This window comes from Akebia trifoliata, chromosome 8 (genome assembly GCF_017979445.1).
Source record: "Akebia trifoliata isolate Shusen 1 chromosome 8, ASM1797944v1, whole genome shotgun sequence".
NCBI classification, from domain to species: domain Eukaryota; kingdom Viridiplantae; phylum Streptophyta; class Magnoliopsida; order Ranunculales; family Lardizabalaceae; genus Akebia; species Akebia trifoliata.
The window spans coordinates 38,967,128-39,039,216 of NC_141382.1; the positions used below are offsets into that span (position 1 = coordinate 38,967,128).

Below are 72,089 nucleotides of genomic sequence, written 5' to 3' on the forward strand. Positions count from 1 at the left end.
TTGTAGAAGTAAGGAGGTGGCGGTGAAGGTGATGGCGGTGGTGGAGATTTGTTATAATAAGGAGGGGGAGGTGATTTGGATGGAGGAGGTGGGGATTTGTAGAAGTAAGGAGACGGCGGTGATGGCGATGGCGGTGGTGGAGATTTGTAGTGGTAAGGAGGTGGGGGTGATGGAGATGGAGGTGGTGGGGATTTGTAGTAATAAGGAGGGGGAGGAGATTTGGATGGTGGAGGAGGAGACTTGTAGTAGTAAGGAGGGGGGGGTGATGGAGATGGAGGTGGTGGGGATTTGTAGAAGTAAGGAGGCGGCGGCGTTGTTGATGGCGGTGGTGGAGATTTGTAATAGTAAGGAGGTGGGGGTGATGGGATGGGGTGGGGGGATTTGTAGAAGTAAGGAGGCGGTGGTAGGTGGGGGTGGTGGTAGGTGGTGGAGGCGGCGGTAACGGTGATGGTGGTGGTGGAGATTTATAATAATAAGGTGGGGGAGGTGATTTGGATGGTGGAGGAGGTGATTTGTAAAAATATGGAGGAGGAGATGGTGATGGTGGAGGAGGTGACTTATAGTAGTATGGAGGAGGAGGTGAGGGTGATGGAGGTGGAGGAGACTTGTAGTAATATGGAGGGGGAGGTGATGGAGATGGAGGAGGTGGAGATTTGTAGACGTATGGAGGAGGAGATGATGGTAATGGGGGTGGAGGTGATTTATAGTAGTATGGAGGGGGTGATGAAGGAGTCGGAGGAGGTGGTGAAGGTGATTGTGGTGGTGGTGACTTATAGTAGTAAGGCGGTGGTGGTGATGAAGATGGTCGTGGTGGGGAATGGTAATAGTACGGTGGAGGTAGAGATGGGAATGGTGGAGGTGGTGGGGACTTGTAGTAGTATTTCGAAGTTATTGATGGTGGTGGTGGAGATGCATAAATGTATGTCTTATCGGCAACTACATTAGTTACCACAAAGCAAAATGCCAAAGCATAAACTAGGCGTGGCCATGGTGGTGCCGTTTCCATCAATTAACTCCAAATGGCTGGACCAGTGATGACAAATTTATCAGATATTAGACTATTGTGGTTGTTTTTGACTTGCATTAGCTGGGGCACTCTAAATCCTTTATATAGTGATCTCTTCTTAAAGCATATACATTGTATAAGGTAAACACTTCTTTTATATTATAATCTAATAACAACTATGGGATATTGGAAGACCACTACTAGTTCTGTATGTATCTCCATGTGAAGATTTTAAATTTAAGCGAAGAACAAGTCAAGGAAATGATATAAGAAAATTAAAGGGTTTTAATGAGGCAGTAACTTAGGAGAGGTGCTGGCCTTATCATTTTTCTAAGTAAAGCACGTTCAGTTTGATAGGTTCTAAGGGAGTTGGTGATGTAGGTGTTTATGACCTACAATTTAAATGTCGGGTTGGATTCATTTAGGATAAAAGATCTCAGCTTTAAAAATTTAGTACCTAGAAAAACTTGGTGTGTCTGATTTCCAATCTTTGATATAGATTGGGTGCATGTAGATTGTGCAAATATATATAATAGAGATGATTTGTGCTGGAGTGACCTCAAGATTAGACCTCATATCGCATATCTTGAGGTGAAAGTGGATAGTAACCATAGATGCTTTTTTGCTCGTATCTTAGTGAAAAGCATCTATGGTTCCCATACACTTTCACGTCAAGAAGTGCAATATCAGGTTCCAGCTTGAGCTCACTTATTATTTTGATTCTGATCCAGGAGCAATACCAAAGTGTTTCAAAGAAGAGTTACCTTGACGTAGGTCTGCCTCCGGCCTAGATCAACCTAAGTTAAATGGAGTCTCTATCGCTCTGTCCAAAGAGTCAAATATGAAACTTCATACACCTTAAAGTTCCATAGGACGAAAAGAGATTTTTTTGAGGTCCTTATACTCATTATGCCTAGCATTGAATGGACTGGGTATTCACCTTATCAATTATCAAATCAATGATGGGTTCTATTTGGTGCCTAAATTGGCACACGGATTGACCAACCAAATATTATGAGTCAGTACACAAAGATTTAAGGTCATTTCTTCAAGTTGCTCTCCACTTCTAAGTTCATAGCCTTCGCGGTAGCTTCATCGATGTTACCCACCAAATAAAAGGCCTGCTCAGGAAGACCATCTAATTCTCCGGAAAGGATCAGTTGAAACCCCCTAATTGTTTCTGTTAAACCAACATATTTCCCTGGAGAACCAGTAAATACTTCTGCTACGAAGAAGGGTTGTGATAAGAAACGCTCAATTTTTCGTGCTCTTGCTACGGTTAAACGATCATCTTCGGATAATTCGTCCAATCCAAGGATAGCTATAATGTCCTGAAGTTCTTTGTAACGTTGTGAGCATTATTCAACAGAGATTGGGTTGTATGTTGAAGGACCTATTTATTTAGATTGCATGTCCGCATGACACCCAAAAATATGACTAGGTGCCACATGGATCTAGTGAACAAAATTCTAAGAACTCTGAAAAAAATAATAATTAAGAAACCATATTCTTTACATTGTTGATCAAGTAATTTTAAATTTTGGTGTTTAATAGCCATCCATTTTTTAAGTCTTTGATTATTTTTTTGAATACTGCTGAAGTGACCTCAAGATTGGACCTCACATTGCACACCTTGATGTGAAAGCATATGGGAATCATAGATGCTTTCCTTGAGATATAAGTGAAAATGCATCTATGGTTACTATTCATGTCAAGATGTGCGATATGAGGTCTACTCTTGAGGTGACTCCAGCACAACTCTTTGCTTTTTTAAATCTATAAAACTTAATCCTTATCATGAGGTGCATTTGGGCAAAAGTGACAATCCATGGGGCCCAACTGAAGACCTCGGTCCAGGCTCTATATGGTCTTCTCAATCGTAACTTTTCAAAATTTGAGGCAAGTTATGGTGGATGTAGGACAACAAGGGGCCTATTGGTAATGCTGCCAGTTTTTGCTATCGTAAAACTGCAATTGAAAAAAGTTGGATTCTGCGAAATTGCGAAGTACGTTGTTGTGAGTAAAATTTGAAAATATTATTTACTAAAAACTATTTCAGCTGAAGGATTTTGGCAAAATGATCAGAATAGCATATCGATATAAAATAATATACCAGTTGATATTTTAGGACCCCATAAGGAAAGTATTACGCCATGAATTACGTTTTGTGGGTCCATTAATAAAAGAACAGCCAAAATCAATAATTTATCATATATAAAAACGGAAAAATATCACGAAAACAGTCAACTTCCAATCATAAATAAATATGTTGAAAGGTAACATGTTGTTCAAATCATACAAGCCCATCCCAACTAATTAAATTCTCAATGACTAATCATATATATCTTTTTGTTCACAAATGAATTTTTGATGGCTTCTGCAACAAAAGCCATTTTTAGTTGTTCCTTAGAGTATCGATATGACTCTCATATCATGCAAGCACACACCACACGCTTCACGTTTGTGGTTGAGTCATCTTGAATTCAATATTCGAGTTAAGTCAACTTGATGAGTTCTAAAATTATGCAAAAAACCAAATTTCTACTTTTGATATTTTCAAAGGTCAATCAAACAATGGAATCCATTTTTTTTTCAAATTAAGCGCCTCTCCTTTGATCAGTTCAAAAGGAGTTGGTAATGTAATTGTTTATAAATTATAACATATAGCTTGAATGTATGGTTGGATTCATTGAGGATGAAATATCTCAACTTTAACATATGTTAGTCTACAAATTTAATAATTAGATAATTGGGTGTGGTTTGTTGTTTTAAATGTTGGAGTCGTACATGTTTGCATGATTTGAAATGCTTTAATTTTAAATACTCCCAACGTTCATAGATTATTTGTTAGCTTTTGTAATGACATAAGAAAATTCTACCTTGTAAGCTCACACTTAAAATACGTTTTTTTTTTTTCTTTTCTTTCTGTTGCATAAGTCAATAAAACTAATGGGACAGCTTGTGGTTGACAATTTTGTACTAATAACGCTATAAATTAGTTGTTAGCTTTTCTAACAACGGCATAAGAAACTTCTATCTTCTAAGCTCACACTAAAATACATTTTTTTGTTGGATAAGTCGAAGACAAAACTAATGGGACAGCTTGGGTTGAACATTTTTATTCACGGTAAAATACTATAAATTATTTGTTGGCTTTTTCCAAAAATGGCCAAAGAAATTCCGCAATTAAAATACATATTTTTTTGCTGTAAAAAATTATGAGATTGGGTTGCTTGGGCCAAAGGAGTACCTAACTATATGGATGGCATGTCATGTGACAATCGAAACATGGTCCAATGCCATATGGATGTAAAGCATAAAATTCTAAGAATTCAGAAAAATAAATAAGAAAATATATTTTTACACCGTTGACCAACACATTTTGAATTTTAGAATTCACAGTGGTCCATTATTGAGGTCTTTGACCATGTATATATGTAGGGTCCTGTTTGGGGGAAACGTTGGGAGAATTTTTTTTTAGGAAATTTGAGAATTCACAATTCGTCCATTATTTAGGAATTTTTTTGTCTCCCAATGTTGTCCTCCGAAGATTGTTTGCAGAACGGGAGCCATATATATATGATTGTCTGTCGAACATTATATATATAGGGTGGCATTTGGCAACCAATGTTAGGCAGCCAAAGTTGTCCTATGACTTCAAAGTTTTGGATTGAGCTTATTTTTTGTGAGGATGATCTCTATGGTGAGGAGATCATCCTCACAAAAAATCAGCTCAATTTGAAACTTATAAGTCCATCAAAAGTGGTTTACAAATATTCAATAAAAAAATGACGGTCCACTATTTCTAAATAATTTTTTATTGGGTTAGAAGTTTCAGATTTGGCTTATTTTTTGTGAGGATAATCTTCTTAGTATAGTGATCATCCTCACAAAAGATCAGCCCAAGATGAATCTTTTAAGTCATATAAGAAAAACGTGTTTGCTCCCTAATGTTGCCTGCCGAACTTAACCCATATTTATATATTCTTATTCTTTATCTCCCCATTATCAATCTTTACCCCTGTAAAGTGGTTTGGATGTAATTTCATCATGAATCTCGTGAGCAACTTTCAATTTTATTGCTTTTTCTCTTCTCTATTTTAAAAACCCTCCAACTCTTTCTCTTTCCTCTTCTACCTCCTTTACCTAAAAAAAGATGTGCCGTTTCGGTAGGCCCAAGTAAAATCCATTTATATATAATTGACGGTAGCTTGATAGTTCATTTAGCAAATATTTTATATTTAATGGTCTCTCAAAATACCCTTATAATATTTTTGGGCTACCAAAACTATCCTTTTATCATCTTCTTCATATACTTAGATTTTTTCAACGGCAATTGCAATCGTTTCTGATTATTTTTGACCATGAATGATGAATGAAGAATGATATATATTCTCTATTTTTTAACATTTAGATGTACTTTTTCGATTTATTTAGATTATTGACAAAAAATGAGAAATGGAGTTGTGATTCTAATTTGTTTGTGAATATTTTGATGTAACTTCTGATATTGATTGTCCGTTTACAATTATAATATATGCATTTTAGATATTTGGAGAAGATTTATTTAGTATTGAAGTCAAAAAATATGGAAAAAATCTGAATCACATTTACAGTGTCGAGTTCATAACTTTCTATTATCGAGTTTAACATTTTTTATGTTTGAGTTCAACATTTGTATTGTTGAGTTCAACAATTTTATAATCAAGATCAATATCTTTTATTGTTGAGATTAACATTTAAAAAAAATGTTGATCTCGACAATAAGTTGTCGAATTCAATAATAAAAATATTGATCTTGATAATTAAAATGTATAAGGTCAACAATAAAAAATGGTGAACTTGACAATCATAATGTTTAACCCAACAATAAATTTTTTTTTTGAAGTAGTTGAAAATAAAACTATTGATCTTGACAATAAAAATGTGAACTCGACAATAAAAAGTATTGAACTTGATATTGCAAACAAAAATAAAATGTTGAACTCGGCATTAAAATCAGTGAACTTAATGATAAAAATGTTGAACTTGACAATAAAAAGTGTTGAACTCGACAATTAAAAGTACTGAACTTGACATTGGTAAATGTGATTCAATTTTTTTGTCTTTTCATTTTTTGACCTTGACATTGGATAGATCTTCTCGAAATACCAAAAATGCATATATTATTGTTTCGAAATGGAATTTTAAATCAAAAGTTATGATGAAATCTTCAAAATTTCTAGAATCCCAAATTGATTCATTTTTTTAGTTATAAATCACCATAATAAATAAAAAAATACATCTAAATGTTTAAAATTAGGAGTATATCATTCTCAATTCACCATTCATAGTAAAAAGTCGCCAGGAATGATTGCAATCACCGTTTTAAAATTTAAGTATGCGAAAAAGATGAGAAAATAGTAGTTGGGTACTCTAAAATATTATAAAGAGAGATGAGATTGAGGAACTATTTAGGTATAAAAAGTTTACTAAATGGAATTATCAACTTACTGCCTAAAAGTATCTTCCAAAAAAAACTTACTGCCTAAAAGTAAGGGACTATTTAAAAAGCAACTCCCCCCACATGGTGACGTAGCGAAAGCATGCGAATCAATAGATTCAAAATGAATTGAAAGATTGTGCTCAATGAAATACACAAGACCCGTTTGAATCAATAGATTCAAGCTTGGAAAAGAAGGAAAAAACCAGAAAAATAAATCAAAGCAAGAAATAGCTAAATTCAAAATTTATTGAATGAATTGCTAGCTCAAAATTCGTATTTGAAGCTCCTAATATCGATAATTTCATCATAACAACTTAGAAACATTCTAAAATATTAAAAGGTAATTTTCTTAATCTGTCTATAACATAATAACAACTTTTCTAAACCTATTATAACTCAATTTGGATATTTCTAAACACTTATAGTTAAAGCCTAGAAACTAAAAACGAATTTAGATAAAAATGAAAACTAAACAAGGAATAGTACTTCTAAAATAGCAATAAAATAGAAATCTTATTAGAATTAGAAATTTGAAATCCTACTATAATTAGAAAATGGAAATAAATACTACTAGAATTAGAAAACTATTGAAGACTCTCTAACTAGAATCCTATATCTACCTCTCATTCTTGAAGAGAACTCGTCCCCGAGTTCGACGTAGATAAAGACATTTCATTGTCGGGATAGTAAGGAAATATGTGCATGTCTTTCGGTAAGTCCACAACGTAGGGATGGCAAATCTTAGCATAACCCGTGAGCACGACTCGAAAATGACACAAAATTAGTTGGTTTGGGTCATAATAGTGTCAACTCTTCTAACACGATTATTGAATGGGTTTTGTTCGGATTCGCGGTATCAACCTGCTTAATCCGTTTTGACGCGTTTGATGATTTTGTCATTAACGTGTAGTTTTAAATATATCAATAATTATTAAAGAATTTTTAAAGTTACCTATTTTTTTACAAGAATTTCCTAGAATTTTTTCATAGTACATTTTCTTTTTTAAATTCCATAAATATATAAAGGGTGTTTTAAAATATTTTTCAAATAATTAAGGATTAAGCCTTTAGTTTGGGTGAGAAAGAATATTTTCCTTACTAAGTTATTTATTTATATTTATAATTTTTTAAATCTAATTTTCATTTACATCTATAGGCATGTAGTGTTTGATTCCTAATTAATATGCTGATCCATGTAGGCAAAACGACCCTTAGTAAGTAAGGCTAGTATGTCTATGCGATAATGAAATACACTTTGCTTAGCTGATAATAATAATATTAATTTTAATAATAATGAAAAATACTTTCCTTGCTAAATTAGTAAGGAATTTTTTTTGACCACATCACCTTTTCGCATCCAAAAACAAGATCTGATGCCACATAGTTGTAAAGGAAAAAATTATATGAAGTTTGAAAAACAAAAATCAAAATAAAGTTAATTTTACCATTGAACTTAGTTTAAGGTTGTATGACTTTATTTTTAGTTAGGGTATTTTGTTTTTGGTGGTGGAAATGTAACTTATTCTTTCCAATAAAGATTGGAATTTTATCAACTAGGTTATATATGGGTTGGGTCAGGTATACTTATTTATAAATGGGTTGGATTTAAGTTTAATTTTTTGACATGATTATCAAATGGGTCGGGTTGGGTCTGGTAAATTTTCATAATACCCTTACCTTAACACGACACGAACACGACATGACCCAATCCATTGCCAGTCCTACCACAACGTAAGCATTTGAAATGAATTGGAAAACGATCCTTATTAAGGTAGACCATCACTAAATCTATTTTATATGATTTGAAATTCCTATGCTTATACTCTAAGAATTGCTACACAATATACAACCAATCAAAGAAATCCACGATGTGGAGAAGGACATTGAATTGTGGGATGCTCGTCTTAAATTGGCATCCAACCTAATAGATTTGGGTGGGTGGTGGAGTAGAGAAGGATCCAATTCATCAAAATAATCAATATAAGATTCAGTTTGGAAAGGATGTTGAGGATTATATGGGTGGTTGAGATCATCAGAAACATGTTATAGAGGATTATATGTGGTTGTTAGAGGGTGAGAATTTTGATTTTGTGAGTTTAGAAGTAATCCAACATGGATAGAAGGTTGTGGGAGGGGTTATGAGGTGTGGGAAGTAGTTGAGGAAGGCAATTATTGGAAGGGTTTTGATGGGTGGTGGGAGGATAAATTTGAGGGTTTAAGAAAACATGGGATGTAATTTGGGAGGGTGCGATTTGTGTATGACTAAAATTTTGGGAAGGATTTTGAAAATTGGTAGGTTAATTCAATCTCACTAATTGGTACCCTAGGAATCCTTAGGGTCTTCATCTCCAGAGATTTTCTTATATATTCTCAATGGTGTTGAGAACCATACCTTGAATAAGGGACTCCAACTTAATCATAATTTTGTTAATGATTCTTTCTTCAAACTTTTCGAATTGAACTTTCAATCCAGTTTTAATGAGGAATTCTCTTTCATCAGTCATGGATATGGATTGTAGCAAAATCTCTGATATTATTTGATATAGTGAAAGCATGTGAATCAATAGATTTGAAAGGATTCGAAAGAGTGTGTTCAACGGAACACACAAAAGCAATTTGAATCAATAGATTTACGCTTGGAAAAGAATGAAAAATCGGAAAAATAAATTGAAACAAAAGATATGACTAAATTTAAAATTTATTAAAGGAATTGTTATCCCAAAATTTGTATTTGAAGTTCCTTATATAAATAATTTAATCATAATAACTTATAAATATTCTAAAATAGTAAATAATAACTTTCTTAATTAATCTATCTCTAACATAATAACAATTTTCTAAAACTATTATAATTCAATTTGGACATTTCTAAGCACTTCAAATTGTAACCTAAAGAATAAAAGTGAATTTAAAAAAAAAACAAAAACTAAACAAGGAATAGTATTCTAAAGTAATAGTAAAATATAAATCCTACTAGAATTAGAAAATAAAAACAAATACTAGTAGAATTGAGAAACTACTTAAGAATCTCTAATTAGAATTATAGATGTCCTATATCATGTAGATGTCCTACATCACAGGGTCTATTAAGTAACTTTCCCTTAAAATTGTTATGGGGATATGAATAAGAAATTAGATTTAAATTTGAATTAATATTAGTTTCGAATTGGATTTAATAAGATTTAAGATTAGGATGAGTAGATTTTCTCTATTATGTATTTTGGATTTCAAAATAAATAAGAAATATTAGTCTTACGATTTAAGGTCGTAAAAGTAGGTCCCATATTTTAAGAAAAATCATTATTAACCAACAAAGTACCCTAAAACAAAAAAAAGCAACCTACTAAGTGGTTCAGTCAAATTGGTTGATTAGATCATACAATCTAGTTGGTAATGGATGTGGGTTGATCGTTGATTATAAAAATTATTGATTAGTTGGAACTTGTTTGGAGTTTTAAGGAAATTAATTCCATTTGTTTTGATTTTGATTTTTTTAAAAGTACTTTGCGTCTTCTCTAAATCATTTGCAGAGTCCATGAATGTTTCTTTTAAGGTTGCGCCCCTGCTTTTTTTCTTTTTGATTGGTAAGTTGGGGTTTTTGAGGGAACCCACCCATATTATTAATCACTCACGAATATAGTTATTTGTCAAATCGTCTAGAATGATTCTTCTCAACTCTTGAAGTATGACATCTTCATCCTAATTACAAAAAGATAGTTTCTTTCAGGCTCCTAATTGAGCTAAAAAATCTGCTGCTCTATTAGTCTCTCTCCAAAAAAATTCAAAAGTACAAGTGGAAAATGAATTACCCAAACTTCTAATTGTCTGCATTTCTTCCAAGTACTTCCACAAGATCTCTTTTTCACTTATATTGGATTTAATGGGATATAATGAATCCGATGAAATAAGTACTTGATGAATACCTTTTAATTTTGCATACCCCATTGCTTAAATTATTTCTTTGAGCTCTATGGATATTATATCATCATCATCACATCCAGCCCAAGCTGCAAATTGAAGACCGCCCAAATGGTTTCTTTCCACAAAACCAAAACCTCCACCAGCCTCTAAGAGTGATCCATCCGTATTAATCTTCACTATATTTTCATCAGGACATTTCCAAAAGATGTAATTAATTTTCTTTGGAATGTGTTTCCCTATGCAATCCCAATGTTGTAAGAAAGAACACACATTGGCCTCAATCTCCATCTCCACGCCATCAAACACATATTTTAAATCATCTGCGATGAATTGAAAAATAACTCTGTTCGTCTGGTCAATTCCATCAACCAATCTTCTATTTTATTCTCTATGCAATCCCAATGTTGTAAGAAAGAACACACATTGGCCTTAATCTCCATCTCCACGCCATCAAACACATTTTTTAAATCATCTGCTATGAATTGAAAAATAACTCTGTTCGTCTGGTCAATCCCGTCAACCAATCTTCTATTTTATTCTCTCCAGACATGGTAGATATGTGCACAAAATGCTAAACAAATTATGTCCAAGATACCCTTGTTTGGAAAACAAACACTCTTGATCAATGGTGCTTCATCCAAGACTGATCCAAACCCCGGTTTGATGATCCCAAATCTCCTGAAAACATTACGCCATATCCACTTGCTATATTCATATTGAAAGAAGATATGATCATTTGTTTCCAAATCAGCACGACAAAGGCAGCACCAAGAGACAAGTTGAAATCCCATTCTATTTAAATTTTCAACCGTATTGAGTTTTTTCTGAATAGCCAACCGTGTAATGAAAGAATACCGTGATACTCTTCCACCATGGCAAACCACTCTCGTTCATTCTACCTTCCATCTATTCTCATTAATAGTAGTGCATGCACTTTTATACGAGAAGTTACCGTTGGAAGTTTTCCTCCAAATACATTTATCTTCAATAAGCATTTTAGGAGTCGCTTGAGCTGTAATTAGATCAGAAACTTCTTGCATTCTACCAGTATGTGGTATCGGTAATGCCAACTTTCCATTATCCACAAATTGGCTGATTGCAGCTTCCATCATACTATAAAACTGATGTAGAACTCTTGCCCCAAATCTGGATATTGTTGAACGTCCTTCAATCCATGGATCTCTGCACATACACGATGTTTGACCATACCCTTCCAGCATATATAAATTTTCCAGCACACTTGTTCTTGCTTTCAAAATATTTCTCCATGCCCAGGATGCATCTTGAGGAGCATTACAAGATCATATATCCTTCCACTGCACATATCTCTGCCTCATCCAATTCGCCCGCATTCCTTTGTTCTCAATGAGAGACAAACAAATTCATTAGTCCCACCTTATTACTTTTTCTAAGGCGTCGAATACCAAGACCCCCACAATCAATAGGAGTACATACTTTGGACTATTTCATAAAATATATAGACCACTCAAGAGAAGGACCCCTCCACAAAAAATTATTGAGCAATTTTTCAATTTTGTTTAGCACACTAAAGGGGATGCTAAAGAAGTCGACCAATAAATTTAGAAACTTGAAAGAACAGACTTTATAAGCTCTAATTTACCAGCAAAGGAAAGAAAATGGGATTTCCAATCATCTACTATTTGATGAATTTTATCAATTAATGGTTGACATATTGAATGTGTTAACCAAGTACAAAACACTGGCAATCCTAGGTACATAAATGGAAAAGCACCTTCCTGAAACCCCAAGGTATTTAAGACATTCTCTGCGTGGTTACACGTTTTACTGAAAATACTTGACTTTTCCCTTCATTAACAAACAACCCAGAGATCAAACCAAAGTTTCTAAAAACGTCCCCAAAAGATTCAACCGATTGTAACTCATTGAAAGAGAAAATAGCACATCATCTGTAAAAATTAGATGAGACATACCCGGGACACAAAAAATACTCGGAACATTAATGAGATTAGATTCAACTTTATGTTGGATGAGGCATGAGAAGGCGTCCATAACAAGAGTAAACAAATAAGGAGATAGATGATCTCCTTGTCTCAATCCATGTTCACTAGGAGAATAGCCACATGAGGAGCCGTTTAAGCTCACAGAAAAAGAAGTGGAAGTAACACACTCTATGATTAATCTCACCCAAGACTCAGGAAACCCAAATTGGAGGAGAAGACCCTTAAGAAAAGACTAGCTAACAGTCATAAGCTTTCATAATATCAATCTTAGCACAAAAAAACTGTGTAGCTCTAGGAGTATGAAAATTTCAAATCATTTCATAGGCAATAAGATTATTATCTTGAATTTTTCTGCCTTTAATGAAAGCTGATTGAAAGGGACTGACAATGCTCGAGAAGCATTTAGAAAGCCTATTTGCAAGTTTTTGAAATGACCTTGTTAAGGAAATTACATAGGGCTATGGGTCTGAATTTGTCCAAAGTCTTGGCATTCAATTCTCCACCTTAGGAATTAAGCAGAGAAAAGTGGAATTCACTTCTTTAAGCACTTTCCCACGTCTAAAGACATTCATAATAGCATCACATACATCTTTACCAACCACATCTCAAAAAGATGTATAGAATTCTACTCCAAACCCATATGGTCTTGGAGCTTTGTTCCTTGGCCATTCAAATACCACTTTTTAAATTTCCTCACATGTTACTGGGTTGTTAAGAATTTCAATGTGTACATTCGACACCTGTTTCAAAAGAGGAATAACTGAAATTACAATATTGTGATGACTTTTGTAGGTATTTTGAAAATATTCTACCGTCCATTCTCCCATGCTTTTTTCAACTCGGAGGATCGATCCATCTTCTTTCTCCAATTTTATGATGGCATTGTGTGCAACATTAGACACCGTGGTACCGTAAAAGAATCTGGTGTTCCTGTCTCCTTCTTTCAACCATTGAACCTGAGATTTCTACTTAAGTTTTTTTCTTCAACTTCAATTTCTTGATTGTACTGCTTCCGTGCCTCCTTTTCTTTATTTACCATGCTTTCATCAGTCTGATTTTCTTCCTGTTCTCTCTGGATTTCATCCAATTGTAACCTGGCTATTTCCTTTCTTTTGTTTATCCGCCCAAAGATTTCTCTATTCCATGTTCTCAACGTATTCTTCACCGCTCACAATTTTTTTGGGACTTTGTACATCGGATTACCCTCAATTGGTGTTCTCCATGCTTTCCCTACCATTTCTTTGACCCCTGGTTGACCAATCCATAGATTAAAGAATTTAAATTTTTTCAAATTTCCACCATAACCATCTGGAAACATAAATTTATAGGTGTATGGTCCGAAACTCCCTCCTGTAAATGGCATAGATCCATGAACGAAAATTCAGAAAGCCAATCTAAATTAATAAGAGCTCTATCCAACCTACTAGCAATCCGACGCCCACCCATTGATTTGTTGGTTTAGGAAAATCAATTATCAACAGTTTTCAAATCTTGAAGGCCAATAGCAGCAATATAATTATTGAATTCACTCATAGCCCTACAGGACGTTGGTCTTCCTCCAAGTTTCTCATCTTGAAATCGAACCGTATTAAAATATCCCATCACTATACACGGCTGATTTGAAGGATACAACTTCATATAATCCCAAAGTTCTCTTTTAGTTTGTTCTGAATTATCAGCATAAACAACAAAAAATTGGAACATGAAGCCATCTCTAACTCTTTGAACTTGACAATAAATCATTTGTATAGATTCAAAAAGTTTGACAACTTTAAACTTTAGAGGATTCCATGCCACCCAAATATGGCCAAATGGATGGGACTGGTAATTATCTTCAAATTTCCAAAACTTACACATTTTCTTCTAAAATTTCGATGCTAGCTCTGACTCAACCTTAGTCTTGCAAAACCATAGTAATTCCACCTTTTACGTTTGAATCAAGTCTTGAATAGCTTGTCCCTTCCTCCAATCATTCATTACCCGCACATTCCAAGATAAGATTAACATAATTGTTGGAATTTAGAGGGTTGAATTGGAAAACCCTTTAATATTCATTTAATTGCAACCATATGGTAAATCAATCTATTAACCATAGGGTATTTAAATCCCATGTTTGCTTTATACTTTATGCTTTATGCTTTTTACTTTATTGTTTTTAGTTTAGTTGATAGTTTTATTTTTACTTTGAGTAATTTTAGTCCCACATCGACTAGGAGAAGAATTGATTTGCAATTCTTAAGTAGTTGTGTTTCTAATAGCTTTAAAGTGGATAGAAGTAGTGGGCGGGCTCACGCGCACACACGGGGGTCCAAGAGGAAAACCCATGGTTCTAATTGGAATTTAGATCCACCGGTCCGAAAACCTTAATACGTGCGCGTAGGGGGGTGTGCAAATTCTCGGATTTACACCTCACGTGGGTGCGCGCAAAGGCCCGTCCGTTTTTATTTAAAAATTCTAGACGTTTTTAAATTTAAATTTAAATTTTGTTTTGAACCAGTGTGTTTATTCTGAACCAACACAATGTGTCTGTTCGGAACCAGTTTGTGACTGTTCTAAACAGTCACTTTCTCTTTTATTTATATCAATTGTTTAGTCGATTTAAACTACTTGATTTTCTCTGTTATTTTATATTTTCGAATTATCAGTAATTTATTATTCGTTGTGAGAGCACACAACATCGTCGAGTTCGAATTTACATTCCAATTTAGAGTACCCTTTTGGATACGTGGGTTATTGAATCCTGTAGAACGAACGCCTACAGACTGTGATACCGTAGCAGGGGCGAATTTCGTTTTAGGATAGTGTTTTGTGTACGCCTCAACCATTTCTTTTAGGTAGTATTTTTTTTTATTACATTCGATTTCAAAATTAAGATTTGTTCTAACTTCTTCTTTCTTTGCCATAAGAAATCAGTATTCAGAGACAACAATCTAAAACGAAATTTATTTTTTACTATTTCTATGGAGACAGTCTCTAATTCCGTGCACAGTGAAAAACCCCATAAATTCGATGGAAAGAATTTTAAATTCCGGCAATAGAAAATGTTGTTTTATTTAACAACATTACATTTGACTCATATTATCACTCAAGAATCAGTTTCTTTAGATGATGATGAGGAGGACAAAATTAGAATAACCGAATATCGAAAATGGGAACATTCCAATTTCATGTGTCGGAATTATATCCTAAATGGATTAAGTACTGTTCTTTATAAGGTGTATTCCTCTATTGAGTCTGCCAAAATATTATGGGAAATTCTTGAAAAGAAATATACTTTAGAAGATGCCGGCAGAAAGAAATTTCTTGTTGGGCGTTTTCTAGATTTTAAGATGGTAGACTCTAAGTCAGTTGTATCACAATCCAAATAGCTCCAAATCCTTATTCATGAGATTCATGCTGAAGGCATGAGTATAAGTGAAAGATTCCAAGTTGGATCGAGAATTGAAAAATTACCACCATCTTGGAAAGACTTCAAAAATAATTTGAAGCATAAAAGAAAGGAAATGGGACTCGAGGATCTAGTGATAAGACTTAGAATTGAAGAGGATAACCGAAAGAATGAGAAGAAGAGTGAAACAATCTCTATGATTTTTAAAGCGAATGTAGTGGAAGAAGAACCTTCCAAATTCACTAGAAAGTTCAAACTCGGATTCCAGAAAAAATATGTAAAGAAAAACTTGCATGGTCCAAAAGTCAATATCCAGAAGATCAAGGGAAATTGCTATCTTTGCAATAAACCTGGACACCGGGCTAAGGACTGTCGCAAAAGGAAAAATCAGCAACACCATCAGAAACATGAACAAGCCAATGTGACTGAAACTCAGAACCTATCAGCGGTTGTTTCAGAAGTGAATCTGGTAGGAAATACCAATGATTGGTGGTTGGATACGGGAGCCACCAAACACATATGCTCTGAGAGAGGCATGTTTTCCTCTTACAACAACGTTGGAGATGAAAAGTTATTCATGGGAAATTCTTCCACATTCGCTGTGATCGAAAAAGGAAAAGTGAATGTAAATTTCACATCTGACAAAGTTTTGACTCTGAATGACGTGCTTCATGTTCTAGACATTCGAAGAAATCTGGTTTCAGGTTCTCTTTTAAGTAAGAAAGGCTTCAAAATGGTGTTTGAGTCTGATAAATGTATAATTACAAAGAATGGAATGTTTATGGGCAAGGGCTATCTATGTGATGGATTATTTAAACTCAATGTAATTTCTGATTTTATTAATAATATTAATTCTTTTGCTTATGTTTCTAAGTATTTTAATATTTGGCATGCTAGATTAGGTCATGTTAATAATAAATCAGTTATCAAATTAATGAATAGTGGTATGATTCCTAAAATGCATATTGATGTATCTAAAAAATGTGAAATTTGTGTTGAATCAAAATTTACTAAAAAACCTTTTAAAAATATTGAAAGATGTACAAAACCTTTGGAATTAATACATTCTGATTTATGTGATCTCAAATACATTCAATCTAGAGGTGGTAAAAAATATTTCATAACTTTTATTGACGATTGCACTAGATTTTGTATGATATATCTTTTAAGTAGTAAAGATGAAGCATTGGAAATGTTTAAAATTTATAAATTAGAAGTTGAAAATCAACTTGAAAATAAAATTAAAATTTTAAGATCTGACCGAGGAGGAGAATATGAATCTAATCCTCTAACTATATTTTGTCAAGAAAATGGAATAATACACCAAACTACTGCTCCTTATTCTCTCCAACAAAATGGTATAGCAGAGAGAAAAAATAGAACTTTAAAAGACATGGTAAACTCTTTACTTGTTAGTTCAGGTGTACCTTTAAATTTATGGGCAGAAGCTCTTTTAACATCTTGTTATATTTTAAATAAAATTCCATTAAAGAATTCTGAAAAATCACCTTATGAACTTTGGAAAGGTAGAACACCTACTTTTAAATACATGAAAGTGTGGGGGTGTTTAGCCAAAGTGGCTGTCCCTTTACCTAAAAGAACAAAATTAGGTCCTAAAACTATAGATTGTATTTTTATTGGATATGTCATTAATAGTAGTGCATACAGATTTTTTGTTTATAAATCTGATATAAATGATATTAATCCTAACACTATAATTGAATCCAGGGATACTGAATTTTTTGAGGATGTGTATCCTTGTAAGGATAAAATTAAAAAACCATTAAGAAGATCTCACATTGAATTATCTAATAATGAACTTAGAGAACAAGAATCTAATATAAACCTAGGAGAAGCAAAAGAACTAGAATAGCAACATCCTTTGGACCTGATTTTATTAGTTTTCTCTTAGAAGGAGATCCTCAGACTTTGAAAGATGCAATTTCAACACCTGAGGCTCCATTTTAGAAAGGAACTATAAATAGTGAAATGGATTCAATTATGAGTAATAACACTTGGGAATTAGTTAATCTACCTCCTGGCAATAAAACAATTGGTTGTAAATGGATTTTTAAAAGAAAATTAAAATCTGATGGAACTATAGATAAGTATAAAGCCAGATTAGTGGCTAAATGGTACAAGCAAAAAGAAGGTATTGACTTTTTTGACAGTTATTATCCTGTTACTAGGATCACTTCTATTAGAATTCTTATTGCTATAGCTTCCATTTATAAATTAGAAATTCATCAAATAGATGTAAAAACTGCATTTTTAAATGGAGAACTTGATGAAATATATATGGATCAATCGGAAGGATTTGTAATTAAAGGACATAAAAATAAAGTTTGTAGATTAATTAAATCCTTATATGGTTTAAAACAAGCTCCAAAACAGTGGCATGCAAAATTTGATAATATAATGATATCAAATGGATTTAGAATCAATGAAGCTGATAAGTGTGTTTATTATAAAACTATCTTTGATTCTTATGTGATTATTTGCTTATATGTAGATGACATGCTAATTTTTGGATCTAATATAAATGTTGTAAATCAAACTAAGAAATTATTGTCTAGAAATTTTGACATGAAAGACTTAGGTCTTGCTGATGTAATTCTTGGAATAAAAATTTTTAGAAATAATAATGGATTTGGTTTATCACAATCTCACTATATTGAAAATGTTCTGAAACGTTTTAATCAGTTTGATTGTATTCCTATAAAAACACTTTTTGATTCAAATTGTAAGTTAATGAAAAATATTGGTAAAGGTGTTTTTCAATTAGAATATTCTCAACTTATTGTTTGTTTAATGTATATTATGAACTGTACTAGGCCTGATATTGCATATTCAGTAAATAGATTAAGCAGATATACTAGCAACCCAGGACATGATCACTGGGAAGCTTTGGTGAGAATTATGAGATACTTAAAGTATACCGTGAGTTACAGGTTGTATTATAATAGGTAGTTGTCGTATTAAAAGGATATAGTGATGCCAATTGGATATCAGACTCAGAAGAGTCAAAATCCACTAGTGGCTATATCTTTACACTTGGAGGTGCAGCAATCTCATGGAAATCCACCAAGCAAACGTGCATAGTTCGTTCCACCATGGAATCTGAGTTTATTATTATGGACAAGACTGGTGAAGAAGTTGAGTGGCTAATGAATTTTCTTGTTAACATTCCTATTTGACCTAAACCAGTATCTACAATATCTATTCACTGTGACAACCAAGCTGCCATTGCGAGAGCCAAAAATAATGTATATAATGGCAAGTCAAGGCATATTAAACGGAGACACAACTCTATAAAACAATTACTCTCTAATGGAATTATTTCCATTGACTTTGTAAAGTCTAAGGAAAATTTGGCGGATCCTCAAACAAAAGGATTATCTAGAGAGTTAGTTGCATTGACTTCGAGGGGAATGAGCCTAAAGCCTATTGATTAAAAATTACTTCAATGAAAATCCAACCTAATTGATTGGAGATCCCAAAAAATAATTTCAATGGGAAAACCAGTTGAATGTAATTTAAAAAGAAAACACTAATGGAACAGAGTGTTCCAAGTCCATTCCTATGAAGTGTTTAGTGTTGCCTGTAAAACAGAAAGATTGAATTATAATTCTTAATGTTGCATATACTTGTAAAAGTGGAGTATATCAAGGTACTTCTCATAGGCACACCTAAATGAGTGTAGAATTGGACCGATTCTATGAGAGTTAAGGCTAAGCTCTCTAAAGCACTCATGATACCAGGATATGTTCAGGACCAAAATGAACACCATCAATAGAACTTAATAGTTGATTGAGTAAGCTGTGTGCATAGTCTATTGTTTAGGTTTACACTAAAGGTTGACAGTTCAAGGCTTAATGTAAAATCCCAAATTTGCAATTCATATCTCGAGGAAAAATAAATATTGGAATTTTAAGAAAATCTTGAAAGTGGGATTTATGGGTAAAACTTTAAGATGTTTTTGATCATTTTTAATAGAATTTGACCTCACCATTGGATTCAAAATGATTGAAAAACATACTTTAGCCTGTAAGCACGTTCAAATGCGAGTCCGAATATAAAAGTTGCAAAATCCTTGATTATCGGGTCGGACAAGGCTAAAATAGTGACTTTTTGCTAGAGCAAGAATTATTAAGATTCGATCATACCATTGAATTCGTAATGAAAAATTACTAAATGTGAACTATTTATTTGTCATTTTTGGAGACCAAAAAGTTGAATTATCATCAAAAATGAAAACGACATCAAGTTTAGGGGTCACCTCAGGGTAGAATTCTAAATTTTTGATAGAGACATAATTTATAGAAATTGACTGCACCATTAGATCCGGAACGAAAAATTAGGTGAAATAGAGTATTCATTTGTCAGTTTTGGAGTCCGGATGGCTAAGTTATCATTGATCAAAACAATAGGCGAAATATCGATTTCATCCCAACTTTTATATAAATAAAATTTAATTTTTTTTTATATCTCATCTTCCCCAACTCGTACATACAGCCGCGACAAATAGAAAACGAAAAATTCATTTTTTCTCCAATCTTCTACCTCAGATCTTTCGCAAACGGCTTACCGTCGACGATCGCCACAGAAGGGAAAAAGATCTGCAACTTCGACATCTATAAAACACACCCATGATCCCTTCATTTCATCTTCTCTTTCACCCATATCGTCAAAAATCAGTCGTATACATATACGGGAGTTTCGAAACTTCGACCTCGGATTTCATCTGTTTCGGGGTCAAACCGTCCTCCGTCGTAGAAGGGAGAAATGACGACCACATCGAAATCTTCGAAATCACCAGGTCGGTTTCGAAAATCAGTCGCTTCGAAATTTGATCCATCTCGATTTTCGCACCGATCGCCTCGAATTTCGTGCACACGCTTCGATCCTTTTGCCTAGACATTGTAAGGAACTCTCTATTTTTATTAGTAATCGTAGATTGTAAAAATTGTATTTAGGATTTTATCGGAAAAATTTTGGATGTATTTTCAAAATATAGAATTCTTTTGTTATTTAAAAATTCACGCCAGAAATTGCATGTTTGATATGTTTAATTGTATTTTTTATCAAATTATACGTGGGTAGGATAATTTAACGGGTTATTTCCATAAATTGGGTCTTGTGTACTGCTCGGACCCCGTTTTAATATGAAATTTGTATTCTTTTTCAATATTATTGATAGAAATAAATTCTATATTTAGAAAATGTGATTTAATATTCAATGAACTCATATTGAGTTGATATATATCAAAAAATGGATATTTTATTGAAGAGATTGAAAATTGTTAAAATCGAAAAAATGGAAAAATGGTATGAAACGGTAAAATGTCAGAGTCACACCCGATGGGTGATGTCTGCATTTTACGTTGTTGTGTTGTGTGTAGGTTGGTGAATAGATATCCAGGGATAATATTACTGGTTGCATGTTTATTTACTTTCTGTTAGTGCGATGCGTTGTTTACGTTTCCGTTTTGTTATTTATTTTAGGCCTGGTGGCTACACTTGCATGGTAGGAAACTGTATATCCATTCTCAACCTTGTATTGTTAATTTCTCTTTTGTTTTCAAATAAAAATATATATATATATATATATATATATATATATATATATATATATATATATATATGTGTGTGTAGCTATTTTGTGAGCTGTTAAAGAGTTTGTGAATGCCTGAAGGGATAGTGCGTCATATCATCTGGAGTGGTTCACTATCCTGGGATGTACGGTAGGAACCACCAAGCTCATACGTGGTATGGGACGCGTATGAGAATGAAGTTACAACTGGAATCCGGATTTATTCCTCTTTATCTTTACCAGTGAACTTGTAATGTAAATGTGGTCGTATACGAATGGTTTGTATATTTGGGAATCACATGCACGCCTGATAGGCATAGACGAAGATGATTGGTCAGTGATCACTAACAATATATAGTAATCGAACGTTCTGACACATCGAAAAGAGACCCATTGCTTACAGTCACGTCAAACGGCCGGCCTGAGCCGGATAAATGGTCAACCAAGCGTGGTAAACATTGACCAGCCACAAAATCAAGAACTAAAAGCTAGTGAAGAATTGTAACATCATGTCCCGACTGGGAGCGATCCAGTCGTGAATCCCAATTCTCTAATTCCAATACTCCACAATAGTGTATTATGTATATGTTGCCTTACTTTGATATATAAAATGAAATGCATGTTTAATGTTTCCATTTGATCAATTAGATTTGTACCTAAAGAAAATGCTATAGTGAGTACTGTTGATTGATGTAATGTCAGTTTTAAAATGTTTAGTTGCTCATCCCTGGTTATATGTACCAGTTAATAGTAGTTTATTCTATAAAATTTTATATTGTTAAAATAATTTAGTATGCTTATTCGTTCATGCTAGGAGGGGTTATTGACAGAAATTGTTTGTTTCCCTACTGAGTAACCATTGTTACTCACCCTTTCCTTCTCTATTTTTTTAGTTTCAGATTCAGAGCTTGGCGAGGCAAGTATAGAGTACGAATGAGGATCATCTGGTTGGTTAGATAGACAACCAGAGTTCGTCACCTGGTAAGTACTAAGGCTATACCCCCTAGTGGTGTCAGTTCCCCCAGGTGGTCTTATGGATTATGTTTTGAGTATTAGGATTTCTGTTAGGGTGAGGAATTTTGTATAATCCTGTATTCTGGTTATTCTTCCGCACTCTGATCTTTCGTACGTTATTAGACGTATATAAACTTCCGTTAGTATTATATTTTGTATATATATGCAGGATTGTATGTCGTTTATCAGGTGCAGGTTGAACGCCTTGGAATGCTAACATAAACAGAGGAGACCATGCTGAAATTTCGATGTACCACCTAGTACCTCGAGTTTTGACATGGGGATTTGTGTTAGCATTTGGCGGGACGCCACACTTAAAGTCTACTGATCGACTTGTAAATCCGATAGACTTATACTAGGTAAGGTTCAAGTCCAAAAGACACCTATACTGAAACATGATTGTTCAAAGTGCTCTCTCTTTATATATTTTTAGTTTGAGTTTTCTGCATTCATGTGGGGGATTGTTGGAATTTAAATGGTTAAATTGGAAAATCCTTTAATATTCATTTAATTGCAACCATATGGTAAATCAATCTATTAACCATATGGTATTTAAATCCCATGTTTGCTTTATACTTTATGCTTTATGCTTTTTTACTTTATTGCTTTTAGTTTAGTTGATAGTTTTATTTTTGCCTTGAGTAATTTTAGTCCCACATTGACTAGGAGAAGAATTGATTTGTAATTCTTAAATAGTTGTGCTTCTAATAGCTTTAAAGTGGATAGAAGTAGTGGGCGGGCTCACGCGCACACGGGGGTCCAAGAGGAAAACCCATGGTTCTAATTGGAATTTGGATCCACCGGTCCGAAAACCTTAATGCGTGTGCGCACTTACGACGTGCGCGCAGGGGGGGTGCAAATTCTCGGATTTACATCTCACGTGAGTGCGCGCAAATTCTGAACCAGCACAATGTGTCTGTTCGAAACCAGTTTGTGACTGTTCTAAACAGTTACTTTCTCTTTTATTTATATCAATTGTTTAGTCGATTTAAACTACTTGATTTTCTCTGCTATTTTATATTTTCGAATTATCAGTAATTTATTATTCGTTGTGAGAGTACACAATATCGTCGAGTTCGAAATTACGTTCCAATTTAGAGTACCATTTTGGATACGTGGGTTGTTGAATCCTGCAGAACGAACGCCTACAGACTGTGATACTGTAGCAGGGGCGAATTTCGTTTTAGGATAATGCTTTGTGCACGCCTCAACCATTTCTTTTAGGTAATATTTTTTCTATTACATTTGATTTCAAAATTAAGATTTGTTCTAACTTCTAACTTCTTCTCTCTTTGCCATAAGAAATCAGTATTCAGAGACAACAATAATAACCAGCCACAGGATGCACTTCCTCAACCCCTTGCTTCTATCACCATTCATCTCTCATTAGATTCTTAGTTGCAGGTTGTTTAATTCCACGGACAGTGATCCAGCGAATGATCAAAACTATCACATGTATTACAAGATTCGATTTCCAATCAAACACTATCTTCTGCTCCAAAACTTTTCCATTCTCTCAGCCTATCTCAATGGATGAAGGAAACATGCATTTCGTATCAATTTCTATGCAGAGGCGAGCATAACCAAATCGTGACCTCTGTGCTGTTTTATCATCCATATGCAAAGGTTTACCAATAACATTGCCTATCTTACCAAGTGAGTTTGCCGCCCAGAACTGTAAGGGAAGATGAGGTAGCCTAATCCTGATTGGAATGGTTCTCATCATCTCATGAACAGGGATTAAATCAGTAATCCATTTTCTAAGAATCAAAGGCCTGCCTCCTATCATCCAGATCGATGACTTTAACACCGAAGTGCATTCTTCTTCATTGTTGAACTTGAACAAGAAGAAGCCCTCCTCCATGGACATCATCTCCATATGCCCCTTAATCTTCCACATCCTCTCCACCGCCACTTTCAACCTAAGAAAGTATGGTTGCTTACCTAATAGATAGCCCACTAACGAGTGTTGCCATATGAGGCCTCGTCCTTAATAAGAGAGTTTAGAATAACTATTTTCTTTTTAGAAAAAACCCTTAAATCGTTCTTTAAAGAGGTATCATTACCCTTAAAGGGATTCTTCCAAGAAAATCCAGATGAAGACACAGCCATGAATGGCCCTCTCCACAAAATAAAATAAGAGATTAGGGTTAAAGAATCCCAAACCAAAAGAAAAGAAGCAAAGAATCAATACATGAAATGCTCTAGAGATGATTCTTTTATTGTTTTCAAAAATGGAAAACGATGCGAATCATCTATAAAAGCTTCCCTTCGATTGATTCTTTTCGCAAGAACAATTTCTCTCTCTAAAAACCTTGTTCTCTCTCAAGAAACCCTAAATCACCCAGGTTGCGCCCCTGTTAGTTGTACAATACTAGTGATGATGAGTATGTTGGCAGGAATAGGCATGATACTAAGACCAAAAAAAGCGAATCAAGGCTCAAATCAATAGATTCATATATTGGTAGAAGGACAGATGAGAAATGACGATACAATCAAAATGTGAACATAATTTACTTGATTCGGCAAGTTGGCCTATGTTCACAAGAGAAGATGAGATCCTTCCATTATTTTTGTGAATATTAGGGTTTGACAATCTTCTATTACTGTTTTCTTTTAAAATTGTTTTTGGAGAAGCCCTAAAACGAGTTTGCTATGAATATTTAGTCTTGAATAATGCTGACGCAACCTCAAGATTGGATCTCGCATCGCACACTTTGATGTGAAAATTTATGGGAACCATAAATGCTTTCCTTTGAGATACGAGGGAACCGTCAAGATGTGCGATATGAGGTCCAATGTTGAGGTCACTCTAGCACGACTCTTTAGTCTTACGAAGGTGAATCATTTTTGTTTTGATTCTTTTGTTTTGTTTTTTTTCTTTTATGGATGAGTTGGGGTTGGAGGCCCCCCCTCCTTGTCTACTAAATTACTCAAGAACAATTACAAATTACACCATCTAAAAGAATTCTTGATAATTCATGAGGAATATGGGAAACATCCTCGGTTAAAAAAAAAAAAAAAAAAAAATCATTTCCATAAGCTCCAAGGTAATCCACCGTTCTATTCACTTCACTCCAAAGAAGAAAGGTGAAATTGTTCTTCGGACAAAAAGTTAGCCTTAAAATTTGGGTGGACGTATGCTGCCCCTTGCAACCCACGAACCTGTTCATTCTGCCGATATAAGCATATCAACAAAAACAAGGCATAAAGATAAAAATATAAATGATGAATAATCTTATTAGATGACAAGCTTAGAGAAATTAAATTGATCATGCGAATCAAACAACCTCAATTGGAAGGAACATGCAAATTGAAGTTTCTAAAGAAGAAATTGAAACATGTACATAGACATTAATATGAAATTAAAAATGGACCAACTAGTTGTACACCACGCATTACCAATTGCACCTCATCACTTAAAAATTCTCATTTGCACTTCATTTGTATGACTACACTCCAAAAATAACTCAGCCATGTTATTTGTAACAAGCCCTAAGAAAATTGCAGCACCTTTGATAATCATACCTCTATTGTTTTTAATAACACAGCCCGCATAACCACAAGTAGAATTTAAACGACTCGAGCCATTCAGATTAAGTTTTAACCAAAAAGTATAAATTTTAGAAAAAGCAAGTGTAGAAGGTATCCTATCTAAATATATTTATTTTCAGATGGGATATCCTTTGCATTCTAAATATTTGTAAAATGCGTATGACATGGTAATTTTGGCTTCTTGATTGTCCCCCAATTTTGTTCGAACTTCAAACACCTCCAAGAGGTAATCAATTGAGCAGAATGTCCCCGTTGGAAGAAATAAACAAAATAAATTCAGATGAACTTAAATGAAAAATTACAAGCTGATTTCACTTTGAGCCAATTTTATTTATTGCTGAACGAAATCAAAATACACATCCTACACTAGAATGAGTCGCCTTGGTGAGCTATTTTATTTCTACATCAAACCTTCGCTTCCGATTAATGATGTCCTTTAATTCTATTTCTTTTTATTTAAAGTAAAATAGGTTCACCTCAAAGATATTTGGTGAAATTCTATTGCCTATTATGCTCAATATTCTTGACACTTCATACTAAGGTTAAGTCTTTAGATGATTTGTGCTTAAAAGAGATAAGTGATCATTGGGATTTCACGCATTCTAGCACTACGAGGAAACGCCGTTTCTGATTGCAAACGGCTTTAAACCGTTTCTCTAGCGAAAATCGTTTCTCTGGATTAGTAGCAACATCGAGAGAAACGTTTTATATTCTCACAGGAACGAACAGAGCAGTATGACAGAATGAACCTAAAGCTTGAGAGAAATTTGCATCTTCGATTACTCTAAATTTTTTTTATTGTAAATCGATTTCTCCCATTTTCGATTTCAAAGTTGTGCTTCTCAAATCCTTATGAAACTCATTTCTGGTCCTCATAAAACCCTAAGTATCTCTCATCTTCGATTTCAAATCTCGTTTGATCTTTGTTTCTCAAACCCTAACGAAGCTCCCTCAAAATCCAATTTGAAATCAGGTATCTCAATTTCATTCCTCCTATCTTCAGGAAATTTACAACATAATCACAATTCTTGGCTAGTTTGAAACCTGAAACCTTAATTTCACGATGTTTGTCCGAGAATTTTGGCTGATTTTCTGTCTCTTCAATTTATTCCAGCTCGACTGTGAGATATGCGATCCGATTGTAGTGTAGTTCTACCCCTCTTCAACAGATCGGACTTTTGGTGTAGTTGGTTGGTTAACAAGTTTGCTACCCTTTGAAATCTGTTTATAGGTAATGTAACTTCAAATTCCCGATTTATTTTTTCTTTGAGCTAATTCAATCTAGAGCTATTTTCTTTTTCAAATTTCAATACGATTTGGGTTCTGAATATCATATTCAAGCAACGATCACTAATCTCGATATTTTTTTTGTGTTCTAGTTTAATTTATGGATTGCTAGATTTATTTATTTTTAGATTTTTACTTGAATTTGAAGCTCTTAGGGGTTCTCTCAAGTCTCAACACCAAAATTTGACTTCATTACTTCAGCATTGGAATAGAAATACCAGGCTTTAGGTTTTTTACTTGTACTTTTTTTCTTATGTACTGTTAGGTGTTGGTTTTAAGATGCAATTGTGACTATGCTCTAATTTCATTGTTACATGTTGCCCTTACAATATCTTTGGAGTGGGAGTATTTGAACGATTGGAGACAAACTGTTTTGAAATGTAATGAGCAGAGTCGATAAAAATAGGTGTTTATCTTCAAATATTGATGTGATTATGATGTATTGGAATGTGATGGGATGTACACATTTCTGCCTTTTGTTTTAAAAATTGTTTTTTATAAATAAATTTGATTTTTCAGAAAGGGGTTTCTTTTTTGGCTAGTATGATTTATTTCTGCCTTTTGTTTTAAAGATTATTTTTTTATAAATAAAATAATTTTGATTTTTTTAACTAGGGGTTCTGTTTTGCTGGTATTAGTTCATAAATGCATTATGTGGTAACATGGATTCCCATTTTATGTGTTAGAGAGATGGGTCTTAGTGCATGACTGTTTTTTTAATTTCAGTTCATCCATATAATCTAATATTTTCTACTTGAATATCATCTTTGTAGGTTCATTAATGTTTCATTCCTCGAGTTTATATTTCATTGTGTCTTTTTTATTATTTTCCTATTGTCCCTGTATAGGTTTTTACAGTCTTTGTATTTCTACAAAAATGTAGGTCTTTCCTCTTCCCAATTTGGGCTTTTATTATTTTTCTTCTCTTTTTAATCAGGTTTATTGGGTTTCCCTTGTGTATGAGATTTTGTTGATGTCCATTTATGTTAAGAGACTATTTCGTCTTCTTCGTTTGGATAGATTTTTTTTTTTTTTGAAAAGTATAATATATTTCAAGGAGAAAGAAAAAACAGCATACAAAGAGGCCGAGAAAGCCTCATAGAAAGTAACAAAGAAGAAGAGCAAACAACATCAATGATTACATAAAGAGTTCCATCTAAAAACAAAATCATCAAACGAAGTTCCCACGAATTCTATATTTTGTTTGGACCAAAGGTATAAGAAGCCCAAAATCTCTAAAAAACTTGTGTGAGAGCTTCTAATCTTGCCATTAAACACCCTGTTATTCCTTTCATTCCAAATCCCCCAAGCAATAGCCGAAGGTAGCATAGCCCACAGGTAACGTTTTCTGGTGTGAAAGACATTACTGGTCCACTCTTTCAACAACGATGAAAACTTATGAGAGAAAACCCAAGTCATACGGAATAAACCAAGGAAACTTGACCATAAATTATAGGAAAAAGGGCAATGAATTAAAATGTGATCAACAGATTCCCCTTCCATCAAGCAAAGGGGACAACAATTAGGAGTGATCCAACCCCGAGCAATCAAGTTATCCATCGTAAGAATCCTACCAAGGGAAGCCAACCAGACAAAGAAAGAGATTTTAGAAGGCACTGACCTAAACCAAATGATGGAAGTCGAGATGGTACGCTCAGCACTAGGAGTGAGCCATTTATGGAAGGATCTGACAGAGAATCTCGAATCCTTCGCTCTAATCCATTCCCACCTATCCTGTTCACTTTCGTTGCGATGAAACGTATGCAAGAGATCGAGGAAAGATGTAACCTCGGTTAGCTCCCAATCATTAAAATTTCTCCTGAACCCCAAATCCCAAGTAGGATCGGACTCGTTGTGAATCAAACATTGCTGGATTGAATGATTCTTCTTAACAGAACAGATGTATAAAGATGGAAATTGAGAAGCTAGCGACGAAGGTCCGCACCAACAATCTTCCCAAAATCTAATTCTGTCCCCCATACCTGCTTTGAATCTAATCCCTTGCTCAAAATCCTTGCTAACTTTCAAAATTCCTTTCCATAGGCTACACCCATACGAGGTTTTAGACTCACCGCTATACCAACCTAGACTCCTCTCCCCATATTTAGCCATAATAACTTTCCTCCACAAACTACCCCTCTCCTCGCCAAACCTCCAAAGCCATTTTCCTAGAAGCGCTCTATTAGCTAATCTAAGACCCCTAATGCCTAGTCCTCCATTCGTCTTGGGCATGCAAATCACCTTCCATCTAACCAAATGATACTTCTTCCTACCACTCTTATCATTCCACAAAAAGTTCTTCATAAGTCTTTCCAATCTAATTTCAACGGACCTCGGAAGCGTGAAAAGAGAGAGAAAGTAGACCGGAATGCTCGTTAAGGTACTTTTGATCAAAGTCACTTTCCCTCCTTTCGAAAGATACTTAGCCTTCCACGTACTCAACCTTTTTTCCAATCTTTCAATCACACCATCCCAAATTTTGATACTATTGTAGGGTGCTCCCAGCGGTAAGCCCAAATAGGAAGTGGGCAAAGTATCATACCCACAACCCAAAGTTGAAGCCATTAAATGAACATCATTAACTTCTCCTACCCCAAAAAGTTTGCTTTTCTGCAGGTTAGTATGTAAACCTGACATAGCCTCGAAGCAACACAATAACACTCGGAGCACCCTCACTTGATCCCTCGAATCCTCCAAAAAAGTTAAGGTGTCATCCGCAAATTGAAGGTGAGAAATTAAAGGGCCGTCATTAATCCTAAAACCCGAAAGCTTACCTAAGTCAACCGCTCTTCTAAACAATCTCCCCAAGGCTTCAGCTACAATCAAAAACAAAAATGGAGATAAAGGGTCCCCTTGCCTCAAACCTCTCGACCCTCTTAAAAAACCGGCTGGACTCCCATTGACAAGAACCGAGTAAGATACTGTCGTAACACATTTCATTATCCAACTTATCCATCTCGAACCAAAACCCATCCTCCTCATCATATACTCCAAGAACTCCCAGCTCACGTGGTCATAAGCCTTTTGTAAATCAATTTTTCTTATTAATCCCTTATCTTTGTTTTTGATCCTAGAATCAAGACACTCATTAGCCATCAAAACGCCATCCAAGATCTGTCTACCCTTGATAAAAGCCCCTTGCTCGTCTCCAATAAGATTAGGGAGAACAGTTTTCAATCGCGACGCTAGCACTTTGGATATGATCTTATACACCGAACCCACCAGACTAATTGGTCTAAAATCTCCTAGCTTATCCGCCCCAGCTCTTTTAGGGATCAGAGCCACGAAAGTACTATTAAGGCTGTAATCCAAGCACTTCTTATCTTGAAGTTCCCTGATAACCTCCATAAAATCTCTCGAAACGATATCCCAACAATGTTTGAAGAACTCCATATTAAATCCATCCGGACCCGGGGCCTTATCCCCACTCATCGAAAAAATGACTGATCTAACCTCTTCCTCCCCTATTTGTCTTTCCAACCACTCCCTATCCGCCTGATTCAAAGAATTAAATTCTAAATTATCCGGCCTCGGTCTCAAAGGTTCTTTTTCCTTGTACAGATCTTTATAGAATCTCACCACCCCTTCCCTAATTTCCTCTTCTCCTGTCACCATGGTATCATTGATGAGGAGTTTATCAATCTGATTACTTCTTCTATGGAAGTTGGCAACTTTGTGAAAAAATTTAGTGTTATTATCCCCTTCTTTCAACCATTTAACCCTCGACTTTTGTTTCCAACTTATTTCCTCCATAAGCGCCACTCTTTGGAATTCCAACTTCAACTCCGTTCTTCTACTTCTTTCATCCATATTCAAATTGCTTTCCTCTTCCTTTTTGTCCCAAATTTCAATGTCTGACAAAATCTCCTTTTTTTTCACTTCGATTCTCCCCAAGACCTCTTTGTTCCACACCTTCAACTTGTCCTTCAAGAATTTGAGCTTCTTCTTGAACACACATCCCGGGTTTCCTGTGGCCGGACACTCATTCCACCAACTTCTAACAAGATCTAAAAAATTAGGTTGAACCAGCCACATATTTTCAAATCTAAAAGGAAGAGGGTGTTGTCTAGGGTGCCCTGCTTCCAACAAGATGGGAGTGTGGTCAGAGACTGGGCTAGGACTTGCCGAATGAATCACATTTTGAAAATTTTCCTCCCAAGCATTATCAACCAGAAACCTGTCTATTCTGGACATCCTAGAATTGCCTTGGTTGTTGGACCAGGTGAATCGTCTACCCAGGAGAGGAAAATCCATTAAACAGTGTCTACCTATAAAATCATTAAAGTTTTTCATCCCCTTAGATATGTTCGAACCCCTATTCTTCTCATGAGTAAATCTGGTGACGTTGAAATCCCCACCCAGGACCCAAGGTTTCTCCCAATAGCCCGCGACATCGTCAAGTTCCTCCCAAAATTGCATTCTCTCCCTACTAAGAGTTGGTCCATAAATCCCAGAAAACACCCAAAGGAAATCTTCGTCCTTCTTTCTACACAAAATAGAAATTGAGAAGGCCCCTACTAGGCTGTCTGTTACTTGGATCCAATCTTTATTCCACATCATAATAACTCCACCGGCTGAACCTAAGGCAGGAAGAGCTATCCACTCAATGTTTTTCCCCCAAATTTCCTTAATGATATTGTCATCACAATAGGCTAATTTCGATTCCTGCAACGTAACAATGAACGGATTTTTACCTCTAATAAAAGCTTTCACTGCTGCCCTTTTTCTCCTATCACCCAAACCCCTAACATTCCAAGATAGAACTTTAAGCGACATTAAAAACTTATAAAGACCCACGACTGTCCGAACCAACCTACCTCGTCTCCACTCTAACCACCACTTTATCCGCTCTAGGTCTGATTAAATTCCTTGTCATCTCCAAGGGGGCTACCACCACTAACTCATTGTTCTCCCCATCCCTATAACTACGAATCTCCTGGGAGCTCTCACATTCTATTTGCTCATTCTTCTCCTCTATTTCATTTGCTTCATTAATGCGTTTAAGTTCCTCCTCCAGACTAATTGTATCTCTTAAATCTCCAACGGCCACCCTTAAAATCAAGGAAGAGTCTCTATCCTCCGTCTCTAGAACTAGGCCAAAGTCTTCTGCCAAATTTAGAGCATTACTGACTAGCCATTCCACTGTCTCCAATTCTGTCCTCACTATCCCTGCCTCACGATATTCCATTGTTAGCTCGCCTATGTCTCTGTCAACCCGATTACCACCTTTATACAACTCTGTTCTGTTATCAACATCCAATTACACTGGTTTCTGGCTAGAATTTAATGAAATCAAAGCTAACTGACTTCCATCTTCCCTGTTCTCCCTTCTACATTCCTTCTCTCGGATAAGTTCAAAGGATTGCAGGGAATCGATGAGGGCTGAAGGAGGTCGAGACCTGTACAAAGAGTAAACACCACGAGGACCAAACAACGGAATATCCAAAGAAATAAACAACGACGCTATTGAAGGAGAACTATAGCCAAATAAGCCAAAAGACTCACCAGGATACAGGGAGAGAATCTGAGGAAGAAAGAATGGCCCATTTAATACCTTAACCGTTAATGTTCCCGTGTTTCTAAACTCTTCCATACTACTGCTTGGGGTTTCTGCAACTTTCGAAATAATCGGGTGTCGCCAGAGATCAGCTCGAAGTCTTTTCCATATCCTTGTAACCGCAATTAAATGGTACTCCAACTTTTCCTCTCCCACTTTTTTCTGCCTTGACGATATCGATTTCTTCGCGACCTCTTGGACTTGTCTACTTAGATTACTGTGTGAAGCCAAACGTGAGATCAAAACCTCCTTGTTAACGCCTTCTGAATCCCCACTCTCGTGCTGCGACTTCCCAGAGACGATTTCCTCGTCAGCATCCCCAACATCTTGTTCGAACGAACTTTTAAACAAAATTAGTGACTTGTTAACAACCCTTTGCCGATATGTATCATCGTAATCTTCTAACTGACATTCAGTTCGAGTTGGAGTGATACACCTCTCCACCTGCATCTCCACTCCTCGATCGCCTTCACCACTTTGAATCTGTCCCTTTGCTCGAATATCGTCAACTTTAGATCCCATCCACACCTCTTGGTCCATCTGCTTGGCTGCGTTTCTCTCATTTGATCGCAAACAAGAAATAACCGACTGATAACCTTTTATCACCTTATTTCTGTCGTTGCTTTTCTTCACCTCATCTACTCGGATTAAACCACCACATGTTTTCCTCACTTTCAGCCCTTTCTTAATAATAATTGGGCCTCCATGTTTGTTGGCCCTTTTAATTTGGTTATTGGATTTCCTGTTAGGGCCTGGGTCGGTGTTTGATTTCGAACCCCTGTTTTCTATAAACGGGCCCTTGCTGTCCGGCCCATCTAATACTTTTAAATAGTCCTTGGCACCTGCTGTCCAACTCTCATGACCATGGGCCTCCAACCACTTGGGCCTCAATCCACCTACATAGGCCTGTCTAGGCTCCACCAACCCATTGGGCTGAGGTAGCTCCACCATCCCATTCGCTCGCAGCCACCTAGTGTACTCCAGGTTTCTAGCTGCCCTCCCTAATAAATGCCTCGTACTAGTGAGCTGCAGCAGCCGACGACGTGGCTTTATAACCACTTTCCGTTTGACACGTGTTCCTAAGGGAGAACGAAATTTGAAATGTTGTTTATTTCGTACGCCACCTCCATTTCATAGAAGAATTCACATTTCAAGTGGAAACCGACATTTCAATTTGGATAGATTTTTAATTTGTTGGGGTTGGTTTTAAATGCCGGTTTCCACTTGAAATGTGAATTCTTCTATGAACTTCCTTTTCTTCTCTTCGGAAACCCAAATTCTTGTTTGCCGTACTTTGTTTATATAATTATAATTCTTCTTAAAATAAAGTTATTGGATGTGTACTTTATGGTTCATGCTCTATTCCATTTGGTTTTAAGGGAGCATTCAATCGTTTTTATAGATACCAATTTTATGTTTTAGTTGACATTTTTCTTGATTTGGCAAAGTTATTTACTTGGTTGTCATTCTGCCCAGCAACCAAGAGGGTGTGGGACATAGACCCATTGAACCTTCACAATTTGCCTCTTTGTGAACTAGTCCTTAAGAAGTCAATACTGAACTCAAGGAAAGCTTATAACCTTCTCAGATTGGTGATGGCAGGGCCACTGTTCCAAGTTACATAACAAGGACCATAGGCTAGGACCAATACCCACATGGGTGATGGGGTGATTCTCGTAATCCCTCCTATGCAGCATTGACTGACCATCAAGTAATTAGCTTTTACATGCCGAATAATCCTTCCTTTGATCATTACTTCTTGGGTTAGTTCATAATTTAGTTTAGAACACTGATGTCATAATCCCATTGATAAATAATACAATATTATCTCATCCCAGCTGTTAGATGTGGAATATGTTGTTTTGCGTTATTGTTCTCCAATCCAATAGCTTGCACACTAGATTGTTACTTCTTGGGTTAGTTCATAATTTGTCCTGAATATGTTCTGATTGTAGCATGTGTGGTGGTGTTCAAGTCTAATTCAAGTATAATTCAGTAAGGGTGTTGAAGGATACCCTATAGTTGGATTTGGATACATTCATTTGAACCCAATAAGTGTCCAGGTCAGATCTTGACATAATGGTACCTGACCATACTATAATATTGCATGCACTTACATCCCCTGTAGCCAATATTTCTTTGCATAAGAGTAGAATATGTATGACCCATTTTTCGTTTTGAATCACAACCGAATGCCATGTTTTGTTAAGTTGAGCTAATTATTCTCTCTGATGTTTTCTGGATAGCTACCAGGTCCATTAGATTGTCTTTATGTCAATCCTGACCTCAGGGTGACATTATTCAAAATTATCCCCCTAGGTTAATTCTTTGACTGATAATAAAGTGGTCTTATGAACCAAAAATTTTCTTTTTCAGGCATATGATACATTGGGGTTATATTATGATTTTGGCTGCACATTCTTCAACCCAGCCAGTGTAATTTTTTCTAGACCCAAATTCTGTTCTATAATATGTATGATATTCATCTTTTAGTGGGTATTAACTGCAATGTTACAGGCTAAGGTGTTTTCAAGATTTGAGGCTCTGTAGACAACTGTGAAGAACTACACCATTGAAGCGACCCCTTTGGAGTAGTGTCTTGCAACAGGTCTGCTGTACAGCTCCAGTTGCTTTAAGTCTAATTGCTTATCTAAGGAAAGCAATTGTTGTATCCAAGGAAAGACGAAGGGACATGTGATCATGCCCCTTTAAATGAAATCATTGCTCAAAATGTTGACCCCTTAGAGAATATCAAGATACATGTTTATATCCAACTCCCAAAGCCACTCATCACTTGCTACAACTAAACATGGCGCAGCAAATTCGCTTAGTATTTGCATTTCCTTCTACAACTAAACAATTTTTTTTTACTCTCTCTTTGGTACTTACTAGTAGTTTGGGAACTAAATTTCAACTTAATTTCACTTCTTATCAGTATGTATGGATCTTTGGGGTTTTCCAATTCAAATTCTTTGCAAAGCCACTTGCTGAGCTTATAACACCACAAGTAAGAAGATTCTTATTTGTCTAATGCATGCAATTCTTCGTCTTTTTACTTTTTGTGGATGTTTTCTAGGTTCCCTTTAGATGCAGGTTACATAATTTAGTGTTTAGCTTTTGTAGGAGAGCATTCTAATGTATTAGCTTTTGGTTTCAGCAGACTGTAATCCTTATTGGAAAAGTAGGGGTTCCTCGAGCCAAAATATATGTCCTTAAAACAAGAAAGTTTGTGTTTGTGTGCCATGAGAGTTGTGGTGAATTGGCCATTTTATGGGGCAACCACATATCCATGATAGTGAACAATCCATTTTCCCAAGGCTAGATGGGATATTTGTTGCTTATAACCTTCTTTCTAGAAAAGTCCAATTCTTACGTACTTTATAAGGTTAGATGGATTGCATATATATATTTACATATGGAGCTGTGCTTATTCTATTGATTGGCATGGTAAAACTTTTTTTGATGATTTTCCAATCATCATTTATTGTAGATGGATCCATTGAATTGAGTATTCAAAATGCTTGAAGGTTCCAATACTGGAGGCACAAAATCAGCAAAACAAACTAATGAGTTTCTTAGAAAGGTAAGGAAGCCAAGCACATAAATGGCATGAGACCCAAACTAGTTTTCCAAGAATAATTTTCCTGAGATTTCATTGCATTATTAAGAAGTATTATAATTACTGATTGTACAAACAAAGAAATGACCTCCATATGGTTTTGAATGCAGAGAAAGATCAGATTGCCCATAGAATATAAGATGGCGTTTTACCAAAATAAGTGAGTATCATAACTACTGATTGTACAAACAAAGAAACAACCTCCATTGAGAAAACTTTGTGCTTTTCTATTTATATTGATGTCCCTCGTACATGGTGATGGGTGACTTGGTGGTAATGCCCCCATCCACCATTTCTAGCATTACTTTACTTTGTAAGTTCAATGTCCACAAGGTGAGTTGTCTTGAGGAGGTAGTTGTTGGTTTTAGTAAGAAGGAAGTATGAAACTTAATTTCTTCTGATGCATTTTCGTCTAAAACTTTTGTTTATTTTATTTTTGTAAACGATGGCAATCTGAACTTTAGAGCCATTATTATTAACTTTACTTTGTTGTTGGGGCTGTTGTTAATGGAGATGAAATAGGGACTACAGGTGCTTGTTGGGGCTGCTATTTTGGGGTGTTAATGGACATGAAAGGAAAAGACTGCAGGTTGTTGTTGTTGCAAGAAATGAAGGAGAGAGAAATTGAGAGGAGGTGTTGCGAGGGGAGGCGTTGACGAGAGGTGAAGAAAACGGAAGGGGGCTGCTGTGATGAGAAAAAAGAGAAGATCAAAGAAGATGAAGAACAGAAATAGAAAGATGAGAACATGAGGTGTGTTAATGGCATGTAAGTTCTGTTTTTTTTTTTCTTTTCCTTTTCTCCCCATTTTCTCTTTTACTGTTGCCATCCAAATGAGAGAGAAGAGAGCCCTCTCTCTTTCTTGTCATCTTTGCTACTGTAAGAGAATGAGTCTGTTTATTTTTTATTCTTATGTTCCAGCCTTGTATGTTAGATCCTCCTTCTTTTGGTGTTAGATCCTCCTTCCTTCTTCGTTTTATGCCCTCTATCTCCTTTTCTTTTGTTTCTAGGAGAATTAAAAGAAGAGAGGGTGTGAGAAAAGGGGAAAATCTGGAGGTTCCTTACAACCAAGGTTCATGTTTGAAATTGACGATCAGATTCTCATTGCCTTCAGTGCGTATTTTATAGCCAAATTTTTTGGGAACAAATATATATATAAATATATATATATATATATATATATATATATATATAGATATATATATATATATATATATATATATATATATATATATATATATATGGGTCCCGTTCAGCACCAAACATTTTGGCCAACATTTTAGCCAGCCATTTTTGCAAGTGAGACACATAACTTTCCATGGCATTGCAGTAAGATGTCTGGTCACTTATTCCATTCCCAACATTTCTGATGTTAGGGAAAACCAGCGGACAAGCTGAAGCATAAAAACGGTACAATATAATTGACCCAGTTTTAGCTACTCAAACAAAAACAGACTCATGGATATACAAACAAGATTTGCTCAGCCGACTGCTTTTTTATTTATTTATTCTTCAAGGCTTCAACAATGGTGTTGAGATTACTTGGTTACGATAGTATGGCCTAGTGGCAAGGCGAGCTTTGACAAACTCCTCAGTCAGAGTATGTCAAGTGTTCAAAACCCTACAAAGCAATGAATTCCTGGTCCAGTTGATCTTCGACTCAACCAATTGCACGTAGGACTTTCTTAGGGGGCGGTGCATGTGACTCTGGGATTAGTCTGAGTGCCTCACCCGAATGGTGGGTATACCCACCATAGGCAAAAGAAAAATCTAACATTGGCCAATTTCGGCTCAATGTGGTTGGGCTTTTAGGATGAGCTATTGTTTGCAAGCTTGGACCTACTACCCACTTCTTCAATGCTATTGGGCTTTCCTGCACTCATCTTCTTTTGATGATAAACAAATGGGGTGCAACCTGGTCTGGTTCAAACCGAGAACCGAACCAAACGATAGCTTTGGGGTGGTTTAGTTTGGTTTCAAACAACTTTCGGTTCGGTTCCAGATTATGAAAATGGAGAATCAATCATTTTGGTTTGGTTTTCGGATCAAGCTTGTATAGAATTGAACCAAATCCAGAACCGAACCTCTATGTAATAAATAAATATATATGTATATAATAATTATTATGAATTATTTTAGGAGTTAGGACATAGATTAGTGATCTTTTATAGATAAACTAATGAGTTTTTATGGATAGATTTGTGATTTATTGTATGAAATTTTATATATTTTTTTCATTAAAAAATATTATTTACAATTTATAAATATTGACAATCTGTAGGACCAAACCGACTTTAATTTGGTTTGGGTTGGTTTGGTTTTGTTTTGATTCTTATTTAGTGGAACCGACCTATGTCAGTTCGGTTCCAATTTGACCTTGAACCGAACCAAGTTGCACCCTTAGGTGATAATAATGATACAACATTGTACAACAGAGATTGATAGTTTGACATCCCAACATTTACTTACTACATCTCGATTAAAAATAAATAATATAATACGTAAAAGTTGGGGTGCCAGTGCACTGGGAGCTCCCAAATTTATTTTTTCCTAGACTTTTTTTTTTTGTATCTAGGATTTCATATGAGCCTAATCATAATTGTGGACAACGATTGGAACTATTTGAAATGGGTGTCATAAAATTTTGTAATATTAAAATTATAATTTGAGTTCAACCTTTGTGATGTTTGAAGAGTGTGTTTTAATATTCAATGGGGTGCAATAAATGATTTAAGAAATTGATATGTAATAATTAGAAGTTAGGTGTCAATAACAGCTTTATTGTATAAATGATCACTTTAGTAACTTCGAAATGAGAAAAGGTAGTTTGGCCTTTTTAAGGTTGATATCTTAAAGAGGTATTCGGCCATATTCACGTTAATTACAAAGAAGATTAGACTGTATTTTTATCATTTGAAAAGTAAGTTAAATCTCTCGTTAACTCCGCTGTTTGTCTTTATACGTGTAAGGAAGTCAAAGAGTGCATGTCAACTTATTCAAAATATAGGGGGATTTCTCTAATATTCATCAAAATATAGGGGAGTATGTCAAAATTTCCCTATATATATTTTTCATCCAGAAGAGTACTACCATTCTCTCCACCAATGAGATTGTTGATCATGCAAAATCGTTGATATTTTATCAACAACTTCGTAGATTATAAAAAATGATGATTTCACTGTAAAAACATATTTTGAAAATTAAAATGAACAATGAATCAAAACAAGACTTTCATTATATTCAACGCATGAAATGGAGATTCACCCAATTTCAAAATGATTGTGTGTTCTAAGTAAAAGTTGGTGTGCCAATGGAAACAACCTCCTATCTCAGTTGTTTGTTTGACGAAGAGGCTCAAACGAAACGCAGGTTTGCTATGGATGCTACATCTCTCGAAGGGATCCATTTCATTTGGGGTATTTAAAAATAAGTCAAGAGGTATTTAAAAATTTATATTTTATTTTATTGATAAATCCATTTTTAATAAGTGTTGATGGGTTTTAAATTTAGGTCTTTGGTATCATCACCCAAGACTTAACCAACTAAGTTTGCTGGCACCTGCAAAATTTAGTAAATTATGATCAATCAGACCTATCAGATTCAAATTGCAGATATTAAGTAATTTTTTTTTCTTACGTCTTTGTCATCATGTTAAACCCTTATTCCCTCTCTTCTTTCTCCCACTTAAATTTACTAAATCTCCTATTTCTTGTCATCAACAACAACAATAAATATTAAGTAATTTCATTTAATCTAACTGTATTATCTATTATTAATTGTGTAGGGAACAATGAATCTATAGAATTTATCGAAGCTTCTAATATTCATTGGCATTTATTATTTGTGTTTCCATTTTTCACTTATTGCATCGCGTGTGCACGGTACTAACACATACATTTTTTCCCATCTAAATCAACTTTACAAACAATGGAAACAATAATTGAGAGAGAATGAGAATACGGTTGAAAATTAAAAAAAAAACATTTAAGAGCTCTCAAAATGACATAAATAAGATATAAAAAAAATGTCATTTTAATAAAAAAGATAAAGACATAATAGATTGATTTCAAATCATAAAAGACATTTATGTCTCCAAAGAACTACATCAGCCGTTCTAGTTGTAGTGGGTGGAGAATCTCGTAACTGTCATTTTGACTGAAATGACATTAGAGGAGGATTAGGCAATGACAACAACCTTTCAAATCTAATCCCAATTTAAATATGCGATTAATGCCCTAAGGTCGTGAGTTCGATAACCAGTATGAACATTAATTCCTCGGGAGCCACCTACGAGGGTGCACCCTCACTTTCTTGGTGCGTATGATGTGCGGGCGTTGCACATGTCCTGAGATTAGTCCTTGGATAAGATCATCATCTATGGATTGGGAAAAGCCCAAATATGAGCCTGGTCCTCTGTCTACAGGGAAATCCGGTAGAAAAAAAGAAGAAGAGAGGGAAGTTGTAACAATTGCACATTTAAATAATAACTCTTATAATACATTTTTAAAATAAAACATAAACTGAGAGAGAGAGAGAGAGAGAGAGAGAGAGAGAGAGAGAGAGAGAGAGAACGCTAGATCAAAACTTAGAGAGTTGATTCGAGAAGAGAGATCCGAGAAGAGAGATATTTGAGACGAGAGATCTGATAGAGAGATTTAAGAAGAACGACAGATTTGAGAGAGAGTGAAAGAGAAGACAGTCAAGTTTGTGCAATGGCGGAGAGACAGAGACAGAGAATGAGAATGGCTAACAAGAGAGAGTAAGAGAGAGAGAGGAGAGAGAGATGAGTTCGACAATGGTGGAAGTCGAATTTCTATCTGAAGAAATTTGTTAGAATGGCTATCGGCACCCCAACTTTTACTTATTACACTTAGATGAGTGAAACGACAGTAAAAAACTGTCGCAATTAACAATAACTTTAGCAGTCGTTTTTAGTGCAATTCTACCGTCGCAATAAACACAATATGACGTAGTGGGCCACACTAACTTTTACTAAGAGCTCCCTAAGATGGTGTGTTAATTACTTCTAATTTCATATGAATTGGGGTGCTCTTAGCAAAAGTTGGTGTGGCAATAAAATATCTTTAGACTAATCACCCAATAATAAAGAATCAATCAGAGTTTGTGATCGGATAAGAAGAGCTGTCAATTCCCAATTGATTTGCTAAACTTAACTTTGTCTTTCCTTCGGTACAACATTGACCAAATGCATTCATTTATAAAAGAATAATGTTGAAGTGACTCAAGATTGGACCTCACACCACACCATGATGTGAAAGTGTATGAGAACCATAGATGCTTTCCTTGAGATCAGAGTGAAAAACATCCAAGGTTCTATCCACTTTCACGTCAAAATGTATGATATGAGTTGGTCTTGTTATTTCATTTCTCATTAGTACTAGGTAATTTAGTATTGATAAGGATTTATATAAAGATAAGTGGCTTGTAAAATAACTAAAAATTTACAATTATTTTTCTTAAATATGTGTTACAAAAGTTTATATACATAAAATTATAAGCAAATAAAGAGAGAAGAAATAATAAGATTAACTAAAATAATTTTTTTATATTAATAGTAGTAATTTTCAAGGAATTTTTTTTAAAGTTGTAATATAATCATTGTATGACAATATATAATTACATTTAAAACAAAAAATTAATAACAAAATAATTATTTGTCTAATGAAAATAATCACACATTGGTTTTGATATATAGATAAACAAAAACATACATATTCAAATATGAATTATGAACGTGAAAGAAGTCAAGATAAGAAACATTTTAAAATTATAATCATATTAAGTTTAGGTTCGGACAAATCGGGTTGACTAATACCTATGCCTGTTCCCAACCTGATTTGAGTCAGGTCTTTTTTTTTTTTTTTCTTTGTTACTCGAACCCAAACTAATTATGTCCCAAGTTCAGGTTCAACCTAGCGGGTTTGAGTTTTGCCAGCCCAAGTTGCAGGCCTAATGTCATACCCAATTTATTAATATACACATTTTTTAATGATACAACATTAAGCTCCATAAAACAAATAAGAATTATATATACAATCTCAACTCTAAAAATAAAGTGAGAAAAATATCAGACCAATTTCTCTCCTACTAAAGTGAGAATTCTACTGTCATTTAACTTATTTAATTTAGTTGAGTTGTAATAAGTAAAATCTCGGGTGCCAATAGAATTACTCTCAATAATTGATGGTATACTATGTCCCACCACCACCTCAATTATTGAGGTTTTATTTTCCTTCATCTTTCAGTAAGCATATGCACCGAGGGGTGGAGCCAGGATTTTCTAGTAGTGGGGGTAAAATATGGTTAATTGTAAGGTTGAAGAACTTGAAGAAAAGATGAATGATTATGGGGAGAAATTCAGTGAATTTTTTATTAAAAGATGAAGAAAAGGATATTTAGGTCCTTTTCAATTAGTATACGAGAGAAGGCTGGTCAAGAGGCAATGTCGTGAACAAAAAAATTGAAGGGGTCTAAAAGTTGGAGGGAGTTGAGGGTGAGGGTGTGCGGACAAATGGGGGCACGTAATTAGTTGATGTTCTGTGGGCCAATTTCCCCCACCAGGCCCTTGCTAGCTCCGCCCCTGCATGCAAAACAAAACAACCACCCCACCCCCCCCCCCCCCCCCCCCCCCAAAAAAAAAACAAAAAAGTCAAAAGCTGGTTCTGCTGCTGCTCGTTTTCTTTCTTTCTTCTTCTTAAACATCATCAGTTGCCACTTGCTATCTGTTTGAGAGATTCCTTAAAAAGATACATAATGATGAACATGGCAGAATCTGCTGCATCTGCTTTCCTAAAACCTGTATTTCAGCTGCTTGGCTCACAAATTGTAAAAGAGTTTGAATTGGTGTGGGGTGTTAAGGACGAGTTGGAAAAACTCTCGAGTTACTTGTCAGCAATTCAATCCGTTCTTCAGGATGCCGAGGAAAAGCAAATCCAATCGAACCAGAACCAAGTGAGAGATTGGATGAGAAAGCTTAAAGATGTCGCTTGGGATGCCGAAGAGGTTTTGGACGAGTTTGCAACCGAAGCTTTACGATCTAAATTATTGGAGGAAGATGAAAATCAAACTAGTAAGTGGAAGCAGGTATACAATTCCTTCTTTTCATGTTTGGGATTAAAATCACTTTATGAAGATGAAAATCAAACTAGTAAGTGGAAGCAGGTATGCAATTCCTTCTTTTCATGTTTGGGTTTAAAGTCACTTTATGAACATGAAAATCGTTTGGCTTTAAAATCACTTCAATTTCGACGTGAGATAGGTCATAAGATAAAGGTCATCAATGAGAAATTAGAAAGGATTGCAAAAGAAAGGAATGATCTTCATCTTCGTGATGGAGGCTCGCAGCTACCAGAAGTGATCAGGAAGAAACCGGAAACCATCTCCTTGGTACATGAATCAGATGTTCTTGGTAGAAAAAAAGATATGGAGAAGTTAATAAATCTGTTGGTATCTGATGGGTCTGTTCCGAAGGAGCTCTCTGTTATTCCCATAGTCGGTATGGGTGGAGTAGGTAAGACAACCCTTGCTCAGCGTATTTACAACGACGAAAACGTTAAGAAGCATTTCAAACTAAAAGGATGGGTTTGTGTGTCCGATGATTTTGATTTGAAAAGACTGTCAAAGGCAATCATAGAGAATATTTCCGGGGAATCATCTAATTATGAGGAATTGACCTCACTTACTGAAAAAATTCAGAAAATAGTGAGTGGGAAGAAATTTCTTCTCGTATTAGATGATGTATGGAACGAAGATCGCAACCATTGGGAAATTCTAAGAGCTCCCTTGCGATGTGGAGAAATGGGGAGTAAAATTATTGTCACTACAAGAAGTGAAAAAGTTTCTCAGATCATGGGCACTATTCCTCATTATTCCTTGAAACTTTTGTCAAATGAAGTTTGTTTGTTATTGCTGGGAAAATGGGCATTTCCAACTGAGGGTACCTGGGATGAACATCAAGATTTGGTTGTGGTTGGCAAGGAAATTGCTAAAAAGTGCGGGGGTTTGCCTTTAGCTGTCAAGACACTCGGAGGACTGTTACAAGGTACAAAAGAAGAAACGAAATGGAATGACATTTTGAGGAGTGAAATATGGAAATTACCACAAGGAGGAAAATATGATATCTTACCTGCTTTGAGATTGAGTTATCATCATTTGCCTTCACATCTAAAGCAGTGCTTCCTGTATTGTAGCATATTTCCCAAGGATTATGAATTTGACAAGGAGAAATTAGTCAAATTGTGGATGGCGGAAGGTTTTATTACATCCGAGGTGGGGCAAAGGGCAATGGAAGATGTGGGTAGTGATTACTTTGATGATTTGTTATGGAGATCATTCTTCCAGCAGTATGAGAAAGATGGGTTTGGCAGAAGGAGGTACAAGATGCATGATCTGATTCATGATCTAGCAGAGTCACTTTCGGAAGGTGAATGTTTTAGAAAGGAGGATGACAAATTAAATCATTTTTCTGAAAAGGCTCGGTATTCTTCATGCATCATTCATAATAAAAATGATCTAACAATCTTTGAGCCGTATCTTCAATGCGAAAGGCTACACACTCTACTAGTATCCAAGAGAGCAGCTGGAACTATAAGTTTCCCCACTAATCTATTCCAGCAAATTAAATTCCTCCATGTGTTGGATTTGAATCATACAGAAATCTCAGAGTTACCTGATTCAATTGGCAATTTGAAACACCTACGATACCTTGATCTCTCTTATACCAAGGTACAAAGATTACCTGAATCAGTGAGCAGCCTTCATAATCTGCAGACATTAGATCTTAGTCGGTGTGATGATTTGGTTGAGTTACCAAAGGACACAAGAAACTTGATTAACCTACGGCATCTTATCTTCGACGAGCACTGTATGATTAGTTCGACACTAAAGGGAATTGGGGGATTAACATGTCTACAAACACTGCCAAATTACATTGTTGGTAAAGAGAATGGGCGTGAGATAGGACAGTTGATGAATTTGATTAACCTCAGAGGTCAATTGCGGATTTCAGGGCTTGAAAATGTGGTCAATGCGAAAGAGGCCATATTGAAGAATAAAGAATACATTGAGGAACTGTACCTTCGGTGGCAGTGGCATATGGATCCAAGTGTTGCGGAAGAAGTACTTGAAAGGCTCCAACCTCACCATAATCTCAGAAGGCTAAGTATCAGGGGTTACAATGGTGAAAGATTTCCGAGCTGGATAGGGCATCCTTCATTCTCCAAACTGGTGGTTGTTTCTTTATGGTCGTGTACATCATGCCAAACCCTCCCTCCTCTCTGGCAACTACCTTCCCTCAGGAAACTTAGTCTATACAATGGTGGTTTTACTGTTAATGGCATCATGGTTACTAAGGTTGTTTTTCCATCATTGGAAGAACTTTCTATCTATTCATTCCCAAATTTAGTAGAATGGAGAGGTGGCATTGAAGAAGAAGAAGAAGAAAATTGTTTCCCTTGCCTTGTTAAACTTGAAATTAGTGGATGTAAGAGTTTGATTGTTCTTCCAAGATTTTTAACATCTGTTCGTGAGTTAAGGTTGCAGGACTTCAATCAGAGGATATTAAGCTCTCCGACTTACTTCACCTCTCTCTCGGACTTGACAGTTCTTTAAGATCTAAAGGTAATACCCAGTGGGTCTTTCAAGAACCTAAAAGCACTCAAAGATCTTACTATTTCTAGGTGTAAAGAGTTGGTATCATTGGTAGAGGATGATGAAGAAGACTACAAATACCTAGTATCTCTTCTCTGCAACGAATGTTTATTTCGGAACTTCCTAAACTCACATTCTTGCCAGATGGGTTACAAACTTAACAAGTTATTCAACTATCATTATATTTTTAAAGAAAACAAAAAAAAATATTTTATTTATTTTAAAATATTAAGAAATATTTTTTAGATATTATAATTTAATATATTTTTTTACTTGATTTGGTGGATGTTCGGGTCAAATCAGAGTTTTAAGCTTGTGGTTCAAACCATTCTTTTTGGAATCATATTTTTCTTTCTTAATTACTCCTAGATCAAACTTGTGGGATGACGAAAAATCAGATCTAAAGTTTTTCGCAATAATTTTGATTTTGATTTTTTTTTTTTAAAATTAAATTATAACACTTTCCATTCTTCAACTTTTCAAATTCTAAATTCTAACTTTTGATTTATACAAAGAATGGTTACAGTCATGAGTTGCATGTATCATTTATCTTTTAATTTTTCTAGCTACACTGGAAGCCATGGTTTAAAATATCGAAATGTATTGGTCGATACGTATCGATATCGGCCAAGACCGATACGAAGCATTGACAACGAAAGAATGAATTTTCTGGGAATGTATTGATTTGTATCAAATGTATCGGCCGATGTCATATTGGTTATATCATTAACTTCGCATTCAATCAATACAATATTTTAAACATTTCTGGAAGCTAATAATTTTCTTTTTCAGGATTTTCATTTATATTCACGAAAGATGTTTTCTTTAAGTGCTGCTGCAAGTGGTTCTCAACAGGTATGGTTGAAAATACAGATTTGACATAGTGTGAAGTTTTAACCTTAGTTTTGAAACTCGTTGAGTTGACTAGAGTCAGCTTGATAAATGAGATTTCAAGGTGACTCGGGTGGTGCGGGGTGGGGGGGACTCAATAGAAATTGTTCTCCGAGTCAACTCGTCTGAGTCAAGTTGCTTGTTATCAACTTGACTCAATGAACATCCAAGTCGAGTTTTAAAACTATGGCTATAACAAGCAAATTTTTCAGTGCTATATTGGACAAAAAAAATTTGTATTGGTTGGGCAACTGTGGCATCCAAGTTCAATTTTTGTCGATCAATTCATATTTATTAGAAATTGAAAAAGATTGTGCAAATTTAATCACTAAATTTTATCTTCATTTAAGCTCCTAAAATACAACATTAAATATATATTATTGAGGTTTGATTATTAAAGGATCATTCGTTGATGAAATCATATTTTCTTTTCCAAATTCTTATTTGGAAAAGAGAATTTAGAATTTTATAAATTTAAAATGATTCACTTAAACCCAGTGGTTGAACAAATCGACAGTTCTTTAAATATTATGGTTCTATTTGAACCAGACCGACTTCATTGAAATTGATCCATTTGTTCAAACCAGTTCATAAAACACTAAGAACTAATTTTGGAAACAAGTTGAGTTCTAAATTGGATGGTTCTACCATCGAGTCAAAATTACCCATTAAATTTAATATGATAGATGATTCATAAGTAGGTTATGAGGTTCTCAATTGTTATAATTTTGGTAATTAATTGATTAACTTTGCATTCTACAGGTTGTCATCTGAAGGGATTCTTCAAGAAGTACAAATGTGTAGAACTTCTGATTTCAAATCTCTGTGTATGGGAGCTGTTAATATTCTTATTGGTTTTTTTATTTTTATTTTGATAAGATCTAGTGGTTAATTGGATAAAAATTAATTAAGCACATTTATGGTACTATAGTGTGGTACTAGGTTGTTATGTATGAGTAGTGTTTGGAGTATGCCAACATGAATTACATTTGTTTAATGTTTTGGATGTCTTTCATGATTATGTTTTGCGTTCCTTATTAATTAAACAATTCAAAGTTATCATTACAGGAAAATGAATTTTTAGCGACACTTTGGTTATTCTGTGTTGAAAAGTAAGTTATCATACTTTTGTTGTAGATTGTAATGTAGTGGTAGTGTCGGGTTTGTAGCTAACAAGCTAGAGGGTTCAGGTTCGTATCACCACTTTGTACCAAAATTGGAAATAAGGCTTGGTCATGTTTGAAAGAGATGCTCTTGTACCCCGTGCTTTAGTTTTGCACTGTTGTATTCCTATGTTATTTTGGTTATGTTATTGTGATCCTCAATATTGTTTTTGATGGATAAATTCTAGTTATCTAGTCCAGCACAAAATATGTCAAAAACAATAAACATAGTGCATATTTTATGTCTGTATGTTTTTTTTTTCCTTTTTGTTTGTTTGTGATGCTTTTGCAATATTGCTTATTTTATTTGTTATTTGAAAACAGTAAATTAGGATACTCTATTATCATCATCATCCATGTCTTGCACCAAAACAGTAAATTAGTTTACTGTATTTTATTTTCTTTTTCTTTTTCTTTTATAAGTACTGTATTATTTCTTTTATTAAAACTATTTTATGATAATGTAGTTAATTAGTTTATCTGAAATAAAACACAAAGGTCATTTTAAGGGGTTTCTTTAGTTAGAATGTAACATTTGAACTCTTACATTCACTTACCAAGGGTCCTTGACAAAACACAAGGGTCATTTTAAGGGGACTATTGTTAGGCATTCTGGTTACGCCCCTTTGCAATACAAAAAATGGCTTGACATTCCAAAGCATTCGAATGACACACTGTGGCAAGAGATCCAGGTAAATATAAATTAATATGCTTGTCATTTTTTTTTAATAATATTATGTTTTTACATATTTTTTAAATTGTATACTTTTGCATAATAAGATTGAAATTGATGATTCGAAGAACAAATAGGTGATGCAACGTATGTTGACGAGGTACAGAGATTGAAAGAATGACATAAAGAAGATTTACTGAAAATATGAGACAGATGGGACCAGAGTGGCATGGTAGAGTACTACCTAAGGCCTTGGCCTAACGCCGAGTTCAGTCTTTACATCTGTTTCCTAATGGTCATCCTCCCAATCAAGGACCTTGAAAGTCATCTAGATACAGTTAATATCTCAACTTTAGACTTGTTTACCTACTCATTATTTAACTAATAATTGTTTTTGTTGTAACTAACCCTTTTTTAACTCCGCCAATGTAAAATTAAATATTTTACATTGCCGGTCCCAAGCCCGGATAAAGGAGGAGGGAAAAGGTAAGGTATTGTTTATTTCTAAATAAAGTAATTTTATTTTTAAATGACATGCTTCTATTTTATCATTCATATAAGTTACTCTATATGCATGATTCTTATGACTAAAATAAATAGAAGCATGTTGTAGTCGATTTGATTGCAAATTAAGATAAATTTAATCTTTGTTTGGCCTTGTTTATGATTTTTATTTTGCTTAATTTGATTTATGATAAATGGGTATAAGCATAAGTTAGATCTGCTCATTTTTTACTGCCCTTTACATAATCAAGTGGAATGGTCAATGGAGACAGAAGAATGAGCCTTGTTCCTGCTGTGTGTTGGTATTTCTTTGATTACCTTGTCACCAATGGCAACAAAGGGATGGTGAGTATTTTATTCACTATTCATCGTCATGAGTCATAGGGATGGTACCATTGTCTTCATTTGGTGATTCATATATCAAGGCGTGTTTATTTCAAATTATTTTTGGAACGTGGGTATCTCTAATTGTTGAGATTAATCCCACATCGGATACAAATTGCCTTGTCTCTCTCCTTATAAGTTCTTGGGCCTCTCCACTCATTGTCAATTGATTTTGAGTTGGACTCCCAAGTTTGTCATGGTATCAAAATAGGCCTTTCTTTCCTCCATGCCACCCAATTCATATCTCCACGTGTGAAGGCGTGTTGAGTTTAGTCCCACATCGGACACAAATTGTCTTGTCTCTCTCCTTATAAGCTTCCGGGCCTCTTCACTCGTTGCCAATTCACTATGTGAAAAAGGCCCATATTTGACGGTCTTAGCCCGTCAAATTTCTCAAAATTTGACGGACCCTCCCGTCAAATATTCTCTTGTAGAATTTTTTTTTTGACGGCCCTAGACTATCAAATTATTGGAGAATGGACTTCAAAAAAAATAAAAAAAAATCCATAGAGTATGACCGTCAAATTTTGGAGGTTTAACAAACAATAGCACGGTCCTCTAATTCACCAATCACAATGAACGAAATAATATAATAAAAAAATCAGAAAAAGAAAAAATAAAAGAAAAATCATAAAACAAGCTCCAAATTAAATTAAATAACCCAAAATTAATATACATGTAAACCTCTTTGTTAAGATCGAAAATTTTGTCGAAGCTACAAATAACTGATAATAATTAAACTAAATAAGACCAAATGATATTGAAATTACTGGATCGGCAACATCTTTGGTGGAGGTCAGTGTTGTTATCGTTGTAGATTGGGGAATGAACTCTCGTGCTTCACGTGCCGCTTTTTCCTTGGCCTTTTTCGCCCTTTCCAGCACATCCTCCTGCATGCAGCATTTCATTAATCATTTTCCCTATATTGCATCCATCGATAAGTAAAAACCATTCAAAGAGGAAGAACTATAACTACATACTAAAAGAACAAAAAAAAAAAAGAACAAGAACGGGAAGCATGATAGGCTTTCACAACTATTATCACGTGGAGGGGGATTTAAAAACAATAAAGTAGAATGGAATTCATCAGATTTGTTACATTTCACAAACCCACAACGAACAGGTTGGTTTGAACCGGTTCGCAGTTGGTACCTTTCGAATGAATTGGATAACCTTGTGTGTGTGTGTGTGTGTGTGTGTGTGTATGAAGTACGCAACCGAGGATGTTGTGCCAGGACATATCAGTGTGAATGAAACTCCGAACAAATTATACCTGTCCATGATGTGTTATTTCTAAACAGCCAGGTGGTTGTATAAATGGCTCTCCATCTATCTAAATGGGGAAAGGACTTGAAATTTGTATTCTTATCACTCCCCCTTGGGCTAATCTCCTCGCCTGTGAAAGTCCAACCTGTAGAATAAGACCCCAATAATTATAACGATGAAAACAACAACTCATTTCAGCAATGATTGGCATGCTATTTAAAGAGAGCTTCTATTGCCACACCAACTTTTGCTAATGTCACTGCAAGTGTGTGCTAATTCTTCGGTGATTTAGAAAATAAATTGGGGTGGCATTATCAAAAGTTGGTATGGCAATAGAATCTCTATATTTAAAACTTCAGAAATAATGCAAAAAAAACAACAAAACCCATACCTGAAGTTTACCAAGGTGCCATGCTCCACTGATACATACAACCTCAAGCAGTTTATCATGCATGGACTGAAGATTGAAATCATCATCATGATCATAATCATTTTGCCAAAAATCTACTCCTCCCATGTAACTTCCGATGTTGAGCACAATGACACCCTCAGCATCCTGTCTGAAAAAGATTACGAAGGAACATTAAGAGTGACGAGAAAAAAATCGACAATGGCCTATTGTATTAATTATGTCAATAATAACAACAAAGAAAGCGTGACTTCACCTTTGGGATCTCAATGTCTTTTCCATCAACTTCGAGGCGAATTTTCCATGGTAGGTCTGCACATGTTCTATCCATTAAATCCTTGGCACCTTCTTTAGCATATCGCAATTTATTCACAAACTGTCAAGTGAGAGATATTGGTTACATTGCAAAATGTTATACATTAGCTAATCACAAGGACCAATAGTAAGAGGAGATGACCTTGATGACGATGAGGTGACTATTTTACCAATGAAGCGTCATAGACTGAGGATGACACTGAATTTGATGATTTTGACATATTGAGATATCCTAATGTTTTTATACTTCGAATAATATAGACCTAATTTGTGTTGCTCTGCCCACTGACAATCTCTAATACTACGACTCCAAAGCTATAAACATCCGCTTTGTTCGTCAAATAACCCCTCATTGCATATGCAGGAGCCATATATCCACTATAAAATCCAATATTCATGGTTAAACAATATAGCATTAGAATAGTACATAGTTTGCAAAATACTAAGTCCAACAATTGAAATTAAGCCGTGCTACATTACAAAAGAGAGAACTACTAAAAACATAAATGTGTAAATCACACTCGCTATCCTTCTCAATAGTGTCTCCAATAAAATCAAGTATATCTGAGATATAAAATTTTCCAAGAAAAACTAAAGAAATTTTGAAACATTCACCAACATCTCTAAACATAAACAGAGAATAATAGAATCAAACAATATAGCATCAGAATAGTACATAGTTTGCACATGTACTTACATATCTTTTTTTACTGCTCCAGTCCATGAATTTTTCAGTCTTTCTCTCACCGTTATAAAGCTTACAACCCGCACCAAATTGCTTCTTTTGGATGATGCTTTCATCATTTTGTTGCACATACCTGACCCATCTTAGTTGAATCTACTTTATTTTACCACATATCACGGATACTTCTAGATTCCCTCGTATGTGCTCATTCATGTTTCCTCTTTCCTAGTCTTTCCATTCACTATGGCAACACCCACAACTCTGCTACACTTGTTCTACACAATTTTGATTTTTGATTACCAACCATTCACAGCATTATCTAGAGGTGTTTTGAGGTGACTAAAAATGCTAGAGCATCAAATTGAGCATAAGAGATAGAGAGAGAACTTCATCTATGGACTATGGGAACCTAACCAAATGAATAGCCAAATCTAGGCACACAATAAAACCTAAACTAAGCCTACTTTTTAGCCCATTTAAAGGCATATAAGAAACCATCTGATCATCTCATTTACTCCAAGAGATACCACAAAATGCTCTATATATAATCGATGACATAGTGGCTAGGCATGATCAAAGCATCATTCTTCGCATACAACATTATTCTAAGGTGAGTTGACTTCATACCAATAGTAACTGAAAGTTCAATAAAAATGAAATGTGGAGGAAGAGCAAAGAGGAATGGAGAAGAAAGTAAAAAATGACTCACATAGTTCCAGCTATTCTTGTGCTGGTATGGGTGTTCTCATCATCGTCAAGTTTAGCCAAACCAAATTTAGATATCTTAGCATTAAAATCCTCGTCAAGAAGCACATTGGTTGCCTTTATGTCTCAGTGAACCATTTTCAATGTTGACTCTTCATGAAGATATGCTAAACCCTTTGCTATCCCCAAGCATATTTTATGCCTTGTTGACCAGTCCAAGTTCAATTGGTTCTCCTCACAACCTAAGTAACACCAAGTCTTACAATTTTTTATTATATGGTTGGAACAAAGGAAAAGAATCAGTCCTAAAGTTGACGAAAGAGGGTTCTTTTTACCAAATAGTGCAAGTGCAAGGCTATTATTTTCCATGTATTCATATACTAGAAATAGTTGGTTTCCATCAATAGAACATCCATAAAGCTTTACGAGGAAGTGAGAGAATAGAAGAAAAAAATGGCATGGCTTTAAAAAGAAGTGATGATGTTCAAACAAAAATGATAGTTCAACATTAATCACTAAATATAGGATTAATGTACCTCAATCCACACTCAACATCCATGAAAGACAAAAATTACTAATACACACAATGTAGGTATTTTATGTTTAATAAATTTTCACATTTCAAAGTAAGAACACATAATGGCATTCAGAACAAATTCACACTGGAATACAGTTCCTATTTTAGGCAACATGTGCTCTATATGCACCTTTTAAATGGATCAGATTGAATATGCAAGACCCCCCAAAAAAGTAAGAAGAAACAAATGTTGCAATCACAAGCAATCCAAAATAAGAATAATACTTGCATAAGATAGACAAGGCAGAGCTTGCTAAAAAAAAAAAGAGTCGTGCTGGAGTGACCTCAAGATTGGACCTCACATCACACATCTTGACGTGAAAGTGCATAGAAACCATAGATGCTTTTTCACTCGTATCTAAAGGAAAAGCATCTATGGTTACCATACACTTTCCCGTCAGGGTGTGCAATGTGAGGACCAATCTTGAGGTCACTTCAGCATTATTCTAAAAAAAAATCAGGCTGATTCAAAATAAGACTAATATATATATCAACGGAGGCAAGGAAATAGGCAGATCATCAACCCAAGCAATCCAACGTCAGTCCAAAATCCCAGATTTAGGAGGCCATAATTCAAAAGTTGCAATTAAACATCCAACTCATACTTTACTTGTAGTTGCAGTCCTTTATGACAAACCCTTGAACGGATTTCCGATATCTTAAAAGTGTTCATATTTGATAGCAAGTTCACCAAATTTTCATAGGACTGGTATCTCAGAAAGTGTGTATTTACCATGGACAATCTTCTGAAAATTCAATATCGTTCTCCTCTGTTTCTAATGCTATAGGAAGAATTTTATGGAGCCTAGATACTAGCTTTTTAACAATTCGATGCTGTATCTAAAAAAGAGAGGAAGAATCTCAATGTCTAGGAGAACACATTGGAATAGTCCCGACGAATTCTAGCCATGAATCTTGGTATAAACAGTGTTGAAACCTGATTGAGAGCAACTAATTGTTTTCCCAAAATAAATTATAGGAAGACATTCAAGCATTAGGAACATTCGAAGTGGTGATTCCCAAAATAAATTAAAGAAAGACAAGCAAGCACAGGGAACATTTTGAAGTGGTGATACATACATAGAAAACATTTATAAATTCAATAGGCAGTAAATTACCTGATATTCAAGTAAAGGTTTCACACACCTTGGCTTGCAAGATTCCTCGAGATACTTTTTCGGATCAACAAGTTCCTCATCCGCCCTAAATTGGGAAAAGAGGGAATGTACACCATTCAAAGATGAGAAGAAAGATAGACAGAATGACATAAATGACCAAAATAAAAAAACATACTAGGTATTTGTGATCGCTCACATTAAAAGAAAGGGAATGAACAGAAGGGACGTGAAATTTGCAACCAAATAGCACTCCATGATTTTGGCATTAAAAACTAGGCATAGAATAATACACTCAATTATAATTTCAATAAAGAAACAAATAATATGGAATTATATAACCATACAAATAAAACCACGAACAAATAAAAATATAAATAATCAGCACATCAAGCTCACATAGATAAATCTAACTAAATAGGTTAAAGGCCTTCCAAAATGGACTAATAATAATGAACTGCATGCAGTTATTTCTGGCATCATCAATGTATTTGTTCTACGCAATATAACTTGAGCATTTCATGGGCTAGTGGTTGAAGGGGGAGGAGAGAGAAAAGGGATTGATGGAATTGTGGTAGGTATGGTGGGAATTGAGGGGAAGTTTGATGGTAAAGTGGGTAATTTAGTTGCTGGCAGTGGAGGCATTGTGAGCTTTGGGCAAGTGGGCATGGTAGGCAAAGTAGGGAGTGGAGGCAATGCAGGCTTTGGCAAAGAAGGCAATTGGGTGCTTTGCAAAGGTGGCAATGTAGATTTTGGGAGAGTTGGGATGGTTGGCAATGGTGGCAAGGTGGGCTTAGGCATCGTAGGGATGGAAGGCAATGGAGGTAATGTGGGCTTAGGAAGAATGAGCATAGCAGGGAAGGTCGGTGTAGGGGGTGGAGCGGCTGGTGTGTCCAACAGATGACGGGCTGCCACGGTTAAAAAGTCGATGCACGACAATGACAAAGTAATGAACAAAGCTAAGATTAAGCGATCACAAGAAGCCATGAAGATTAAATGGGAATTAGGGCTTTCACTGGATATGGTACTAACACGTGATACCCACAATTGCTACCCATGTTGATGCCACTGATTACCTGTGAGCACACACGGACATTGCCACCACCACCATGTGACAATGTACTTCAATAAAAGAAGGGAAATCAGATACGATGGGGTAGTAAACAATATGGCTCCATGTCCCATGCATTTGTGATAATAAGGCAAATTGCAGTTTAAAAATCCAAGAATATGCGTTGGCAATTGGGACACAATTCCCAGTATCAACATGTATCATTAAGAGGGTACGAAAAAAAAAAAAACAAAAACAAAAGGAATGTTAGGATATTTTTAATTGATTTTCAATCAGGGAAAATTTATCTGTTTTCTGTTTTTTTTTGGTCTCAATCCTTTTGAACAATCTTGCCCTTTATATTATGTAATTCTGTTCTAAACTAAGAATATGAACTCACTTTCAATAAAAGAAAACATGACTCTAAACAGAGTGGAATAGTGGAGCGAGATTCGTATAACTGACTCCAATCTTTGGGATAAGCAAATGTCATGAGGGGGTGCCTTGCTTCCTCCATGTACATTTTCTGTTGAGCCTCTACAGTTGATCATCTCTTTCTTGGCTGCAATTTCTCGTTCGAGATATGGAAAGCTATCCAGATTAAGAGTTTGATCATTTGAGACAACAAGAATTGGCAGCAGTTTATAAATGACTACAAATCTTATCTCAAGGTCTGTAAGAAAGCCATTGTCACGAATCACGACGCGGTTGTTGTATAAGGTGCCAAATTAGTAGTTATCTGGTGACCATAAAAGCTGGTGGGGTTACCATCCCAGCATTTTCCTCCTACCTTCCATATGGAAAGATATTGGTTCCCCATCTAACCAAGGTTTCCTAGAACTTCCTCCTTGGCTCAATTTGTCCCGCGTGCTCTTCACAAGGCTAGGATTTGCTAGAATCCAAGTGTATCCCAATTTTACATCTCAAATGAAAGGCCTATAGTTGGAGACTCATTTAGATGGTGGGAGTTTGAGAATCTTATAAATATGCTTAAATGAAAGTAAGTCCCAACTCTTGCTCCCTACTTTTAAGTCCCATTAAGCAGCAGGTAGTGATCTTAATTCAGATTGATTTTTATCACATACATATTTTAAGTTTATTTTTTTGTTCATATTTAATCATGCCAAATTCAATCTGGTACCTGGACTGTTTTCCACTTTGTTAGTTCATGATAGCTTTTTATCTTCTTACATGAAGGACCTATGTCAACAGTGTTGATTCATATTATAGGCATTTTCTACCTCTCAATGAACAGAACATGTGTTCTCCACGAAGGAAATTTAAGAAATAAAAGAAAATAAGCTCTTAATGAATGTGAGGTATCCATCACATAGAGCAAAAGAACAAAGATACTCCATCTCCCAATTGGTCAAAGTTTCCATATCACTGTTTCTAAACGTGGAGACACATGGCAAAACACTTCAATGAACTTGTGAGGCATAATCCTCCAACCATCCAAAGCCCAAAACACAAAAGCTAAAATATCGAAAAATTTAAATTATGGCATTTGGACTTTACCCCTACTACTCTCTCTCAAATACACATTCAAATTGACATCCATCATGGCTCTTCTCCATTTGAATTTACATTCTATCCTAATTTACTGGATTTCATAATTTAAATTAAATCCTATAAATTTCAACATACACCTCTGTATCTTCTCCCCAATTTCTACTCTCTTTTTTCCCCTAATTAACCCTTGAATTTACACACCACTATCAGTTCCACCTCTCAAACACCCATTCAAATTGACATCCATCAAGCCTCTTCTCCCATGAATTTACTTAGCAGCTTACATTATAGCATTTCAAAACTTAAGTTAAACCCTAGAAATTTTCAACAAACACATCTGTGTTTTCTTCCTAATTCCCCCTCCCTTAATTAACAAATGTTAAGGATTTAATATAAACCTCAAGAGACCAATTCTGGACATCCATCAAGCCTCTTCTCCTGTAAATTACATACCAGCTTACATTATAGCATTTCAAAACATAAGTTAAACCCTAGAAATTTTATTAAATAAAGTTTGTTTACTTTCATAAAATTTATCAATTCTAAATTCTAAATTCTAAAATCTAAATTAACAAAAAACATTAAAATCCGAAAAAAGTTAAAATTCAAAATCTGTACCGTTTCAGATTGTTCAACAAAGATCTTCCCCAAGCTGTTCTCTGTCTCACATGCTTCCTGCAACATCAAAAAGTAAAGAAAATTCAGAGATTAATATATTTTTAGGAATCCAAAATCCTAGATCTCATCTTCATCAATCTGAACAACTTTATGGATCCATCAACCTAGAGAGAGAGAGAGTCACTTAAAAAACAACAGTCAACAGATCACTTCAAGATTGAGAGATCACCCCATCGTTTCTAATGTTGAGAGATCGAGAGATCAGAGATCAAATAGAGAGCGATGACATCGATCCAGAGATGAGATCGATCTAGAGATGAGATCGAGGGAGACAGGGAGAGAAATCGATCTACTGTGAGAAAGCAATGGAGAGGTCGATCGATTGAGTGAGAGAGAGAGAGGCAGAGAGTGAGAGGTCGATCGATCGACTGTGAGAGAGAGACAGGGAGAGAAATCGATCTACTATGAGAAAGCAATAGAGAGGTCGATCGAATGAGTGAGTGAGAGAGAGAGATAAACAGTGAGAGAGAGAGGCAGAGAGTGAGAGTTCGATCGATCGACTGTGAGACAGAAATAGAAAGAGAGAGCAGAAAGAAAGAGAAATAGTGAGAGAGAGAGGCAGAGAATGATTCTGATCGACCGAAAACGTGGTCCACGGGCCACGGAGTTTCGGGTTTAAAATTCGACGGGCCAGGCCCAACAAATTTTTGTAGAAAAATTTGGGATTTTCACGTAGTGATTGGTTTTGAGATGGATCCTCAAATTTATCATTTATAATCAACGAAATCATTGATAAATTACCAGAGAGATTGTTGATAATGCAAAATCGTTGGTATTTTATCAACGAATTCATAGATTATAAAAATGGCAAATTCACTGTAAAAGCATGTTTTGGGAATTAAAATGAACAATGTATTAGAACAAGAATTTCATTATATTCAATGCATGGAATGGAGATTCACCCAATTTCAAAATGATTGGTGTGTTCTTAGTAAAAGTTGGTGTGCCAATGGAAATAACCTCCCATCAACGCAGGTTTGCTATGGATCCTACATGACTCTAAGGATCCATTTCATTTGTGGTATTTAAAAATAAGTCCCTATGCTGTTTTTTTATATTTTATTTTATCGATAAGCCTGTTTTTAATGAGTGTTGGTGGGTTTTGAACTCAGGTCTCTGCTATCATCGCCCAAGACTTAACCAATTAAGCTTGCTAGCACCTGCAAAATTTAGAAAATTATGATCAATCCGACCTATCAGATTCGAACCATAGATATTAAGTAATTTTTTTCTTACGTCTTTGTCATCATGTTCAACCCTTATGCCCTCTCTTTTTTCTCCCACTTAAATCTACTAAATCTCCTATTTGTTGTCATCAACAACAACGATAAATATTAATGTAATTTCATTTAATCCAATTGTATTATCTAATGACTGTGTTGGGAACAATGAATCTATAAAATTCGTCCAAACTTCTAATATTCACTGGCATTTATTATTCGTGTTTCCATTTTTCGCTCATTGCATCGCATGTGCACGATACTAATACATACATTTTGTCCCATCTAAATCAACTTTACAAACAATGGAAACAATAATTGAGAGATAGAATGAGAATACCATTGAAAATATATATTAAAAAAAAACATTTAAGAGCTCTCAAATTGACATAAAAAAGATATTAAAAAAAAATGCCATTTTAATCAAAGATAAAGACATAATAGATTGATTTCAAATCACAAAACACATTTATGTCTCCAAAGAACTACATCAGCCCTTCATGTGTGCCCTTCTAGCTGTAGTGGGTGGAGAATCTTGTAACTGTCATTTTGATTTAAATGACATTAGGGGATGATTAGGCAATGATAACAACCTTTCAAATCTAATCCCAATTTAAATGTGAAATCGCCTCGACCCGTTTTCACTCAATAGTGGATAGGGGTTCGATTTATTAAATGGGGGACTTTAAAAGAAGGGAGTCGCCACCTAGTTTAGGTCTAAGAACCATAAATAACTCCAAATGGATAATGGGTCGATCTACGGAACAAAAGAGATGGGTAAGGGGTCAGATTACGGGTTTCGGAAGGTGTTAAGCAACGAACCTGCCCGATCAATACCATCGGTCTCTACTACAATCCAAAAACATCCTATGGTCAACATACAAAGGTTACAGTCAAGGTCACAGTCCAATCATCATCATCAATTTATGTTGGATTTTCCAACCGAATCCCGTGGCTAAAAATTGCCCCAATTACCACATGTTCCTTATTTGAATTCCACAAAATATGGAAGGGTTTGAAAAAGCCCTAATTAGTTCCATGACCTGAAATCAATTAAGAGACTCCACCTGCAAGTATTCCTTAAACTGTCCAAAATAGACAATCATGATAATATTCTGAATAAGAAAAGTATCAATAGAAACCTGTCAAATTGGGTCTTATAATATTTCCAAATTAGGAATGTGAAAATTCCTAAATTAGAATTCAAGAAAGATATACACAGAATTCCTAAATTATAAATTTCTAAAAAAATGGAATATTCCCAAAATAGAAAATTTTCAAAGATCACAATTTTGAGTTAGAAACTTCTAAATTCATAAACTTGCTAAATACGAAATTGCAAAATCATCTAAATTAGAAATTGATGAGATATGAAATTCCTAAAATAGGAATTTATAAATATATTCCTTCCTTAAATAGACAATTATGCAATTTCTATATCAGAAAATTCCAAATATGAATTTTTCAATGGGATTACAACTAGGAGTTTCCAAATCAGGGAATTATGAATTTATGATGTATCCTCAAATTGGAAATTAACAAAATAATAAAGAATCCCATATTCAACCAACTCTTAAAATAATCAAACGGGCATGCATTCATGATTTTCGATCTTTCCAAAGCAACTATTGTTCAATGACATGCATGTTTATCAAGCCAAGGGATACATTAATCACATGGGAAAAATCTCAAAATTACGCGAAGAGCTTGAATATCATCACAAATCATGAGAACTCAATTCGAATATAGTGATCGCGATATTAAGAAAAAATCCCCTAACCCTACTAACATGCAAAAAATAAAATAAAAAGTAACAAAATAAAAATAAACAAGATGGAGATATAAAATTATTCTTCTAACCTATCAATATGCAAAAGAACAAATAAAACATAAAAAAGAATGCATAAAGAAATAAAAACTAAAAAATCTAATCAATTCGAACATAGTGATCATGATATTAAGAAAAAATCCCCTAACCCTACTAACATGCAAAAAATAAAATAAAAAGTAACAAAATAAAAATAAACAAGATGGAGATATAAAATTATTCTTTTAACCTATCAATATGCAAAAGAACAAATAAAACATAAAAAAAGAATGCATAAAAAAATAAAAACTAAAAAATCTAATATTCTCCCAATCCAATCAATATGCAAAACAAATACAAAGAAACCCCTAATCCTAACAATGTAAAAAATAAATAAATAAAACACCTAGAAACCTACATAAAAAAGACTAAAGAATAAAAGGTTCTCCTGACGCTATCGACATGCAAAAAGAATAAAAAAACTTAAAAAAAAAAAAAAACACAAAGACAAATAAAAAATAGACTCACCTATTGGACCGGAAATAACGAGTTAGTTCCTTCAGTTACAACTCAAAGACTTGCGAGTGCTTGCTGCCGAGAAATAAGGACGGAGAGATAAACGCTCCTATACATGCGGTAACAGCGCTGTGGTAGTAACTCAAAAAGCCCAAGCAGAGAAGTGGGTGTGCTGGGGCGTTGTATGGCTGAGAGAGGAAAGAGACGACTGCAGCAAGGGTCGTAATGAGCTGTGAGAGAAATAAAGAGAAGGATTAAGGCGTTGGTACAACAGTAGAGATGATGGCTGTAAAGGGTTGTCTGTAACAGTGATGTAAGGACATTGGAGATGGCTGTGGAAGACTGTTGCAGTAGAATTGATGAAGGTTGGCTGTGTAACAGAGATGTGGAGAGGGTGAAGTCAGTAAAGGCTGGGACGTTATAGGGCAGTGGGATCAATAAGAGGAAGAAGCTACTGTGATTTAAGCAAAGGGTGGGCTGTTGCAGAATGTGAGAGATGAGAGTTGGGGCATTAATGGAGTGCTGTGTTGAGGACGTGAAGAAGGGTGGCTGTTGCACAGGTGTATGTTCAACAGAGAAGAATAAATGGAGAGGGAGAAAAGAATAAAAAGAGTGAGAATGTGAGAAGGAGGTGTTCTTCAATCTGCTGGAGAAGAAAACGTTAAGAACAGAGAGAGAGAGCCGAGAGAAAGAGTTGAAGGGGAAGTGATGGAGATGTTAAGGAAGAAGAGGAAATCCAGCCTCTTCACGTTGGAGAAGAAGACGTGCTGGAAGAAGAAGCCACCAAAAGACGTTCAGCCCCCCTTTGAGCAGTCCTCTTGGCCCATCCGAAGAGAAGAGGACGTCTCCTCTTTAATAGAAACGAATTTTCTATTTTTTAATTTTTTCTCTTTCTAATTCTTTTTATTTTCTTTCTCTTTTTTTTTCTTGTTTTTACACGTTTTTCCTTCTTTTATTTCTTACTTCCTTTTTTGGGAGAATGGTGGTGGGGTGATCCCCCGCTACTCGTAGCACAATAACCTCAACTTGTGATTGGTCTATTCTAGTTTCGATTAAAAATTTTGTTTTAGATTTTATTGATTTGAATTTAATTTGAATTTTATTGGTTTAATTGTTTAACTCTTGATTTGATTTTAATTGTTTAATTTTGAATTGGATTTAAAAGTTTTTAATTTTAAGTTTTAATTATTTAATTTCAAATTAGATGTTAATCGTTTAATTTTAAGTTTTAATTATTTAATTTTGAATTGGATGTTAAATTTTAATTGTTTAGCTTTGAATTAGATTATAATTGTTTAATTGTGAATTAGATTTAAAATTTTTTATTTTGAATTAAATTTTATTTGTTTAATTTTAAGTTTTAATTATTTAATTTTGAATTAGATGTTACTTGTTTTACTTTTAAGTTTTAATTGTTTAATTTTTTATTTGATTTTAATTTTTAATTTGAAGTTTTAATTGTTTAATTTTTTATTTGATTTTAATTTTTAATTTTAAGTTTTAATTGTTTAAATTTTTTATTTGATTTTAACTTTTATTATATTTTCCTAAGGATTGAGATTTCTAAGTTGACTTTGGAGGTCGAGGGGTATTTTGGTCATTTTTATGATTTTTCTTAAATTTCTCTGTTTTCGTCTGTTTGGGTCCCGTTAGACTCGAAACCATATTCTAAGTGCAATGGAGGTACTTTCGAGGTCTTCCGGAGGTCCAAAATTTATGAAGGGTATTTTCCTCATTTTATTGATTTTTGCAGATTTTTATGAATTCTGGCGTGAGGTTTCTTTTAGTCCCAACGTGATTATTTCTATATTTCGAAGTCGTATTTTCCTAGCGTGGTGAGATCTCTAGGTTATCGAACTGTGTGGCGAGCCTAAGCGTACGTGCTTGCTAAATCGGGTGTGACGTATGACGATCCTAAGCGTGCGTAAATTTCTATGTCGAGTCGTAACGAGTAGGGGAGATGAAAAGAGTGGAAATGAAGGGAATCAAGGACAGTACTCACAAGCTTTCGAGTTCTTTGTGATCATCATTAGGAATTCACGATAACCGGGTGACGAATTGTCGAATTAGGCAGATGCAAAAATGGGGTGTCTACAAAATGTGCAATTAATGCCCGTAGGTCATGAGTTCGATACCCAATATGAGTATTAATTCCTTGGGATACACCTACGAGAGCGCACCCTAACTTTCCTGGTGCGTGTGATGTGCGGGCGTCGCACATGCTCCAGGACTAGTCCTTGGATAAAATCATGATCTATGGACTAGGTAAACCCCAGATACGGGCCGGTCCTCTATTTGCAGGGAAATCAGATAGGAAAAAAAAAAGAGGGAAGGTGTAACAATTGCACATTTAAATAATAACTCTTATAATACATTTTAAAAATAAAACATAAATTGAGAGAGTTTCTATGGCCACGCTAACTTTGACTAAGAGCTCCCTAAGATGTGTGTTCATTACTTATAGCTTCATATGAATAGGGGTGCTCTTAGAAAAAGTTGGTGTGGCAATAGAATATCTTTAAACTAATCACCCAATAATAAAGAATGAATCAGAGTGTGTGAAGGGATAAGAAGAGCCGTCAATTCCCAATTAATGTGCTAAACTTAACTTTGTCTTTTCTTGGGTCAAAATGCATTCATTTATCAAATAATAATGCTGAAGTGGCCTCAATATTGGAACTTACATCACACCCTAACGTGAAAGTGCATGGGAACCATAGATATTTTCCTCGAGATACGAGTGAAAAACATCAATGGTTCTATCCACTTTCACGTCAAGATGTGCGATATGAGTTGGTTTTGTTAATTCATTCATCATTAGTACTAGATAATTTAGTATTGGTAAGGATTTATATAAAGATAAGTGACTTGTAAAATAATTAAAAAATTATAATTATTTTTCTTCAATATGTATTTCAAAAGTTTATATACATAAAATTATAAGCAAATAAAGAGAGAAGAAAAATAATAAGATTAACTAAAATAATTTTTTTTATTAATAGTTGTAATTTTCAAGGAAAAAAATATTTAAGTTGTAATATAATCATTGTATGACAATATATAATTACACTTAAAATAAAACATTAATAATAAAGTAATTATTTATCTAATGAAAATAATCACACATTAATTTTGATATATAGGTAAACAAAAACATATATATTCAAATATGAATTATGAGTGTGAAAGAAACCAACATAAGAAACATTTTTAAATTATAATCATATTAAGTTCAGGTTCAAATTAACAAATCGGGTTAACTGATACTTATGCATGTTCCCAACTCGATTTGAGTTAGGGCTTTTTTTTTTTTCTTTTACTTGAACCCAAGATAATTATGTCCAAATCTGACCCAAGGTCAGATTCAACCTAGAGGGTTTGGGTTTTGCCCGCCCAAGTTTCTGCCCTAATGCCATGCCCAATTTATTAATATACACATTTTTTAATGATACAACACTAAACTCCATAAAACAAATAAGAATTATATACACAATCTGAACTCTATAAACAATGATCTTTTCAAGCTAAGGAGCTTGTTTGCACGTTGAGCGTGGGTACTAAGTAGTGGGCGGACTTGTCCATGACCTAGATAAAACTTGGGTGAAATTAAGAGGAGGTCCGAGTCAACTACTATTGAAGAATCAACGGATCATGAGTTGTGGTTAAGGATGAAATTAATGAATGTCCAAATGATTGCCCTAAATAAGGACAATATGTGCACTACATCATATTGTGTATTCGACTACGCCACAATTGCGCTAAAAACGACTGCTAAAGGCTGTCATTTAATCGTCGTTTCAACTTACTCACTCACGCTACTAAGTGAAAGTTGGGGCGCCAATAGCCACTTTAAAAAAAATTATAGAAGCTCGATCTCCGCCACACTCAAACTTCTTCTCTCTTCTCTCATGGACACTCTTTCACTCGACTGCTCTTCTCTCTCGAGTGTCTATCTTCTCACTCTCTCTCGAATCTATCTCTCTTTTTTACTCGAAGATCAACTCTCTAAGTTTCGATCTAGCGTATCTTTCTCTCTCTCTTTCAGAATCGATCAGTCTTTTTCATTTTGGAAACTAAATCGATCGAAATTTTATTTTTTGGAAAGAAATCGATCGGAGTTTGATCGAAATATCTTCGCTCGATCTCTCACTCATATAATCTGTGATTTTGATCATATTTCAATTCGCTATCAGATTTCGATTTTCAAGTTTGAGGGCATAATCGATCGGAGTTTGATTGAAAGTTTTAATGCTTTGTTCGATCTCCCTCCCTTTACTTGGTTTGTAATCGAATCTTCAAGTATGTTAAAGTTTTTTATTGAATCTCTGATTTTCCTTAATTAATTTAGGGTTTCAAATGTTTTCTTCATTGTTAAAGCAAGTTTTAAGATTTTGTTTGATCCCGCCTTTCCTAATCATTTTAAATTACTTTCTATTGCAGTGGAAATTCATATAAGATCGTATTTCAGCAAATAAGTTTCGATCTCTCTCGGATTTGATGCGAGTTTTTGTTAGGTTTTTTTTTCTTCTAATATTAAGGTATGTTAAGACTTTTGATCGAAACTCATATTGTTCTCAATTATTTTAGGGTTTCAGATTCTAATTTTAATGTTATTTGTCAAAATGCTATATATTCTCGGATGTTAGCTGTTTAATTGATATAATTATAAAATCTTCATCTAATTTGTGATCGACAACAACGATAAAGAACGAAGTTCAGAAGAAGCCAGAGATGAACTAAATCAAATGCTGAGTGAAGTTAGTAATATCTTTCTAAAAATATATACTAGAGAGGCAAACACAGAAACAAACAGATAAAAGTATTAGTTTAGTCGTCTTGGGGTTTTACTTCTAAAAGAGTTTGTGGTGTTGTTGATGAACACCAGTTTATACAAGTACATTCAGAGTAACTGTCAAAATTTAGATAATTAAGGCAACTCAAGAGTGCCGCATGTTTTGCATTCTTGTGAGAACTCGAAGTTAAATGTCAAATCTGATCCAAACAATCCCAGGAGCTACAGAGCAAAACTTGAAGGCTATCCATACATTACACCATCTATATAGTAAACGCTTCTATGATAAAACAGTTAGTAGATATGAAAGGATTAGTGTCAGATCTTAAAGAAAGAATAATTGGAATCTAAGGAAAGACCTATATATTGACATGATGATGATGAATTGCAACCAATGGATCCAACTAAAAAACATGATGCATGGTTAAGGACTACCCACAACTGCTTTCCATCATTTTCTCAGCTATAATTATTTTATGACAAGTATAAGAGTTCCTTAAAGAGGATCAGGAAAGAATGTACAATATAAACCTGGGTCATACTAGAGATAAGAGAATATTTCAACTGCAATAACTGTCCATGAGTAGGTACAAATCATCATGAACCAAAGTAGAAAACTTTTTGTACATGTCAGAATCTAATACAGTGAGTAAATTGGGACATTCTGGGAATATGTAAAATTGTGTTGGGATTAGCAAGAAAATGTCTCATCTTATTAAATTGTGTTGTTTTTGAAGTATGCCTCTGATTTCTGTTTTTTTTTTTTAAGTACTTACATTGTTGAATTTGCAAATCCATGAGTTAGCAATGAAACTTGCATTACAAAAATCTAGAAGTATCTAATTTGTAACTTCTTCCGTGGTGTTAAAACCTAGGGAACTATAGCTTACTAGTTTCTCATAACTTTATTTTTTCAGTTTCCCTTGTAAGAGTTCTTACACCTAGGATTTTCAAAGTGCACATGGTCCCTTATTGAGAGATTATGTATCTTACTAGTGCATTTATTGCACGTTAACATGTGCCCCAAGGGCACACATTAACAAGACTCATAAATATTATCAACATTTCCAATTACATAGACATCTGTTTTTTTTTTTTTCCAAAGAATAGTTCTAGTACTATTCTTTTGGTGGATGATGTTGCAAAGTTTTTGAACACCTACGTCGTTTTTATGACTATCAAAGACTATTATTTTTTACGATTGTCTAAGACCGTCATTTTTTTCCGATTGTGAAAGACAGTCGCTTTTTTCTGACTGCCAAGGACAGTCGTTTTTTCCGACTGTTTTGGGTTGTTGCAATTAAAAAATCACTCCTTTTAAAACGACTCCTTTTGCGACTATTTGGATAGTCGTTTTTGGCACATTATGACGTAGTGGTGGTTGGACGAAGCTCGTATTGTAGAAATTGATTTCTCCTCCCTCGTGGAGCAGCGCTTCCGACGGGTGTGCTACTACCCTCATAAAGATTTAAAAAACAATTTCTCTTATATAAAAAGAAATGGGATTAGTTTTAGATTGGGAAGGATCTAATTGGTTTGGTTGCAATTATTTGTGGCCCCCCTTAATTCCCACTTACCAAACAAATAAGTAATGGAAATTTATTTTCATTTTCCACATCAATGATCAAGAATGAATGGTGGTGATTGTGTTCAACAGGTAGCCCACCTCAAGTCCTCCAATCAAGAGCTGATGGGGCTATTAATCATCCAGTTATAGCTAGGCCTGCAATGTAAGAAGTGACTATGTGGGTCCTATTGATTACAAGTTTTAATTTGTAGGCTTGTAGATGGCTCACTTGACATAGTACCCACTTGTGTCACTAAGGCTTCTACAACTTTAGAATGATGTGAGGCCATGGCAGATGAAATCAATGCTCTCCTCCATCTCTTGTCCCTCACATACCATCATGAATGTTCTACAGTAATTGTGATTTTACCTTAAAGGACATGTTCATGGATCAATTGAGATGACATTGATAACCTTGATTCTTCGATTTTTGACTAATTCTTGTTTGAAAATATATATAAAAGAAAGAGATAATCACCTTTTCCCTCTCTTTCCAAATCCTTTTACAATGCGTGATTTATCTTTTTAAATAGATTTTTTTAAAAATTCCTCAAAATTAAAGAATTCTATAATCCATTAGGAATTTTAACCACCCGATCAATATCTCCTAAAATAAAGTAATTCATATCAATTATAAATCCTTCATTATTGAAATCATTTTTCTTATATGAAATTCAAGAATTTTTGTTCATTTTGACTTTGAATTTCATTGGAGAGAGGCAAACAAGACTTCAGATTTTTGACTTGACTTCTTGTTTGTCATGAGGGTTTTTATTTTTTTACGTAATTGAGAATGAATCAATTATTCATCAAGAGCTTGCAGATATTTTACTTCCCAATGTAATTTGTAATTATATTTGTAGGCATTGATTCTAATAAAAGGGAGAGGTCCCTCTATCTCAGCTTACAGATCAAAAAAAAAAAAAAAAAAAAAAAAAAAATTCAATGTAGATCTTAAGATTTTGTATGTTTTGGTGTAACACGACCGTTCTAGATAAAATGATATTTTATTCCTCAGAATTGATATTTTTGTTTGATTGTAAAGTTCAACATGATAGCTTCTAAAGGTTCAACCCTTCGACAGTCAGATAATCACAATGCATTTCTTCATAGTTTCTTAATTGAAAACGTTTATATGAGTCAACAAATTTGTTTTAGTCATTTTTTACACATTTCACAATCTCACACAGTATTCAAAAGCATGATTTTAAAGACTTGATAGATTAATTATTGAGCTTGGATCTATTGATAGGAGGAAGCGTTCTTGAGTTCAAACCCCACTTTAGTCAACCACATCCATTTATCATGTCTTATGTGTGATTGTCGGGGGGTGCATAAGTACAGGTTCCCACCTAAGAGACTTTAGGACCATTAATTACTAGGCATTTAAAATAGTACTAATAAACAGAGCAAACTGCTACAGCAATCGAAGTTAGTTTGAGAGTTTCTTATTTTTCAACATATATTTCACAAACGACAAACATCATGTGGGCCCCACCCTCAATATCTCTCCTCAACCGTTCAATATGCACATCAAACCATGTCCACAATTTCTTTTTCTGCCACGTGTAAAAGAATCTACTAATGCATTTGAAAGCACACACGTGTTGGAGCTTTATATCTGAGTAAGTAAGAGGTGTAGGGCCCACACCCACGTCTACAATGGGCCCAACCTTGGATTTATTTGCTGGGTAAACCAGAGAGTACATGAGCGATTGGGTGGGCCTGTACGCGTTAAAGTAATCTGACTTGACACTGACAGTGGGTACAACTTCTTAGTTGATCGTTTAGACATACCCCCTCCACGTTTTGGTGACCCCTCTTTTTTCAAACAATCATAACATATCCTTGACTGTAGTCTTCTTTGAGAGAATTAAAAAAATACCCTAAATACCTCACATTTCAAGGCCTCTTGCAAAAAAAACTATATTCTTTCCTCAAGTAAATATGAAAATCTGACGCATGTTTTCCATCTATTTTAGAGAAACACGTGCGGTATTTCTTTACAATTTTTCAAAAATGTGCTCAATTTCATATGTGGCCAAGATCTCTTTATTAGTCGGGGGAAGAATTCACACGAATCAGATATTTTTTATTGAAAGGAACGTATCAAGAGAGAATTGGATTTGATTACACAATGTGTGGTTGGTAAACAAGGATTAAATTTTTTAGGAAGCTATGGAATGTATTGACAAATATTCAATATAATTCCACAAGATCTATTTTCGTTATAACAACAGATTCTAGCCAATTGAAAGGATCTTCTAATCAATCCATAGATCATTTTGATTCCATTAGTAATGAAAATTCGGAATATCACACATAGATAAATTAAAAAGGGATTTACAACTAATTAACAAAATCAACTTGGGACTTACCTAAAAGATATATGATGTATCCTGAGATGGGTTTTATCTTCATAGTTGGATTTCATATTTTAATAGTTAAGATTTCATGTTTTTCATGAATTATCGATACCAAGGATGGCACCTCATAGGGATGAGTAACCACCCCTACCTCCCCGCCCCCCATTGAACTTTAAAAATTAAAAAAATTCAATGATCTATGCTCCCCATGTTTTGATTGATAGAGATAGCTTGTGTTTTTCAGCTATATGCATCCCTTGTTGAGCGGAGCCATGTAGGGACTGGAGTAGTTTAGTCTCCCACCCCCACATTTTGATTTATATTAGAGATACCCCTAGGCTTTTCAAATCGAGGACGTCCTTGAGAATGCAACTTTAACCTACTAAGTGCCAAAACTTTGAGAAACCCTCCTTCGCGACAGTGGCACTGTTATGTTTGCAAAATAATGATGCATCCAGCAATGTTTTTGTATTTGATATACATTCTTAATTTCTTCAAATTGATGACACGCCTCTTGACTTTGTTGTTTCCCTATCAACTTATGAAAATAACTTTGATGCCCTCATCGTCATCATCATTGTAATCATTATTATCACAACAATCAGCACCGTCGTCAACAACATCAGATCACAAGTATCCTTGCCACCTTTATTATTTTCATCATATCATAGAGTTTAAAGAGGACTAGTTTAGGGAAGAAAAATAAATAATACAATATTATCTCATCCCAGCTGTTAGATGTGGAATATGTTGTTTTGCGTTATTGTTCTCCAATCCAATAGCATGCACACTAGATTGTTACTTCTTGGGTTAGTTCATAATTTGTCCTGAATATGTTCTGATTGTAGCATGTGTGGTGGTGTTCAAGTCTAATTCAAGTATAATTCAGTAAGGGTGTTGAAGGATACCCTATTGTTGGATTTGGATACATTCATTTGAACCCAATTAGTGTCCAGGTCAGATCTTGACATAATGGTACCTGACCATACTCTAATATTGCATGCACTTACATCCCCTGTAGCCAATATTTCTTTGCATAAGAGTAGAATATGTATGCCCATTTTTCGTTTTGAATCACAACCTAATGCCATGTTTTGTTAAGTTGAGCTAATTATTCTCTCTGATGTTTTCCGGACAGCTACCATGTCCGTTAGATTGTCTTTATGTCGATCCTGACCGCAAGGTGACATTATTCAAAATTATCCCCCTAGGTTAATTCTTCGACTGATAATAAAGTGGTCTTATGAACCAAAACTTTTCTTTTTCAGGCATATGATACGTTGGGCTTATATTATGGTTTTGGCTGACATTCTTTAACCCAGCCAGTGTAATTTTTTCTAGACCCAAATTCTGTTCTATAATGTGTATGATATTCATCTTTCAGTGGGTATTAACTGCAATGTTACAGGCTAAGGTGTTTTCAAGATTTGAGGCTCTGTAGACAGTTGTGAAGAACTAAACCATTGAAGCTACCCCTTTGGAGTAGTGTCTTGCAACAGGTCTGCTGTACAGCTCCAGTTGCTTTACGTCTAATTGCATATCAAAGGAAAGCAATTGTTGTATGCAAGGAAAGACGAAGGGACATGTGATCATGCCCCTTTAAATGAAATCATTGCTCAAAATGTTGACCCCTTAGAGAATATCAAGATACATGCTTATATCCAACTCCTAAAACCACTCATCACTTGCTACAACTAAACATGGTGTAGCAAATTTGCTTAGTATTTGCATTTCCTTGTACAACTAAACAATTTCTTTTTTACTCTCTCCTTGGTACTTATTAGTAGTTTGGGAACTAAATTTCAACTTAATTTCACTT

The 72,089-nt window shown here is 34.9% G+C and overlaps 4 protein-coding genes and 1 long non-coding RNA gene across 21 annotated transcripts in view; 2 read left to right on the plus strand and 3 right to left on the minus strand.

The window, feature by feature from the left end:
- LOC147396753 (uncharacterized) overlaps positions 1-371 on the minus strand; it is a gene marked incomplete at its 5' end in the record, with an annotated part of 1,215 nt that extends 844 nt beyond the window's left edge. Inside the window, one exon of the mRNA XM_086450165.1 lies at positions 1-371. This exon is cut by the window's left edge and continues 844 nt beyond it. Coding sequence (XP_086306291.1) covers positions 1-371 — 371 coding nt within the window.
- A 23,534-nt stretch (positions 372-23,905) lies between these two features.
- LOC147396754 (uncharacterized) lies at positions 23,906-24,289 on the minus strand. The gene has a single exon (XM_086450167.1). It carries the CDS (start codon positions 24,287-24,289, stop codon positions 23,906-23,908), a length of 384 nt encoding a protein of 127 aa, XP_086306293.1.
- A 2,056-nt stretch (positions 24,290-26,345) lies between these two features.
- On the plus strand, positions 26,346-37,516 carry LOC147396755 (uncharacterized). Of its 11 annotated transcripts, none has more exons than XR_015180950.1 (6): positions 26,346-26,917; positions 27,059-27,175; positions 35,165-35,224; positions 35,306-35,396; positions 35,724-36,371; positions 36,518-37,516. It is a non-coding gene; the product is annotated as an uncharacterized LOC147396755 (long non-coding RNA). The 11 variants fall into 11 exon arrangements; XR_015180948.1 differs by having other exon boundaries at positions 26,347-26,917; positions 35,165-35,618; positions 35,724-35,795; positions 35,949-36,371; XR_015180949.1 differs by having other exon boundaries at positions 26,353-26,917; positions 35,165-35,618; positions 35,724-35,795; positions 36,279-36,371.
- A 5,549-nt stretch (positions 37,517-43,065) lies between these two features.
- LOC147396756 (putative disease resistance protein RGA4) lies at positions 43,066-50,173 on the plus strand. Of its 2 annotated transcripts, XM_086451865.1 has the most exons (4): positions 43,066-43,509; positions 43,588-46,044; positions 46,867-46,929; positions 47,728-50,173. In XM_086451865.1, exons 1-2 carry the CDS (start codon positions 43,180-43,182, stop codon positions 46,033-46,035), a joined length of 2,778 nt encoding a protein of 925 aa, XP_086307991.1. In that variant the 5' UTR covers positions 43,066-43,179; the 3' UTR covers positions 46,036-46,044; positions 46,867-46,929; positions 47,728-50,173. The 2 variants fall into 2 exon arrangements, with proteins under 2 accessions (XP_086307991.1, XP_086307990.1); XM_086451864.1 differs by having other exon boundaries at positions 43,066-46,044; positions 47,728-50,172.
- A 147-nt stretch (positions 50,174-50,320) lies between these two features.
- On the minus strand, positions 50,321-55,276 carry LOC147396757 (diacylglycerol kinase 2-like). Of its 6 annotated transcripts, none has more exons than XM_086451867.1 (5): positions 54,961-55,276; positions 54,765-54,849; positions 51,621-51,740; positions 51,347-51,511; positions 50,321-50,579 (listed from the first exon to the last, which is right to left on the minus strand). In XM_086451867.1, exons 1-5 carry the CDS (start codon positions 55,017-55,019, stop codon positions 50,430-50,432), a joined length of 579 nt encoding a protein of 192 aa, XP_086307993.1. In that variant the 5' UTR covers positions 55,020-55,276; the 3' UTR covers positions 50,321-50,429. The 6 variants fall into 6 exon arrangements, 3 of the variants coding, with proteins under 3 accessions (XP_086307993.1, XP_086307994.1, XP_086307992.1); XR_015180952.1 differs by lacking the exon at positions 54,961-55,276 and adding an exon at positions 50,963-51,100 and having other exon boundaries at positions 50,439-50,579; positions 54,765-54,943; XR_015180953.1 differs by lacking the exon at positions 54,961-55,276 and adding an exon at positions 50,963-51,100 and having other exon boundaries at positions 50,485-50,609; positions 54,765-54,943.
- Positions 55,277-72,089: the final 16,813 nt, after the last annotated feature.

What these genes read in the sequence shown, in the direction of transcription:
- LOC147396757 (XM_086451866.1), bottom strand. Translation starts at nt 54,914, where the DNA reads ATGTCATTCTGTCTATCTTTCTTCTCATCTTTGAATGGTGTACATTCC. An exon ending in AACCTTTACTTGAATATCAG is followed by an intron (nt 51,741 to 54,764) that starts GTAATTTACTGC and finishes CTCACTTGACAG; the next exon opens with TTTGTGAATAAATTGCGATA. An exon ending in GGCACCTTGGTAAACTTCAG is followed by an intron (nt 50,580 to 51,346) that starts GTATGGGTTTTG and finishes TGCTGCATGCAG; the next exon opens with GAGGATGTGCTGGAAAGGGC.
- LOC147396756 (XM_086451864.1), top strand. Translation starts at nt 43,180, where the DNA reads ATGATGAACATGGCAGAATCTGCTGCATCTGCTTTCCTAAAACCTGTA.
- LOC147396754 (XM_086450167.1), bottom strand. Translation starts at nt 24,289, where the DNA reads ATGTGGAAGATTAAGGGGCATATGGAGATGATGTCCATGGAGGAGGGC.